The sequence below is a fragment of the Pyrus communis genome, chromosome 11 (genome assembly GCF_041283825.1).
Source record: "Pyrus communis isolate YQ-2024b chromosome 11, ASM4128382v1, whole genome shotgun sequence".
Lineage (NCBI taxonomy): Eukaryota > Viridiplantae > Streptophyta > Magnoliopsida > Rosales > Rosaceae > Pyrus > Pyrus communis.
This window is the reverse complement of record NC_142575.1, coordinates 7,022,234-7,084,549: the sequence shown is the minus strand read 5'-3', so window position 1 is coordinate 7,084,549 and position 62,316 is coordinate 7,022,234. Positions and strand designations below refer to the sequence as shown.

At 37.4% G+C, this 62,316-nt stretch overlaps 5 protein-coding genes across 11 annotated transcripts; 3 read left to right on the top strand and 2 right to left on the bottom strand.

Moving 5' to 3' along the window:
- The first annotated feature begins 11,600 nt into the window (after positions 1–11,600).
- LOC137742651 (triosephosphate isomerase, cytosolic) lies at positions 11,601–14,918 on the top strand. Its single transcript, XM_068482573.2, has 9 exons — positions 11,601–11,765; positions 12,140–12,215; positions 12,349–12,472; positions 12,560–12,644; positions 12,751–12,883; positions 13,093–13,187; positions 13,934–14,012; positions 14,497–14,579; positions 14,674–14,918. The coding sequence occupies exons 1-9, from the start codon at positions 11,727–11,729 to the stop codon at positions 14,722–14,724; spliced, it is 765 nt and encodes a 254-aa protein (XP_068338674.2). The 5' UTR covers positions 11,601–11,726; the 3' UTR covers positions 14,725–14,918.
- A 7,162-nt stretch (positions 14,919–22,080) lies between these two features.
- Positions 22,081–24,856, top strand: APK1A (Protein kinase superfamily protein). 2 transcript variants are annotated; one of them, XM_088679300.1, is made up of 7 exons: positions 22,081–22,430; positions 22,698–22,796; positions 23,005–23,321; positions 23,410–23,545; positions 23,640–23,782; positions 23,867–23,990; positions 24,194–24,856. In XM_088679300.1, the coding sequence occupies exons 2-7, from the start codon at positions 22,745–22,747 to the stop codon at positions 24,685–24,687; spliced, it is 1,266 nt and encodes a 421-aa protein (XP_088535426.1). In that variant the 5' UTR covers positions 22,081–22,430; positions 22,698–22,744; the 3' UTR covers positions 24,688–24,856. The 2 variants fall into 2 exon arrangements, with proteins under 2 accessions (XP_088535426.1, XP_068337866.2); XM_068481765.2 differs by having other exon boundaries at positions 22,099–22,497.
- A 685-nt stretch (positions 24,857–25,541) lies between these two features.
- On the bottom strand, positions 25,542–28,793 carry LOC137742031 (Protein kinase superfamily protein). 3 transcript variants are annotated; one of them, XM_068481764.2, is made up of 4 exons: positions 28,270–28,793; positions 27,179–27,439; positions 26,764–26,886; positions 25,542–26,425 (listed from the first exon to the last, which is right to left on the bottom strand). In XM_068481764.2, the coding sequence occupies exons 1-4, from the start codon at positions 28,657–28,659 to the stop codon at positions 25,865–25,867; spliced, it is 1,335 nt and encodes a 444-aa protein (XP_068337865.1). In that variant the 5' UTR covers positions 28,660–28,793; the 3' UTR covers positions 25,542–25,864. The 3 variants fall into 3 exon arrangements, with proteins under 3 accessions (XP_068337865.1, XP_088535425.1, XP_088535424.1); XM_088679299.1 differs by having other exon boundaries at positions 27,179–27,446; positions 28,270–28,748; XM_088679298.1 differs by having other exon boundaries at positions 27,179–27,461; positions 28,270–28,413.
- A 13,674-nt stretch (positions 28,794–42,467) lies between these two features.
- LOC137743117 (flowering-promoting factor 1-like) lies at positions 42,468–42,845 on the bottom strand. The gene has a single exon (XM_068483023.2). The coding sequence runs from the start codon at positions 42,843–42,845 to the stop codon at positions 42,468–42,470; it is 378 nt and encodes a 125-aa protein (XP_068339124.2).
- Positions 42,846–49,204: 6,359 nt separating this feature from the next.
- On the top strand, positions 49,205–54,846 carry FDM4 (XH/XS domain-containing protein). Of its 4 annotated transcripts, none has more exons than XR_015953503.1 (8): positions 49,205–49,447; positions 50,782–51,875; positions 51,985–52,166; positions 52,650–52,718; positions 52,808–53,095; positions 53,550–53,762; positions 53,966–54,309; positions 54,553–54,846. XR_015953503.1 is itself a non-coding variant. In XM_068482304.2 (8 exons), exons 1-7 carry the CDS (start codon positions 49,425–49,427, stop codon positions 54,194–54,196), a joined length of 2,100 nt encoding a protein of 699 aa, XP_068338405.2. In that variant the 5' UTR covers positions 49,205–49,424; the 3' UTR covers positions 54,197–54,201; positions 54,553–54,846. The 4 variants fall into 4 exon arrangements, 2 of the variants coding, with proteins under 2 accessions (XP_068338405.2, XP_088536236.1); XR_011069394.2 differs by having other exon boundaries at positions 53,966–54,314; XM_068482304.2 differs by having other exon boundaries at positions 53,966–54,201.
- Positions 54,847–62,316: the final 7,470 nt, after the last annotated feature.

Genomic DNA, 62,316 nt, shown 5'->3' with positions numbered 1-62,316 from the left:
AAATTTGAAGATATTTTCTTTTGTTTCTTAAAGTCGAGCAATTTCTCTTTTCTATGAATCCGAACTATTATTATTACTAACAATTGTACACTTTGATAAAAAATAAAAAAAAAATGTACCCATGATATCTATGTGCTTATTAAAAATTTTAAAATAAAACTTCAAAGAGAAAATAAAATTTACAAAAATAATTTTTTTTTTTTGAAAATCTTCAAACAATTTTTTGTCACTGAAGGGCTATTAATATCTTTAGTGACAATTTCCTGGATAACTATTTCGTCATTAAATATTTATTTTATTTGGAAGGAAGACGTAGAAGGGAAAATAGGAAACTTATATGGTTTCCTGGTTGTGAGACTTTGAAAAAAAAATTGTGTTTAATTTACTATATTGCCCATAGCTTTTGTTTTGTTTATTTTATTTAGTTTTGTTTTTGTGGTTAATTTGGTCTTTCTACCTTCCTTTGGTTGACACAAAGAATTTTATTAATAGGTACTTTAGATTAATCAAAAGAATTAATAATCAAACTAAAAAAGAAAGTATAAAATTAAGGTAATCTCACTTTTCATAAAGAAATAAGGAACAGAAACAACAATATAGTGAAGAATACTTTCCTAAATTTATGTTTATTTTGTAGAATTAAAACAAATTTTTATATCGTTTTTATTCTTTTCTTATTTTATTGTTCCCACCATTTATTTATTTATGAATAAGTAACTGCCACAGTACATACGGTGTATGTAGCTTCATCATAGTTGGTAACGCACACTGACGTTAAATTGTGCCAACAAACATAACGTGTACATGGAAGGTACAAAACTCAAGAAAGCTAACCGTTTTACATCACATGAATCACATCTAGCAAACTTAATTGAAATTTTATTACTTTATCTCACGTCTAAAGACAAAATTAATGTTCATAATCGTTGTAAGAGCACGTTAATGGTTCTTATTGACTTTGATACGTTTTCAAATTTTACCACACAGTTTTCGTTGGCATATCACTGAACGATCACTTTAACCTGAATAGAGATGGGGAAAATAATAATCAAACACCCGAAATGATGCAATCATATGTGGTGGAACAAGAACAACCACCAATTGTGGCGAATCAAGGTCAACGACTAGAAATGGCAAATAAACATCAACCACTAGCGCAACCAAATTGGTTGCCGTCTACCTGGGTTTACCACTCCGTAACCCACGACAACCCAGAGACAAAGACTTTTGGTCGCATTGACAAGGTATGAAACAAGTGCTATATATACAATAGTAGATTTGGTTTTTAGCCAACTATTGGAGTTGGTCTAACTTCTGGAGTGGGAGGAGTGGAGTTATATAGGTGAGCGAACGGGTCTTGTGTTGATTGGTGGTAGTAAAGAAAAGAAGAAAAATATCAAACTGCGCAGAGCGTGTTTCTGTTTTCAAAATTTAAAATTCGAATAAAATAAAGTAAAAGTTACGGATAAATTATTCTTGTCTTTAAAATAGATCTAACCAGCTATGTAGAACTGGTTTGGCATTGCTGAAATTATTTTAAAAGCAGCTTTTAAAAAAAAATTGAGGGCTAAAATTGTGTTTGGTAAATGAAAAAATAAAGTGCTTTTTTGTCAAAATTATGGATCCAAAATAGCAGAAACAACTATACCCTTACTTCTGAAAACAACACTTTTTTTTTCGCAGCACAACAAACCCAAACTAGTGCTTAGTACTACCGTCTAGTGATGTTCCTCTTCACTGGTAAGTGAGAGGTTTTAGGTTCGATTATCGCCAAAGGAGAATTTGAACCACATTATTGCTAGCTCATTATGAAGCTAAGATTAACCCCTTCCCCTTAGTATAGATAATATCGATTGATCAAAATAAAATAAAAAAAGATCCAACCATGGTTGGTTTTTGTATGGCTAGCTCTATCAGTGAGTTGTTTGTTTGTTTAAAAATGATGAAGTCAAGAGTCCAAGTGAAGAAGATCAATATCCAAGTGAAGAATAAATCAATGGCCCAATTATTTGACACTTGTCAATAGATAAGATAGGTTGTTATGTACGTTGTTATAATGTTGTTAAAAGGATTAGCTTTGTAATTGGGGAAATGTTGAAAAATAGTAAATTTTAGAGGCATAGATTGATCTTTAGCCAAACTTTCAAACTTCTGATAATTCTAACAAAAACCTCAAGTAAAATGTCTTAATTACCCTTAGTAACACTAATCCTCATGGTTTTAGAAGAAAATGCGAGGAGAGATGGTTGTTTTGACTGATCACATTTCAAAAGAAATGAATGAGTTGAATCTCATTCAATGCCAGAGGTTAGCTCACGTTTCTGGTGAAAAAAATGCAACTTTTTTAGTTTTGCGAAATATTTTCCGTGAATATTTTCCGTGAGTATTAAGGAAAACTTTATAAGTATGTGTTGTCGAGGGGGCATGGCAGAAAGTGAGTGGAGAAATATGTGATATTCTAAGGGTGTGTTAGTCCCCCAACATAGTGCCTTTATTTATAGTAATAAGAAGAAGGAGAATCCTTGTCCTCCAAGGAAATACAACCCTAGTATGGAAAGAATAACTAGTAATCAAATCTATATAGCATTGTGTAATCACACTTTAATATAATATCTACGATAATAAGGCATTTGGAAGTGGTTTTACGATTTATTGAGCAACAAATGTATATTTAGTAAAATATTTAAGCTGAAAACTGAAAAAATAAAATAAAAAAAATAAAAAAATAATTGAAAAATATAGTAGTGGCCCAAAACATTGTCAAATGGGGTTCTACCTTGAAGAATCTCAACGAAAAGTCTTACCCTAATTTTCAAAATTTCACGGTGAGGCGAAGGTGAAAATAAATAGATTGAACAATGATTTAAGTACAACTGGACGATGATCGGTAGCATGGTACCGATCTTTCCCTATTCCAATTTATTTACCTTATTTGAGTAACCACTATTAAATTCAAATATTTTATATTAGGTTTTAAATCGTTGATTACAATTGTTTAAATATCAAATATAATAGATTTGGCATAGAAAAATATATTTTGAAGAACATGAATATGATAGTTTGTTATTATAGTAAGAGAAATAAAAGAAAAATTAACCAAAAAAATAAAAATAAAAATTTAAGCAGAGGGTTCGGTATGATGATAGCGACTGATATGCCTTAACGTCGCTAGCTAGGTAGCAACGGTTCTTCTGCATAATCAGTAATCAAATACCGATCGTATCATTTTCTATTTTTTCTCTTCCTGCTTTACTTTATTTAGATTCAATTACCTTTAGATTTATATTTATATCCTTTTTTTCGAGTATTTTTGCCTTATTTTTCATACATACAACCAGCCTTGTTTGTATGCTAGAAGTCCGCCCCGTTTTTGTGCTTAGAAATTACCTTGTTTTTCGTGCGTCGAGGCTGGCCTCAGGTTGCGCAACGAATCTTGCCCTGTTTTCCACGCCTTGTTTTTCATGTGCAGATCCCACCCCGTTTTTTGTGCAGGGAGCTTGCCTCGTTTTGCTTGTCAAAAGCTTGCCCCATCTTCTGTTTGCAAACCCGCTTTGATTTGCATGCACAGAGCCGCCTCGTTTTTCGTATGCATTAAGGAAAACTTTTTAAGGCATTTGGAAGAGGTTTTACGGTTTACTAAGCAATAAGGGGGCGTTTGTTTGCACTCACTAAGTCGGACTGGATTGGACTGGATTAGCTGTTAGTCCAATACCGTGTTTGTTCCATACTGGGACTAACATTAATAAGACTAAAGGGGACTCGCATGGACAAAACCCTTCACTAAGAGGTCTTAGCGAGACCCCCCAATAACCATGGGACTAGCTAAGACTATCCTCTCTTTCTCGTCCTCGTCATGCTCAATGACCACTCCCGACATACTCCTCATCATCTCCGGTCATCTAGATCAATCATTAACTTTCTGACTCTCTTTCAGATCCATTTCACAACCAACTTTCATATACAATATACCAAATTGAAGTCGGAGTGACAAGATTACGATTCTACCTGAATCGAGGCCAAAATGTGGTCGAATATGGTTGGAAAATGGCCTGGAAGCCTCGGCCTGTTTGGGCTTCTTCGAATCCATGACAGATTCGATCATGCAAAGCTAAGATCTCGGTCCAGGGATGGTGAGGAATTTTTTGGCGGTGCTAACTTCATCCAATTCAACGAGGGTTGGCCGGAAAACATATCGGGAAACCTGCAACTCGTCGGAAAAAATGGAGCCGTGAAGTTCCGTTCAAATAGCGCATAGCTAGAGAGGGAGTGAGGACAGAGAAATAGAGACTGGAATCGATAAGGAGTTTGACCAGGAATGAGAGAGAGATAGGAATTGAGAGGTCTGGGAGGAAAAAAAGAGGGAGAAGGTGGGACGAAGAATTGAGAGAAAAGGGAGATAGTGGGACGAAAATGGTAGGAAAAGATGGAGAAAAAGATAAGATCATAATAAAATATTAAGAATTTATATATTAAATAATATAATATTAGAATTTGTTATTATCGAGCTTCTTAGTCCAACACTGCATCAAATTGTGACATCCCACATCGCCCAGGGGAGTGATCCTTATATGTATATTCCCATCCTTACTTAGCACGAGGCCTTTTGGGAGCTCACTGGCTTCGGGTTCCGTAGGAACTCCGAAGTTAAGCGAGAAGGGGGCTAGAGCAATCTCATGATGGGTGACCCACTGGGAAGTTGCTCGTGAGTTCCCAAAAACAAAACCGTGAGGGAATGGTAAGCCCAAAGCGGACAATATCGTGCTACGGTGGTGGAGTCGGGCCCGGGAAGTGGTTCCGCCCCGGGCCGGGATGCGACAAAATGCTTCACTAAGTTAGTCCAGCTTAGTCCTTAAAACTAGTCCAGTCCAAGATAGTCCGGCGCAACAAACGCCCCCTAAATGTATATTTAGTAGTGTATTTAAGCTGAAAACTAAAAAAAAAAAAAGTGAAAAATGTAGTAGTGATGCCCACAACATTGTTAAAATATGGTTCCACCCTCAAGACTATCAACAGAAAGTCTCTCTTTAATTTTTAAAACTTCACGGTCACGCGAATGTGAAAATAAATAGATTGAACGATGATTTATGTACGAATTTGAAAAACCGATTGAAACCTTGAATGTTAACCCATGTTTTTTGAGAAAAAATGAATTTTTTTTGTTTTCTCGAATATTTTCCATGAGCATTAAGGAGAACATTTGGAAGCGATTTTATGGTTTATTGAGCAATAAATATTTATAGTAAAATATTTAAGCCGAAAACTAAATAAAATAAGTCAAAAAATATAGTAGTAAGGCCTAAAACAATGTCAAAATGGGGTTCCACACTCAAGAATATCAATGGAAAGTTTTACATTAATTTTTAAAACTTCACGGTGAGGCGAAGGAGAAAATAATATATTGATCAATGGTTTAAGTACGAATTTTTAAAACCGACTAAAAACCGTGAGTTACCCACGTTTTTTGTGAAAAATGAAATTTTTTTATTTTCGTGAAATATTTCCTGTGAGCATTAAGGAAAACTTTGTAAGGCATTTGGAAGCAGTTTTATGATTTATTGAGTACCAAATGTATATTTAGTAGAATAATTAAGCCGAAACTAAAAAAAACAAGTGAAAAATATAGTAGTGAGGTCCAAAACATTGTCAAATAGGGCTCTACCCTTAAGAATTTCACTGGAAAGTCTTACCTTAATTTTTGAAACTTCATGGTGCGGCAAAGGTGAAAATAAATAGATTGAATGATGATTTAAGTATGACTGGGTGAGAATTGGTAGCGTGGTACCAATCTATCCCTATTCCAATTTATTTACTTTATTTGAGTAACCACTATTAAATTCAAATATCTTTAAATTTAGGTTTTAAATCGTTGACTACAACTTTTTAAGCTTGAATTATAATAAATTTTGCACGTAAAAATATATTTTGAAAAACATGAATATGATAGTTTATTGTTATGATAAGAGAAACAAAAGAAAAATGAACAAGAATTTAAAAAAACAAAACAAAAAAAATTTGAAAACGGGGATCAATATGATGCAACGACTTGTATGAGGTGAAGTTGCTACCTTGTTAGGGACGGTGTTCGTGGACCAGTGAATTACCGATCATATCATTTTCATTTTTTTTTCTTTTTTTATTGAATTTTTTTCTGCCTACCTTATTTTATTTAGATTAAAATACCTTTAGATTTATATTTATATCCTTGTTTTCAAATGATTTTGCCTCGTTTTACATGCCTTATTTTGCATGCGCGTAGCCAACCTTATTTTTTGTGCAAGAAGCCCGCCTTGTTTTCTGTGTGTGAAAATCGTGTCATTTTTCATGCATTGGGGTCGGCCTCGGGTTGCACGACAGATCCCGTCTCATTTTCATGTGCAGAGCCCACCCTTTTTTTTTTTGTGTGGCAAGCCTGCATTGTTTGCATGCCAAAAGCCCGACCCGTCTTCTATTTACGAAGCTGCTTCGTTTTACGTGCACGGAGCTCGTCTCGTTTTCCATGAATTCGGTTTCGCCTCATTCTCTCGAACACCCGTTTTTTTGTTAAAATTAAAAATATATTATTTTCATAAATATTTCTGTGAGCATTAAGAAAAACTTTATAAGGCATTTGGATGAAATTAGTATCCACAACAAAGAAGCCAAAAATGACATTGTCATTGTATAAAAATATGAAAAAAGCACATAGTGATAGATAATATCAAAAGTAGCTATTGGTGGAGGAAACCGACATCAGACAAGAGTTAAATCCCAAAGTGTTAAGTAACGGCCAAAAAAAGTCATGCTGGAAAAAAATCTGTACCATAATAGATTTACCAAAAACCTCGAAAACCAGATTGTTTTCTTAAATCACCCATGTTTAATTATCTTTCGTATAAATATCATAAAGACCATCATACATTATATAGAACTGGGGAAAATCAATTTTTTTTTTTTTTTGTAGATTACTGTAGGCTATGCAGTATCTTAAATCACCAATATCAGGTCTTCATTTTTGTCGACGAAGAGAATGGCGACAACATTGAATACAGCTGGAAGAAAAAGTTTGAATAGAGGTATAATGAACTATAACCCAAATATTAAAAAGAGATTTCTTTTTAATTTCCTCCACAACGAAATCATGATGAATCAAATCGAGCTTGCCCAAACCTTAATTTAATGTGTTTGTTTGTTCGAAAATTTGAAGATATTTTCTTTTGTTTCTTAAAGTCGAGCAATTTCTCTTTACTATGAATCCGAACTATTATTATTACTAACAATTGTACACTTTGATAAAAAATAATAATAAATGTACCCATGATATCTATGTGCTTATTAAAAATTTTAAAATAAAACTTCAAAGAGAAAATAAAATTTACAAAAATAATTTTTTTTTGTGAAAATCTTCAAACAATTTTTTGTCACTGAAGGGCTATTAATATCTTTAGTGACAATTTCCTGGATAACTATTTCGTCATTAAATATTTATTTTATTTGGAAGGAAGACGTAGAAGAGAAAATAGGAAACTTATATGGTTTCCTGGTTGTGAGACTTTGAAAAAAAAATTGTGTTTAATTTACTCTATTGCCCATAGCTTTTGTTTTGTTTATTTTATTTAGTTTTGTTTTTGTGGTTAATTTGGTCTTTCTACCTTCCTTTGGTTGACACAAAGAATTTTATTAATAGGTACTTTAGATTAATCAAAAGAATTAATAATCAAACTAAAAAAGAAAGTATAAAATTAAGGTAATCTCACTTTTCATAAAGAAATAAGGAACAGAAACAACAATATAGTGAAGAATACTTTCCTAAATTTATGTTTATTTTGTAGAATTAAAACAAATTTTTATATCGTTTTTATTCTTTTCTTATTTTATTGTTCCCACCATTTATTTATTTATTTAAGTACATTGAAATTTTTGTTTTTGTTTTTGTTTTTTTTTTTTTTGAACAAAAGATATCATTTATATTAAGGGGGAGGGGTGGGCTTAACCTTACAATGAGTTAGCAATAATGTAGTTCAACTTAAGACATCTCACTTACAAGTGCAAATGAAGATGAATACTACTAAACCGTAGTACTAAGTAGCAAGTAATTGAAATTTGTTAAATGTTAAACATGTTTGAAATCAGTAATAATAAAATTTTATTATTTAAAGCATACTGGTGGGTGTACAACAACATGTGAGTAGCAACAAATGACCAAGGAAGCCCAAATTCACTAGCATCTCAGCATCGATCGAGAAAGTTGAAAATTTTAAATTTTTTTTTTTTTTCATAATTAAGCCCTTAAAATTGTGGGATGGATTACCATGAGTTAGGCATCGACAACTATGGCTATAAAATTATGAATGAACGAAAAATGTAACATTTCTTAATGTGATATATTTTTTTCTAAAAAGCCTCGTGCAAATTTTCTTTTTGCCTTTATTTCAATAACTCAGTATAGTATTTATGAATATATGGGAATGTTTTTTCTTTATACATTGTATCCAGCTTTAGAATAATATAAAATTTAAAAAACAAATCTGATATAGAAGGATTTTTGTAACATCCCACATCGCATAGGGGAGTGGATCCTGTAAGCCTTAAATGTATATTCTCATCCCTACCTAGCACAAGGCCTTTTGGGAGCTCACTGGCTTTGGGTTCCATGGGAACTTCAAAGTTAAGCGAGTAGGGCGCGAGAGCACTCCCATGATGAGTGATCCACTACGAAGTTCTCGTATGAGTTCCCAGAAACAAAATCGTGAGGGTGTGGTCGGGGCCCAAAGCGGACAATATCGTGCTACGGTGGAGTCGAGCCCGGGTTGTGGTGGGGGCCCGGGGCGGGATGTGACAATTTGGTATCAGAGCCTAACCCTGGCAGCGTGTGTGCCGACGAGGACGTCAGGCCCCTAAAGGGGGTGGATTGTAACATCCCACATCGCATAGGGAAGTGGATCCTGTAAGCCTTATATGTATATTCTCATCCCTACCTAGCACGAGGCTTTCTGGGAACTCATTGGCTTCAGGTTCCATAGGAACTCCGAATTTTTATATGCATAAATATGAAGGAAATTGAAGCAAAAAATTAAAGTATATTTGATTTTGCTTCTTTGTATTTATCATATTCAAAACAAAATGAACATAACAAGATTAATATAAAAAGATATGCAAAACATATGGTAAGAAATGAAAAAAAAAGAAAAATATACAAAAGATATTGCTCAAATATGGTATACTAGGGATTTGTCACTTAAATGTTTATAGCATCAATTTCAAAAAACACTTTAGCAACTTTTAGTAATAACGAGGACAAAAATGTGGAGGCAATGGAGTATCGTTAATAAATTGAAATTTGATTACAACGACAATTATTTTGTCATAAAATTGGCAACACTAACTTATTTACGAAATTACCACCACCTCTTATCCTTCTTTTTAAAGAAAATTCATGAATTGTTTTTGAAATTAAAATAAAGGTTTGTGAGTCCCTTTGCATTGATTTTCTAAAATTATTACCAAGATAGTGTCATTTTAGTTGACCATACAAGCTTTTACAAAATACATTACAATGTGTCCATCTCTATAACTATACATTGATAAGGATGAAACTAAAATGGCAAGTGACATCTCGATTGAATCTTGGTGGGGAGCCACCGCTAGATAGACTTGACCAACAAACTTATTTTGATAAGGATGAAACTAAAATGGCAAGTGATATCTCGATTGAATCTTGGTGGGGAGCCACCGCTAGATATACTTGACCAACAAACCTATAGCTGAAAATTAGACTACGTGACGAACAAACGAAATATAAACTACAAATTATATTTTATTAATTAAAAATAAAGAAATACTATAAATTGCCAAGAAGGTTATAAAATCGAAAGAGACTACATCTTAAGTTGAGGTACGAATTTACAATGTTTATAACATAAAGTATGAGATGAGTGATAGAATTTGCAAAAAGGCATAAAGATTAGGACATAAGCAATTATGGAAAAAAATGTAGATGCAAGGTAAGAAACTAACAACTAATGATAACTGAATATTTCTTTTTGTCAATAATCACACAATAATCATTTCAAGGATATTTATTTGCTGGTAAATTATCGTGGAATGAGACTTCATAATTGGTGAAATATCATTTCAAATTTTTTTAAAATATTAGCGGATTGACACTCAATACTATGGTATGATGGTATTCCTCTTCACTTGGAAGTGAGAAGTCTTAGGTTTGAATTTCGTGGATGGCGAATTTGATACCAAATTAAGTTGTCCATTGTGCGGCTAGCCAAACTACCCCTCCCCTAGTGTAAAAATATTGATGTACTAAAAAAAATAAATAGTGGATTGAGAAATAACATATTAGATATTTAAAAAATAATTGTAGTAAAAATATTGATGTACTAAAAAAAATAAATAGTGGATTGAGAAATAACATATTAGATATTTAAAAAATAATAGTAGGTGACCACTTAGTACTATGGTCTAGTAGTATTCATTTTCATTTATAAGTGAGAGGTCTTAGGTTCGATTCTCGCCAAATATGAATTTGAACAACATTATTGCTAGCTCATAATAAGGCTTAGAACACCTTCCTTCCTTGGTGTAGATAATACTATTTGTTAAAAAAAATTAATAATAATAAGTGAAAAAATATTAGTTTAAATTTTTTAATTTTTAGTGGGGGGTAAAATTAATATTGGTGGAAAATAGTATACCGGGAGCGTTTATGAATTGGGCAGGCTCACCCTGAACCATATTTTAAAAATACGAATTTGAATAACATTATTGCTAGCTCATAATAAGGTTTAGAACACCTTCCTTTGTAGATAATATTATTTGTTAAAAAAATTAATAATAATAAGTGAAGAAATAACAGTTTAATTTTTTAATTTTTAGTGGTGGGTAAAATTAATATTGGTGGAAAATAGGATACCGGGAGGGTCTATGAATTGGGCAGGCTCACCCACAACCAGCTCTTAAATTTTATTTAATGACAAACTCGAGACCAAGACAGCCACTTTCGAGTCATTTTCTGGCTAAATCACGGCTAGTTAGCCACTGAAAAAGATATCATTCTCTTCCTCTCGTCGAGAAGTATGATTTTCGTTTTTGAATCACTTGATTTCGTTGATTATTGAAGAAGTTATGAACGTTTAAAGTTTGCTCAGTTTCTGGCGAGTTTTCTAGTTTTCCCTCGAGCCAGTCAACTTTGAGACTATTTTTCGACCATCTCTTGCAACCATTGGGATTCCAAATAGGTATAATCTTATTCTACACTTTCCTATCTTCATTTTGCTATATTATGGGTTGAATTTGATTAAAACACGATTGAGTTACGAAACTTTGAAAATTGTCCAAACTTCCGATCAAGAGCTCTGGGACACTTAACGGAGTTTTTAACAGAATGAGCAAAATAACGGATGGTGGACAATCTCATAGACCACTTCTATTGATTTGAAATTTTAGGGGTCAAAATGAGGAATTATGTAAATTTCAGTGATCATTTTGACTAAAAAGCTTAAATAAAATGACTGAGAATTTCAAAAAGTAAAGTTTTTAGTTTTTAATTACGCAAAAAAAATTAAAATTGAGAAGGCAGCTAAAATAAGCCTCTTCCATATGCACAGTCGCATTACAAAATACAAAAGTAAAGCCAGAGCCAGAGTCCAGAGGACTCCAGACACAAGTTTTTAACTCGTAAAACAAGGGACCGTGATCTTCAATTGGAGTTGTTACTAATCACAGTTAAAGAAAAGATGGGCAGAAAATTCTTCGTGGGTGGCAATTGGAAATGCGTATGTCTCTTTTTTGTGATTCCTAATTTCCTACTGTGCTTTTCGTTCTTGAATAGTGCCTTCCAATTTTAGACGTTGGTTTATTTTGGTGGGTTTTGAATGCTGTCTCGTTTTGTACAGATTTTTCGTAGCTTTGAAGATTTCGAATTTGTGTGAATTTTCAGATAAAAAAGTGTTTTGGGTTGGAATCTGTGATAAGTATCACAAACGTTGTGGTTTCTGGGTTTTTTTCCAATTTTTTATTTTATTTTAGTAAAATAGAAAACAAAAAACACCGTAGTATTTAGCTTGAAGTGTTTTTTTTCTCTAAATTGTGATGTTATCAATGGCTTATATGTGAATAAACCTTTTATTGCTTTATTTATTTGTTGCAGAATGGGACAACTGCAGAGGTGAAGAAGATTGTTACTGCATTGAATGAAGCTGAAGTCCCTTCAGAAGATATTGTGGGTAAGTTTTAGACTTTAGTTTAGCTGGTTGTTAGCCTTTTTTTAAGAAATACAATGTAAAGAAAGCTCATTTGTCGGGAAAGTATTTCGATGTTTGATGTAGTTGTGTTTTTTTGCCCTTTCTGTGATTGCAGAGGTTGTTGTGAGCCCTCCGTTTGTGTTTCTTACTTTAGTGAAAAGTTTATTGCGGTCTGATTTTCATGTCGCGGCACAGAACTGTTGGGTTCGGAGAGGTGGTGCTTTTACCGGAGAGGTTAGGTATGTTTGTGTCCAATTTACCAAACCCTGTCTTATTTTACGGAACAAGTAATTTTTAGCAAAATGATCACTTTCTTGTTTGCTCAGTGCGGAGATGCTGGTGAATTTGGGCATTCCCTGGGTAATTATTGGTCACTCTGAAAGAAGACTTATTCTAAATGAGTCCAGTGAGGTAACAACTGATGCAATACGACCTTTGCATCTTCTCTTTCGAGCTTGTGGTAGATTACAGCTTTAAACAATCCTTTATGCACTTGTGGTTCTCTTTTTACACCCAGTTTGTAGGGGACAAGGTTGCTTATGCACTTTCTCAAGGTTTAAAAGTTATTGCTTGTGTTGGGGAGACACTTGAGCAGAGAGAATCAGGATCTACAGTAGCTGTTGTTTCCGCGCAAACAAAAGCAATTGCAGGTGACCAAGAAAGATTTCCCATGTTCATTGTTTTGTATCTTATGTTTTTTGGGGTGTCCGGAGACATTCCTGTAGTACTGATTGGTTCCAGGATCTCTGATTTATGCTTCTGTCTGGGTTCTAAGTTTGCAAGGTTTACATCTTCTGACTTTTTCTTTCCTTCATCCACTTGATATCTGACAGCTGATTAGCTCTTTCTTCTCTTCCAGATAAAGTATCGAGCTGGGAGAACATTGTTTTGGCTTATGAGCCAGTTTGGGCCATTGGAACTGGGAAGGTTGCAAGCCCTGCTCAGGCTCAGGAAGTAAGTTTAACATTGTTTTATCTTGTATGTTTTGTTGTTTCAGTGAATGTTATCCTTGTTCTTGCAAGTATGCTGTAGCTCGGATGTGACTCCTGTTTATATTTTATATTTTATTGTAAAGGTATATGCATAGAGCAATCTTTCTTTTGAGAATGTTAGCGCTTTGAGAAAAAAATCTCATGCTGTATGCATTACAATGCTATTACGTTGCATTGTTATGTTGCAAGAACTGTTATTGTCACATTTGGATTTCCAGTGCCCTCTTCAGTCCTAACTCTGTTACATTCGTAAATAATACATCCGACTATCTTGTGTAGCATCACTACATCAGTATCGATGACCTTTATGTAGGACATCAGTTTATATTATGTTAGCTTGTTGAGTACATTTATGCCACATGTCCTAGTTGTTTGAAGTCAGATTCGGAACTTTGAGAGGAGAATCCTTGCACAGTTGCTTGTTCTGTCATACTGATTTACACGATAGTACAACTCCATTGGTTTATTTCGTTCATTTTTCCTGGGAAACAAATGAACAATTTCCAATATGATTTCACTTGTGTACAATTTTGTTTACAATCCCATTCTTCGATCCTCAGCTGAATGTAAAATTTATGTTTTGTGTGTTTGGCGTTCTATATTTTGTTAAGTTTTAGCATAAACAGTCTTGTTTCTCAAAAGCAGTTGTTAGTTCCCTTGTTACACAAGTCTTGTATATCAAGTTTGCTGAAGAGATATTTATACCAGGTCCATTTTGAATTGAGGAAATGGCTTCATGACAATGTTGGTGCTGAAGTCGCCACATCAACCAGAATCATTTATGGAGGTATTCTTCTTCTATTAGTATGAATACTATGTGTGTCCTATGTCTTTTATCTGGAGAGAAGTGTAAAATTACTGACTAATCACGATAAAATCAAGTTGTGCATTAGTGTTGAAATGAATAATCTTATTATCATGTGTGGCGGGTGGTTGGCTATTGCAGTGGTTTGATTCTGTTAGTCATATGTGAATACAGAAAACAGAATACTGAAGATCAAACCAGAATCTGAAATATTTGATCTCCAAGAATTCAAACTGTTTTCTCCAAGATAAACCGGAATCAATTTTTGTTGTTTGTATTGCTTGAACTTTTGGGCTGAGAATCAATAGAGGTGCACCCTTCACTCTGTTAGTCATATGTGAAGATAATTATCCCTGCGTGGCACAAAATGAACATAATAAAACCAATTATTCGAGATGAGGGACTGATTCGATATAATTCCTACTGGTTGTGCAAAATTTTGTTAATCGCATGCAATCACCTTCAGGTTCTGTAAATGGAGAAAACTGCAAGGAGTTGGCAACACAGCCAGATGTGGATGGATTTTTGGTTGGCGGAGCTTCCCTCAAGGTGATAACTTTTCTCTGCGCCGCGTCTCAATTATATGTTTGGTTTCTCTTCAAGTTTGGTTTCTGATTCTTTCACGCGCATTTTCTTTGGTTAGCCGGAGTTCATTGACATTATCAAATCAGCTACAGTGAAGAAGAATGATTGAGGTCAAGAGGAAAAAAAATAGCCTTCGAGTTATAAACTTATAGTTGTATCAGTTGCGAATAAGGAAAACCTTGTGGTTGTGTTGCCGAGCACATTCTCAATGTAATAAGTAACAATTCCTTTGTGACGAATGTAATTTGCTTCAGTTGAAGTATGATTGTGAATTTGTAGATAAAATGTTTTTCGCCTACAGAAGGCCTGATTGTTAGAGAAATTTTTCGGGTTGTCCCTCAGGACCGACCACATTGTCGTCCACTCGCACACATAAGCACCCGGCTCCGACCTCATTGTGTCTTGTCGCGGTATACGGCGGGCGGACACAAGAATCTCTCCTGCCATAGAATACTGCCTTCTCTAGTGTGAAAACCTAAAAAGGAGACTTGATTATGTGTACCTGGTTTTGCAGGTTTCATTTGGGGTTCTTTTCGCTTTTCATTTTTTCTCTTGGACTGATAAGTAAGTGATGATTTGGTTCTTGGATTGAACTCTAAAGCGATTTATATTTGATGTAAAATCTCAGATTTGGTTAAAATGCGTATATGTATTTGAACCAAACCGTGCACACCCTTAAACTTGCTAATCGAAAAAGAATATTTTTCTGGTCGATAAAAATATGATAATTTGTTTGCAATAGTTTATTTATTTCAAGTGCGCTTAATGTCAAACGCATTGACCTAATGAGCCTGAGTGCACGATGTAGGTTGACTATTGTCACTGCAATCATTCATTTGCAGATAAGAGCGGCCTGTAGTAACCGTTTTGTACGGTCCCAAAACATTCATTTGAAGCATGACTATCGGAGGTCTTGTGCCGGCGGTTGTTTCGTCGCTTGGTATTTGACTTCTCCTGAGTTACTAAATATCGTCTAGTGAACTTCGCCTTCCACTCGTATACTCCTATGCTCGTATGATTGACACGTAAAAGCAATGCAACTCGTTTATAAATACTACGAATTGTGCTAGTATCAGTTCTATGTTGGTACAAATAAGGGATAGTGAAATTGCATCATGCATTTACGCACGAGGTGTTGAAAATCTCCAAATATTATATGTACTCTTTTATTCAGGAAGTGTCAATAACTTGTCTATCTTATTTGTGGCTTAAATACAATGAGGTTTTAATTGCTTTTTTGGGCAATTTACATATGCAGTGAAGTGGAAGGAGCACTTTAAGGTGGATATGTGATTTTCCTTTACATGTGTGATTAATACGAATACTAAATAACGACCGACACTCGTTAATCTTAAGTCAAAGTCTTAACACCAACCCATATCTGCTTAGACCAACAAAAAGTACTAAAAGCACATGCAGTTTTGAGTGCTTGTTCCACTTGTGTAGTTTAGTAGATCCGGTAACATTTATTTGTTTGTTGGCTTAAGCTAAGATTAATCTCTTTTGCTTATTTATTCAAACAGCTAAACCAACAAAAGAAAAATAGGGCAGACCTGTTTCTTAATATTTAATGTTCAAAAGCATTAATGTACCGAGTACACCACAATAACGTTTATGTCCAGTACAATATCACATTAATTTTACTATACATATTATTGTGTTATTGAATCGAAACACCACCGTAACAGTGTGTTTGGTCTATCTAAGTACTTGTCCCACACGATGGTGAAAAGGAAATTTTGATTCGCGCATGTAGATAAGAATATTGGACGTTGAATATGTTTAAAAAGGTTCAAACTCTGTAAGTAGATCCACACAAAAAGAAAAGAAAATCTACCTGAGTAGTTTGTGTTAATTTTGATTTGTTGTCTGCTTGGTGTTCACTTAGAAACATATGACAATGTTATTAGGTACTTAAATTATTTTTTAAGTAAAATAAGTCCTTAAATTAATTAAAAATTGCTTACTTCCATATCTACTATTATATTCAAAGCTATTTTATCAATTTTTTCGTCAACTTAAATCACTTGACACACTTTAGAGTGTAATACCGTCTCTTTCTCGCCTATAAGCTCTTAACGTTTCACATAGGTTACGAATCTAACCTCTAATTTACCCTCCAAACAATGGCGAAGCCATGATTTTCCAACAGAATGGACGAAATTCAAAAGAGTGCAACGTTCAATCGAAGCAGTTGCTCCTTGAATAAATACAGTGTCATGTGCATGGCGACTTAAAAGTAATGCAATGAGAATGTACGGAATCTGACTTTAGTTCCCCGTCAATCTCGTTTTCGAGTCTACGTATTTGGCATCACCATTTGACTGGTTCCTCACAGTTCTGGGCTTACGTTATATAATATCATTGCTTTTTATCCATCTCTCTTAAATGAGGGTTGTTCATTTTAACACACCCATTGGACTTTGCTTTCATAAATATATTAATAATATTACGAGAAGAGGGAAGGTTTACGTAATATTTACTGAAGACAAAAAAGTTGCTTCATATAAGTTATTATATATTCATCTCTAGAAAATGAAAATGTTATTAACATTTTAAAAATCTTATTATACACTTTTCATAAGTGTGTTTCTCATTTTAATTATACGAATTTGATCTACCCTTCCAATTCATTTCTTATTTCAACTCTTGTTTTTCTTTCTCCTTCAACTCATTTTTGAAGCAAAAAGCAATGCTGACTCGTCTTATCTATCCCCTTACTAATCAATAAAAAATTAACAAATGAAAACGAGACTTTTTATTTTTTTTTTCATAAAAAGATTTTTTAAAACAAAGAAACCCTCACCAAATCAAGTAATTATTGTTTGAAATATGAGGAGAAAGCTGAAATGACTCGATAAGTCTTCTTGACCATTTTTAAAAAAAATAAAAAGTAATTATTTTGTTTGTTAATTATTTTAATTTTTGACAAGGATAATTATGGATACGTGAATTAATAATTTGTGGCCAACTTAAAATTGCTTTCGCGCTACTCTTCTAATTTGCTACGCAAGTTCTCGAAGTCGTCTTGACGGCACCGTTCCAGATAGCCAGCTCAGCTCCCACGGCTTACTCTCGGCTCGCTCCCTCCAGCCGACTTCTGGGCCACGTTCCACAGTTCCGCTGGTACGCCACTTGGCAGACATGCCCTTGCGTGGGACCCTGGTCAAGTGGGTCCCAATACAAGACTTTTCGTGCGTAATCCGAAAGTTGTGGTCGGACGATCACAGCTAAGGTTCATGATGATCACAAATGGGAAAAATGGGCATTTCAGACGGCTGTAATTTTGTCAAATAAGTGTGACGTCATGCGTAGAGGAGGAATACGTAAGGCATACCAATGGAAATACGTCACTTGTCAGTTTAAAGGTGAGCCACCGCACAAGGCAATAGTTGGGAAAAATTTTACTGTGTTGGAACGTAGTCGGTGCAATTAGTGTCTATTTAATTATTGTATTAAGACATTTGATATATTAAGTCGTGTTTTTCGAAACATTGAAAGATCTTTCAATGTTAAATTTTATCCACTTTTTCCGTGGAGATTGAAAAAGTAAATATTTTTGGAGAACATAAAAATCAATGTATTTAGCAAGTGACATTTTACCATAATAGTGAAATAGTTTGAGCTCTTGCATGATGGCATGTGTTCGAACTTCGTCTGTAGCTAATTTAACATTTGAACTAACAAAATCTATCGTTTATCCAAAACAAAAAAAAATCAAAGTGTTTAGTTGGTTTTGGTATATGCCACTGCCTCACGGGATTTAGGGTTTCCAAAAAGTCGGGAAGAGAAAGCATAGCTAGGGCTTTTCTCCCCTCAATTTTTGCAGGCCTTTATGCCAGCAACTAGGAATTTCTTGCTTTACAAAGATAGCAATATGAGCCACGATTCATCCATGCCATTTTTCGTGTACATGCATGCAAGAGCACAACCAAAATTTTTTACTGAGGTAGGCTATAACTTTTCTTGCCCCGTTGCCCGTTTATGATGTGCAGTGGAAGATTGACGTTGTCTTGGAAGATGCTATATGTAGATGATATTTACTGGTGTTGGATATGTTGATTTAATAACGGTAAGATAATGGAAGTTCACTCAACTAATAATTCAGATTGATCATATAACGTAACATGTGCATGCATGAATTAGTTAGGCAAACTGCTTCAAACAATAGAGATGATCACAAACGACAATTTGTTAATGTGTGTGGATCTCATATACATGGTATTCATCAATAAACCGTTTTTAATAGCTAACGCATACATGAACAATTGTATTCATTAATACGACACTTCCAAAAAGTTATGTATTGAGTATATGAATAGTCGAATTGGTTAGGAGATCTATCAAATATGGATCAATAATGTTGGAAACTTTTGGAATGATTGAGGTAACAGTAAGGGAAAAACACATGGAGTCACGTAGCTATACGTGATGCTTTCAGCACTTCACAGCTAAGTGATTTTCTCTACGTTTTCTTGGTAAGTGAGGCAGATGGTTTTTCAACTTTTGATCGACACTGATCATGGTGTCGCGCAAGAATCGCATTAATGGGTGGTGAGGCAACTTTCAGAGGGAACCTTCCTCCATTGGCAATACTCTGCTTGGCTTATATTTGGTGAAACGACATGAAGGGCCAGTAAAATCCAGAAAACTAGAAATTATAAAAAGATGTGGAGGGATGGAGGGAGGGAGAGTATGCGAAGGTTCAAAGATGGTCCCAGGAACCAATCATTCTGTTTGAAAAACGAATGTTATGGGGCTCACGCCTAAAGTAAATTACTCTATCATTATTGGTTCTCGTCCATGAAACTATCAACTGATAAGTTTTTTTAATATGATCATTATATTGTGACGTGATATTACTAAGCTGGTCATATTGTAATATGTATATCTCTATTTATTAGTATTCTATCATATCATATAATACATAGATAAGTACTATTACATGACAATGCGACCATAACGTTTAAAAAATTTCTTTGTCAAATTAACGTTACTCTTGAACGGAACACCCGGTGACCCTATTTTTTACTTTGGATGGGGGAGTGGTACCCTCTGTTTCTGTGTCTTCTGGACACATCCATAGTTAATATGTGCCATGGCGCCAATGATGGATGCACATTTTTTTTATCTCTCAGAAGGTTAAGGTTTCCTTTAAAAGGAAAGTTCTTATTTGTTGTTTATAAGGCATGTCGGTAGACATAGTAAATCCACTTGGGACTAAGAGATGGGGACAGTGATTAGGTTTCAGTTTTTTTGCCGACTTTTGAAAGACAATGACAAAACTATCACTAACACCAATCAAAAGGGTTCAAAACATAATTAACCCTTCTTAACCACATATAATTGCATATATACAATCTTAATCAAACAAACTGCAAACTATTTTCCCTTCAAAATCATTTCTTTCAATGATAATTACTAACCGATTTTTATAAGCAAAACGTTATATACACGTGTAATATGCAAACAAACAAAAATGGGTCAAAAGAAATTGATGAACTTATTGATGGATGGATTGCAAGTGATGGTATGTTTGCCCACTTGAATTATATTAACATATTTTAATTCATGATGCAAGAATAGCACATGTTTTGCAGATAATATGAGGCTACTTTAACATATTTTCTTGTTGGGTGCTAGGTTTATACTACTATTAAATTTTGATAATATTTTGTTAATTATAAAGTCGTTTTCTTTTGTACGACAATATTTTAGCTTAAAAGAGAAGTGCTACCATGCCCACCAGTCTTTTCTTATCTGCCCCCTCCATATATTTTGCCACCAACCATTAAAGCTAAAAACAATGGACTACTATTTCAACTCTCAAAATACTAATTTAATATCTAACTTACTAACGTTATTATTTGACAAAAAAAAAAAAACAAAACCCACTATAATTTCTAAAATAACCTTAATTTTTGAAATTTTTTTTTATTTTTTTGGCTTTTCTGCCACCGCCTAAAATAACCTAAAAGTAAAACAACGACGACCCAGCCGAACCATCACCTCCCCCCAAAATCCCAGCCACCCATCCTCCCAAAATCCACCTGCACGACCTCCCCCGATACCACAAGTGCGCCCACCAATTCCCAGAACCCACCCCAGTCCCAAATTTTGCAGAACCATCACAAACTGTCTACCTCCACCCATGTAGGCCTCCTATGTACACATTTCTAGTCGTCGAATTCAAATCAATATGGCACACTATCACGAGAAAAAGAGAGGGGGGCGCGGGGGGGGGGGGGGGGGGGGGTTGGTTTAGATGATGGGTTGGCTTGTCAAGGTTGGTTTGTGGGGGTGACGACGTTAGGATTTTTATTTTTAGCATTTTCAAATTTAATATTATTGCAAGAGGATAAATTTGTCAACAAAATATTTAACTTGATGTGGGTAAAAAAATAAGACAAATAAGTGGACTTAGCAACACCTCTAAAAAAATTTGAACTACACCACACAATAAATCAGACATAGGATACCAAATTTGTCATTCATATTAGCTAAACTCTCACCTGGAGAAAAATGCATTGAACTGTAATATTAATAACGAAAAAGTAATATTTTAAACAATTCTAACCTATGATAATTTTCTAGAGCTGCTAGACCCATCTTAATGTCCAATTTCTTCACTCACATTATAATCTCACTCACCATAAAAAGTTATAAAATTGAAATACTATTTCCCCATCCACTACTGTTCCCAAAAAATTGAAATGTTATTTCCTCAACAATGAAGTTTTTTTCGACAAATATCTACCAGCAAATAAATGACTCTTCAAATGTTTTGCTGTTTTGTGATTAAGCACCCTACTAACTACCATCAATATCCAATCATTATTAGTTGTTAGCTTCTTACCCTTTAATTAGAAAAGGCATCCACATTTTTTCATTCTAGAATTTCTTCTATCCTCGTCCTTTATGCTTTTTTTGTAAATTCTGTTTACATATTGTCCATTCCTTTCATAGCTTAATGTAAGTTTAGGGCTCCTGACTTCTATTACCTTTTTGCACTCAACATATTATTAATTATATCTTTTAAAGTCTTTATCAATTATTTTACAAATAGACAAACTTGTAATTAAATTTTTATTAAAACATGAGTGGAGAGATAAGAACTAGTGCACTACCCTAAGTTTTGTATGCATCATTTTCTGCTTTTGCAGCACACCATTTTTTCTATTTTTCTCTCCCACGATACGGTATCCAATAACTCTCACGTGCATGTGCATAGAAGGTGGACAATTAACCAAAATTTTCTTTTGAAATGGACACTTAATCAAATTTGAAAAAGAAAAGTACACAAAAATTCAGTGCTAAATTAAATTAAGTTGTAGAGTCCCAAAGCTCCAAGGCTAAAGCCGAGCCATCTCACTCATTTCTCATGCTTAGAAGATTGGGATCTTTGAAAACCCAATCAAACGGCTAAAAGAAAGCTTAAATAGATATGAGCAGCCTTATCTGCAGTGCATCGACTGAATAATACAGAGCAAGAGGAGGAGAGAGAGTGGCGAGAGAGAGAGAGAGCAAAACCAAAAAACAGAGCAGTAGAAAACGTTGAGCTGAAGAGCTAGCGGGACCAGCTCGCCATCAATGCATTGCTCCCCACCTTCCTTCACAGCCCAATCCTCGCTCCATCAAACCAAAAGCTTTAAGTCAACTTGCGCCTACTCAGAACAAAAAAACTCTTTCTTTTCTGCGTCTCTGCGCATTGGAAAGTAGAAACCAGCACACTAAAAAGCATAAACAACCCACCTCCCTCTCTGTTCTCTGTCTCTCTGATTCCATTCCAGTTCTCGAAAAAATCAAAATAAAGAGGTTGGTTTTTGGGTTCATGGTGTTGTAGTTCATGGGTTTTTGTTAATTTTGTATTTAGATTAAGAAAGTAAGTTTCTTTCTTGTTTCGGAGAGAAACAAATTGAATTTTCAGTTAAAACCAGTCAATTTTGAAAGCTTTGATACCAACTTTTTCTGTTATTTTCCTTTTTTTTCGGGTTGAAAAGCTACTGCTTTCACTCTAGATCTGTCAGTTTTGAAGTTCATCTGAAGTGCTTTCAGCTGAAACAAAATTTGTGTGATCTGCAGGTGGAGAATTTGAAAAAAGCTGGTTGGTTTTTCTAGAGTTAGGTTTCATGGGGGTCTGCCTGAGCGCCCGAATCAAAGTTGAGAGCTCTGTTAATACTGGTACTTGCTTTATTTTTTTTTATTACAATCGATATTATTACTCCATGGGGATGTTTGAACCCGGGAAACAGTGGATTGAAGAAGGCCTTATCCGCCAGGGCAATCCATCACTTGCGAGCTTGCTTGATTTCGGTTCAGTTGTGTGTTTTCTTATCGATGCCTTGGCGGGGGCTGTAAATTGATTTCCGCTTCACGTTTACTTGTGCAGGTTCAAAATTTGCTAGCAATGATGGGGACCTCAGCAGCACAAGCAGTAAGGTCTCATCATTTTCGGCACCTCCAACTCCTCGGAGTGAGGGCGAGATCTTGAAGTCTCCCAATCTGAAGAGCTTTAGTTACAATGACCTCAAATTGGCCACCAGGAATTTCCGTCCTGATAGTGTGTTGGGAGAAGGTGGATTTGGTTCAGTTTTTAAGGGGTGGATTGATGAGAATTCGTTCACTGCTGCAAAGCCCGGGAGTGGCATAGTTTTGGCTGTGAAACGGCTTAACCAAGAAAGTTTTCAGGGTCACCGAGAGTGGTTGGTGAGTTCTTTTCCCGACTGTATACTTCGCACAGAACGAAAACTTGCACATTTATGACTTACAGTGTGCTTCCATTTGGATTTTATAGGCAGAAGTGAATTATCTAGGACAGCTCTATCATCCCAATCTCGTGAAACTAATCGGCTACTGCTTGGAGGATGAACACCGACTTCTGGTGTACGAATTCATGCCTCGAGGCAGCTTGGAAAACCATTTGTTCAGGAGTAAGTTCGTTTAGCAACATGTCTGGATGCCTTTGAAACGAGATTGTTTTGAGAAATTAATGTATTGACAAGTCTTGAACTGATATTGTACCAGGAGGCTCTTATTTCCAACCTCTTTCTTGGAACCTCCGCATGAAGGTTGCCCTTGGTGCTGCAAAGGGGCTTGCTTTTCTTCACAGTGCTGAAACAAAAGTGATATACCGAGATTTCAAGACGTCAAACATCCTGCTTGATTCGGTATGTGACTATCGAATGTGTTCATTGCAATATTTTTGATTTGTGATATCCTGGGAATGTCTTTGATTTGTGATGTAATTCCAGAACTACAATGCAAAACTTTCCGACTTTGGTTTGGCCAAGGACGGGCCAACGGGTGATAAAAGCCATGTCTCTACGAGGGTCATGGGTACCTACGGATACGCTGCTCCAGAATATCTAGCCACAGGTATTATACTTCGATTCCGCCCGTTAGCATCTCCGATCCGAGAGTTTTATGTTAATTTTAAGTGGTCAACTGACTTAGAATCTCTAGTTTTTTTTTTTGACAATTCAACTTGGAATCTTGCCATGTGCTTTGGTTCTATATTCCTGATTAGCGTATATCAAAATCGATGCCCGTGTAACGGCTCCACTTTTCACTAATTCCAGGTCATCTAACTGCCAAGAGCGACATATATAGTTTCGGAGTCGTTTTATTGGAGATGTTATCCGGCCGGAGAGCAGTTGACAAGAATCGGCCATCCGGAGAGCACAATCTGGTGGAGTGGGCTAAACCCTTCTTGGCAAACAAGCGTAAGATCTTTCGCGTCATTGACAACCGTCTGGAAGGTCAGTATTCAATGGACGGAGCTCACAAGGCGGCAACCCTTGCAGCACGATGCATATCCACAGAATCCAAGCTCAGGCCAAACATGGACGAGGTTGTAACTGCACTCGAACAACTACAAGATTCTAATGCCACCGGAGGCACTCAGAGTAATGGTCAAAGGATGCGCAGACGAAGTGCAGACGAAGCTAGCAAAACCAAGCGCGCAGCACCAGCAGCAGCACCAGCAGATGATGCCTTAAGGGCAGCTAACAAGGCAACGAATACTGTCGCCTATCCTCGGCCCTCTGCTTCCCCACTTTACGTTTCAGAATAGAGTCGAAGTAAATGGAAAACGCTGCTGCAATATACGAATGTTTGTCCGTGATCGTACAGTTTATTCCGGCTAAATGTTATTCAAATTTCAGCCTTTTCTTGCCAAATTAGGTGAGCTTGTAACGATGTTGTATCTTCTTAATCACCAAATTGTAACTTTAGCTGTTCCATTTCCTGCATAGCTGCATTTTTTTTTACCTTTTCTTTATTTCCATATTTTTCTCAAAAGCATGAAAACTCAAGTAATCAACAATAATAAACAGTAAACAAGTATGCAAGCGGTGGATTGCTCAACTGGTTCGGAATTAGGATCTTTCTTTTCAACTCATTGCGTTCCAGGATGGCCCTTGATCTTGTTCCACATGAATCTTAGATGAGGGAACCCAAGCAGAGCTGCCGACTCCAACTACCGTCCATGTACTACTAGACTTGACCAATTGGTGGCGAACTCGCTTTGGGAGAAAAACATATTAGTAGCTTATATGCCATGGGTAGGTTACAATTCTGAAGATGCGGTACTCATCCGTGAGCGTAGGCATGGAGATGCGATTTCAAGGAAGGACAGAAAATGGAAAAGGTCGGCATGGGGAACCCTAGAGCAAAAGCTCACGGGCGACATCGAAAATGGACATGTGTAGCAATATTACTGGTCATGTCATTCGGTAAGAAAATGAGGTCCTGCTTGGTCAGGGATGTTTCCTTGGGCTTAATTAGGCCCAGGGATATTCTATCGTTTTTGGGCTTGGGCCTCAAGGCCTCCTTTTATTGGTTCAAAGAAACTATATACGGGAACCACCCTCCTTGTGTAGTGAGCTTGCTGTAATTTGAGTTCTTCTTTGAACGTAGAGACATCTATAATGAAAGATTTCACATTTGGATTACAAAACTCATTTGACATTGGACTGCCATCGTTCCCGCTCACCTCTACGACGGTGAGTACTCGTTGCACCGAAGAGAGAATGAACTTGTGCCACAGATTTTGTGCATTAATGAAACGGACGCGTGCCTCAAATGTGCAGCGTCCTTTTACAAATCATATTTACAACCATCTACCGAAAAAGAAAAAGAATGGATAAGGAATCCTGTACCTTTTGAACAACAAGTATCTGTTGTTCTCGATGTCAAGGTCGGAATGCGCCTGTTGGTTCTTTTCTGCCACAGGCTGTCTGAATGCTTGATCACCAAGTTCTTATCAACCCCGGGGTCCAGTTTCTCCAATCCAACTTCCCAATAGATTTGTTTCTAAAGTTAACCACGTCTTTTATGTCGAAAACCCTCTTTTTGTTTCCTTGTTTGGTAGACTCGATCTCAGTCTCCTCCACGGTTTCTTCATTTGATTCTTCAGTTTCAATCACAGGTTCAGGGACTACTTCGTCTTGAGGTGACAGCTCATCTATGATGCATCCCAAAACCCCAACCACCTCACTCATTTTTGGGCGAGACTTTGGTTGTTTTGATAGACACCGGTTAGCTAATGATGCAAGGTTCTGAGCTGATTTGATACAATACTGTCCTTCAAGCCGAGGGTCCAAAATAAGGTGGAATTTCTTTGAGTCTGGAACATAGGGCTTGACCCATTCCAAAAGCTTTTGCTCACTGCGGGGCAAATTTCTCTCCACCGCCCTCCTTCCTGTGATGAGCTCATACAGAACCACTCCGAAGCTCCACACATCACTTTTAGCAGTCAGCTTCCCCGTATGTACATATTCAGGAGCTGCATAACCTACTGTTCCCACAACCTATAAAAGCAAATATTCATGGTAAGTAATGCATTTCCCAGGATGTAGGACTTATAATTCACCAGAAACAAGTAAAGAAGTTGGTTTCCATCATTAACAGGTCCCATTTCACAAGAGGGTAGCCATCGGTTAAGTTTTTCAAGAAATTTTGGAAGTGGCAAAGAGGGCCTAGAATCTTCAGACAACCATTTACTTTTACTTTTATCACTAATATCTCCTTGGTGAAACACTGAAACGAGTGACTTGTGTCCCAAAACTCCCAACACCTAAAGAGCACGATCTGCCCAAATACATTCTAGAAAGACAAACTGCTCTACCCAAAAGATAATACAACTTACTGTTGTTGAAACGTGACTTGTCCCCTCCGGAGGTCCCTGCCTCGCTAGTCCAAAGTCTGAAAGCTTTGCAATGAAGTCCTCATCTAGCAGAATATTTGATGGTTTAAAGTCGCGGAATATTAGCTGCACCAGTTACAAGGAAGATCCAAATCATATCAGCGAACAGCTAAGTAACCTAAACAAAATACAGGCTACTGGATATAAGAAAAGTAATGGGAAGCATTTACTTGCAGATATCATCTGCTATATAAATGGGAAAATTTAGGCATAAAAGACTGTTTGGAGGAGGGATTTGCAAGTGCCAAGGGATTTAGGCTAAGTCAGTTAGAAATGCACTACAGACAATGTATATAACGTGAGAACAGTGTCTTCATGTAGGGTATTTTTGATATAAAAAGTAAACAATATAGCGTACCTGAAAATCCATCTCTTCATGTAGATATGCCAATCCGCGGGCTGCATCTTGAGCAATTCTTAGTCTTGTCATCCATGGGAGAGATGATGAAGATCGAACCAATAGATGGTCCTCCAAGCTTTTATTACGCATAAGTTCATAAACCAATAGCCGTTGAATCCCCCTTTCATCATCTTCTGCACAGTATCCTACTAACTTAACAAGATTTGGGTGTTTGACAACGCCCAACAAGTTTACTTCATTAATCCATTCCTTATGCCCCTGAATGCTAGAATGTAAAATACTGCAACCCCGTTAGACAACCTCAAAAACTTGAAAACCTACAATCTCAAATATAGAGCATGTAAAGTCAAGCTACATTCAGATCGTTCAAATAAATCCTTAATCGAAACCAACCACTAATCAAATTATTCTACAAGCAAAACACACTTGCAGCATAAGAACTCGTTTGGAAGTGCTTTTAAAATGACAGAAAACACTTTTAGAGATAATGTTTCTGGGTTCTAAGAGCACTTCAAAATGCTTTTCATTGATTCACTTGCATTAAAAACATTTTCACAAAAAAAACTTTCCGCCATTTTAAAAGCAGTTCTAAACGAGCCCTAAATCTATACAACGGTCAGTATACCAGCAATGTTAACAAGCTTTATACTTTAGAATCACGACTCCTTTCTAAATTTATGGTTTATCGCTCAAGTTTGCCGTCCCCCAACCCGAATTCAACTAGCTGAAATGATACAAATCCCAACTCTAATTCAAGCGAACTTTCCAACTCCAACCCCACAAATTTACAAGAAACAAAAACAAAGCAGAATCCACAAAGCAAAAGCCACAGAAGAAAAAAAAAAAAGCACAAAGGTGAACACTGAAAAAAATTGATTCCCAAACAGTTAAAGTGAAAGGCTTGAGAAATTCAAATAAAAATATACAAAATTGCCAAATAAAAATTTGTAAAACTGCAATCCCATAAAACATTTTTCTAGTTATTAAAACACTAAAAATTCCAAACTTTTCACAAAACCATCAACAGTTTTTACAATTACAAACCCAAAAATTCAAAACAGAAATTGAAAGGGGATCAAAGAGCATGCCTGGAAGCCATTCCGATTCAACTGTTTGATAGCAACGTCCATTTTCCCGTCGCCGACATTACAGCCTCTGACGATTCCTCTGTAAACGCACCCAAAACCTCCTTCTCCAATCAGTAACGCCCTGCTGAACCCCCTGCTCGCCGCCTTCAGCTCCGAGAACGTGAACACCCTCAGAGCATTGGCCCGCCGCAGACTCAGCAGCTCCTGGAACGCCACAGAGTCGGACAGGTCCCTCGAGTCCGAGTCGAACTCGGACCGCCGAGTGGTGCCGTAGCTGCTGGAGGCCACACTGAGGGAGCGCACCCACGACACCTTCGACGTCGCCCGGGGAACGACGCCGGGTTCCTCGTTGTCCCGCCCCTCCCCGTTAGTGAAATGGAAGCACTTCATCAGCTCAGAAGAAAATCCGGCGAACTTCAAAAGTTGCAGAGAGGGAGCGTCAAGAGAGAGGGGCTTGGAATTGGATCACAAGTCAGACCGACGAAGGTGGACAATGTATTTTTGTCTTTATATTTTAAAATGCTGAATTTTAAGAAATTGGGCCGCGATTTTGTTGAGAAAAAAATAAAAAAGTGAGATTTTTGACTTGACACGAACATACTTATTACATCAAATATTATAATATAAATGATTAAAAAAATTATTTTAAATATTCAATTACTTTTTTTACGATATTTTGTGTATCGAAACGTTTTTTCATAAAAAATTTCTCAAAAAAAAAGGCAGATGCCAACAAAAAAGTAGGTTTTTTTTACAATGAAGGCAACATTGGAGTACAATAATCGAAACAAGCTAGTTTTAGGTAGGGATGTAATCGGTTGAACTTCGACTCGTGTCCGCTTTGTTTTTGACTTGGTCAAGTTGGATTTGTAAAGATAAATGAGCCAGGGTCGAACAAATATTAAGCTCGCTAGAAAAATAAGTTCAGTTCAAGTTTTTTGTATTTCAAACAAAAAAATGAAAGAAATTATCGAGAAAATTATTATTAATATTTCAAAAATACTATCATAAATTTTTCAAATGTCGTTTATCGTTTCTATTTGGAAGATGAATCTCGTTCTATTTTTCACTAAATGCCCACGTATTCTCAATACTTTTATAAATTCATAACGACATATTTGATGTGCCTAGTAACCATACAGACTGGAAATATTGTTTCAATTGACAATGATTTAGTTTAGCCTCCACCATGTGGAAGTGTTTCAAATTTTTTATCTATCTATTTATTTTCTCTTTTGTTGTATTTTGTGTGTCGTTTTTGCAGTGGATCACGAGCGACTGCAGATTTTGCTGCTCTGACGTGTCAGCTTTTGTTAGAGGGCCCCCATTAGTTCGTTGAAGGGTATAATAGGTATTTTACATGTCTGCTTGTTTGGTCTTTTGAATTTTGATTAGGTCAAGTTGTTTGCCAACAAGAACCCTTTTGGTGAGGATTGATGAGAAAGATTCTGGTGATTCGTAAATTAAGTCTGTTTATCTTGTATATAGTGTGATTTGTTTTTTTCAAGTATTGTTTGTATTTAATTTTAAATAAAAAATATTTAAAATATTTATGAAATTACGATGTACGATAAATAGATATGTTTCACGAACTCCTAAAATCCTCACAAAAAAGATCTGAATCTGAATTCGGTTGTTTGGTCACCTCCAAGTCTCTCTTTCTTTATCCTCAAACTTGTCCTGATGTCCATGGCTTCTAGAAATGCGTGCGCAAAGTCATTCCTTTAAAAATATGAAACTTTAACGAAAAGCTATCGGTACTGTTCACTTTAACGAAAAACCATATTTTTACATTAAAAAGTCAATTCTACTACTATTTACTTTACCCTTTATTTTGTCCTTATCGTTAAAACTCAAAATTTTCAAACACTTTTAATTAGTTTTCCTTTAAAAATATGGTATAAAATTATGCATTTTTATACCCATGCTTAATGCATTTGTGTTATTTAGGTTAATAACCTAATAATTTAACATGTTAATCTTTGTTAATCGAACATATAGAGGCTACCTACTTCTTTTTTACGTTTTATTTTAAAACGTTAGTAAAATGATTAAAACTATTCATTTGGCGAGATCTTTTTTGAATGATTATTTCTGTGAAAGACTATTATTTTGGAGTTGCTAGGTCATTACAATAACCTAAGATGTCTTCGTCTCCATCAATAGATCCAAACTCCGGTCTTCTTCCCCCGAGTCTAGTTCTAATCGGACGACACAAACGACGGGAAGAACTGATCAGACTATCCAAGCTCTGGCCTTTTTCTCGTCTAGCTATGAGGATGGTGAGGTTTGAAAGAAAAGGCATGCAAAAGAGAAGTGGCCACCATAGCCCCACTGAGAAAAAGCAGGGGGAGAGGAAGGAGGGGAAACAGATTGATGGGACAATTTATTATGCGGTGAAGATGTACTCGGATAATTACTGTCTACTAAAGTAATAATTGCTTTTGCTCAATCAATAGCCCGGACAGCAATTGACATAGTAAGTTGGAGTTGCTCTCAGACAATGATGAATTGATCATGAGGATGTACAGCTCGATAGGCAACGATAATAAGTTGTGTGACTGAATGCATCATATCGGGGGAGGTTGCCCCAAATACAAGGATAAAAACATATATGATGATGTACACCAATGATATTTTACTATCTTCTTCATGAGTCTTCGTCTTCCCAGCATTACAAGCAACTGCCCACATCGATTAACCATAAAAATGGGGTGCAATATCATGATCGTGTCTCCTAGTCCTCACAATGGTAACTAAATCCCACTCCTTTGGCAGAGCTAACATGGTGCATTGGTTGCAACTGATCCCAACAATTTAAATTATCTCCGTTTTAATTTTGGGTAAATTACATTTTACACTCTCAAATTTGTGTGCAATTGCAACTTCATATATTTTAAAACATTGCAATGTCATACACAAACTTACAATTTATTCTAGTGTCATAGATCTATTAATCAATTTGTTTGTATGACCATTAAGTGATGATTTGACGTACTTAGAACTCACATTTATGCTGATGTGAATGTCAAAATTTTGTCACAAGGAAAATCAATTAAGAAAGAAAATCAATTTAGAAAGAAAATCAATTAAAATAAATAACATAAAATCAAAAAAAGGTAGACCACCCCTTCAATCCCACCACCAATCCAGCCCCTGCCTCCCCGACGACACCTCCTTCCCCAGCCTAACCTCCCCTGCAACCAACCACCGCCAGCCCTCACCTCTTCCCCGATTCGTTGACCTTCTTCAGCCTTCACCCACTCCCACCCCGACCCCAACCAGCTCATTCCCTTCTGCTGCATCCTCAGCAGCAAAGTCTCAATCAACCATCTCTTCCAAGCTCCAGGTGGGGCCTCTGTGATGTTGGGGTGTTTTCTGCTTCTGGGTTTTCTTAGTGTATTTCACCCTATAATTTTTATATGACCCTATACTAGCTGAGGCAAACAAAATAGAGAGACCATTTTTTAAATTGAAACATACCAAAATTATAACCCTTCCAAAATAGAGAAGTTTTTAGTGATTAATATTGTGAAGAATTCACATTATATAAGAAATCAATGATTGAATGATAATTTGGTTGTATACAATGAGAAATGTATTTCATTTTACTGATAATTATGTTGTGATACGACATTTCTATAACATGAGAACATGTGATGGACAATTAATTATAAATGAAAGTATGATTAATTTTTAGAAGCTTCTTGTTCATGACTTTTTTGTACCTGAATTTACAATTCCAGTCTTAATTGATTTTAAGCTTTAATCTAGCGGTCCAAATGTTCATATTAAATCACACAGCCATGACTTAAGTGATTCAAATGATTTTCATTTCGTATTAAGGTGATGCACACAATCAAGGCCGCCTTGTCCGTAGTGGCAGAGTCATGATTTTACGTGAGAAGGGGCCTCATGTAAATGTTAAAAAAAAAAATATATATATATATATATATATATATATATAGTATTTACAAGAAAGTATAATACATGTTTGGAGTTTGAGCTAATTAAATTTTTTGAGGCGCTAAATACTTTTTCATGTTGAAATTAACCTTCCAATATCTAGTTAATATAGAGAGTAGTTAAATTAAAGATGATCAAATCAATAAAAAAATGCTAGGAAGACATGTTTTTAGGCCATATTTTGGATGCCACATAATGTGACGATTAATTATTAGATTTATTCTTTATTGATTTAAAGTACTAGTTCAACCATTAACAACTATATCATCACGAGGTCTCAAAAGATGGCTCAAGGAGATGGTCACTGTACCCAAGTTAGTATAGAATAAATTGGCAAATTTTATTAGTTTGAGGACTGACTTTTCCAAAAAAAAAAAAAAAAAAAAGGTTTAAAGACCTAATTTTCACTAAAGGTAATAATTGAGGGACTAAATTGACAATTCACCCTATTTTAACTATTGGTGAATAATTTAAGAGTTTTGTATGAACTAATTAAAAGAAGTATACCACTATTTTGTTTTAAAATATAATACTAAATATTAAGAATGGCCGAAAGAGTGAGGGTAGGCCTTGGCCTATACTGGCCTAGTGCCTCTGCCCCTGCCTGTCCGGTTGAAAAGAGTAAAACATAACCTAGTATTGTAAATTTCTGATTCCGTCATTGACTTTAAATACATCCAAATGAGAAACAAACTAATAGATCACGGACATACTTCCAGGCTTTAAAACACAGTTATTTATATTTTAGCACATTCTTGTTTACTTAAGTTCTTTAATTATCTTTTAATTAATTTATACAATTTAAATTGCTGACATAAACATGGGTATGCAAGGAGAGAAATGATACACGCAGAAGTCCATGGATTACAATTTTGAAAATGATCTTTGCTGGTTATAAAAAAAATTCTTTAGTAACCACTAACCAGACACATACAAAACCATTAGTCGTTAGTTCCATCGGCAGACTCTATGGATATTGGAAGAAATCTCAAATTTTAACATTGATTTCCACTGCCTACCTACCTACAAAGAGACTTGGATTGATAGGGTCTCACATCTTTATCACTTGCGCTTCCGATAGTGTGTTCTCCAAGTTATATATTTCAACAAATACTTGAGCGACTTTAAGCTCTGGTTCAGTAAAACAAATGTTGTTAGGGAATTATGCAGATTCCAGAACGTTTATACAAACTGATGTGTGCATGTTGTCGTCCCTTAAGACTTGGATTGTTGGAGTGGGTGGGAGAAGTTGTCATCGACTAATTACTTGCACAGAGGATAAATTCCAGCTGACTCAAAAGTCAAAGACAGAATTTCTAATGATAACTGCGGTCAAGAATGTCTTCTTATTTATTTATTCTATTTATTTTTCTTCCAATGAATCATAAATTTTAATACACAGGCAGAAGGATGACTCGGGTACCAGAAACGAGTCTTCATGAGCAGTCAAATTGAAAACCTACAAGAAGGTCACTACAAGGGTTTTTTTTTGACCAGAAGTTAAGAAAAGTACGTGGAATTAGAACGAGTATTCGCAACGGATCTTAAAACCGTACATATGAAAAATTATTTTGAAAATAACACTAGAAAGAGCATGCAAAAACAATTAATTGCTTATCGATTCCTCGAAGACTTGTATCCGAATTCATAGTTTGATAATATTGTCATATTTGCAGATTATTCGTTCATGGATAGATAAACAGTTTATTATTTCAATATTTATAATTTGTAAAATTAATTCAAATCCACATCTTGCTTTACTATTTACTTAGTAGCAACAATGTTATTTAAACATACAAATTTAATCACATTCTAAAAAACTGATCACGTTGCAAAAATATTGTCAATTAGATCATAAGCTATTGTATGTGACGCCTACTTGTACTAGAGGGTTCATCAATAGTGTGATTAATTTTGTGAGTCCAAATAACATTATTCTAATGGCAATACTGTTTTTTTCACAGTTGATTATATGTCATGAAGGCATTACAATTTGCTCACTAAACACTAGTTTCTTTTTCTTCACCAACACCATCATGACTTTATTGAGCAAGATTATGTTAAATCCATCAATACGAGTTTAGTGGTATAAATTTCCGCTTTGTTTGAAAATGGTACCAAATTCACACCCTCTCATCATATAATCAAGATTGTTAAAACACAACTGAATATGAAAGACTAAAAGAAAAATTAGTGTTCGGTCCTTAGTTTATAATGTTCATTGACTAAGACCTTATTAGTTTTTAAATTTTGATCAAAGTCCCTAACATTAATATATTAATGAATTACATGTAAGTTACATAATTTTTATATTAGAAATTAGTAATTGATTTAGAGTTTTAATACTCACACCCTTATTAAACTCCTAATTAATTTCAATTCTAACTGACACACCCTGACCCAGAAAGTCCACTTGGACCCTGAATCGAGCTGTGCTGACCGACACCTGGAAGGTGACGAAGCCATAAAATGTGATAGTGTATAAAAAGTGAATAAATTTGAATCTAAAAGTGTCTAAGTACCAGAGTGCGCTACGAGTGGGAACGAACCCATTTCACACGCGATGTCAGAGCATAAGTAAGGTACAATAGTGTGGGTAAGAATCATACCCTCAGAAATATCCATCAATACTAAGATTTGCCACAAATTCTTGTCGATACAAACTCAGCAGCTAAAACCTAGAGGGCACCAAACAGAAGGTGTGAGTAAGCAATAAAACCAAGCTTCCCAAAGTTATTACCTCTCTAAAAGTAATGCCCCTAAATGTAAAACCCGTATCGTTTTCCATAAGACAGTACAACATATATACATATATCCAAATCATACTCAGAAATGACCAAAACCACGGTTTGCCATCAACTCCACCATACATTAATAAGTAGGCCAAATGAACTAAATCAATACAAAGTGATATATCAGTCAGAGTCATCTAAAATGACATGTACAACTTATCCATATCTCATCAATCATGGCTAGTATATAAGTCGGAGTCACCTATAGTGACCTGTACGACTTATCCATATCTCATCAATCCTGGCTAGCATATGAGTCGGAGTCACCTATAGTGACCTGTACGACTTATCCATATCTCATCAATCCTGGCTAACATATAAGTCAGAGTCACCTATAGTGACCTGTACGACTTATCCATATCTCATCAATCATGGCTAGCATATAAGTCGGAGTCACCTATAGTGACTTGTACGACTTATCCATATCTCATCAATCCTGGCTAGTCAATAGCTCAATAAGTGTACCTGCACACGAGTCGGAACCACCTAAAGTAGTATGTACGACAGGACTGGGTGTAAATAAATACGCTCAAGTGCTACGATCACGTGAAGACTGGGCGAATAATCGCGGTCACCTACGAGTCGGAACCACCTAAAGTAGTATGTACGACAGGACTGTGCACCTACCTTGAATCCAAGGTAAACGTAAGGTGCAGGAGGTGAACATCACGTGAAGGACTGTGCCCTGGCCACGGGCGGGAGCACTAACACCGGGGTGCAGGTTTATGAGGTCTCAATGCATCTCAATATAACATGTGCAACTCATGGCAACCAGTACGACAGTATCGAAGTTGCCTAACACATAACTGTAGTCATGCTATAACGCAATCGATTCAACTAGTACCATAAACTCACCTGAACTTACCTGGGTGTCCGGAGTTCACCTTTGCACTTGAAAGCATTCCAAATAATTATATGCAAGTAATATACATATTGATATACCATGATGCAATCTAATACTCAACCATGTCGAAACATTCTCAATTATAAACAATACAGTGTGAAGTGTACAATCAATAACGCTCTACTCCCGAACTACTTATTTTCAGGGATAATTATTCATGACGACCCAATTAACACTAATTTAGCTAACTAATTCATAAAACTAAAACTTGCCTTTACCAATTTCCTTCGCATTACTCAAATTCCCAAGCAAGGTTTTTATCTCAAATATTTTATGGCTGCATCTAACGTCTCGTTAGACTGCATACGTACCCTAAACAGGGATCAAGCCATTCGTAGTTCATATAGTACTTCAAGCATTCACAATAATTATATATGAAAGTAATATGCCCAATCAATTTAAAAGTGTCGATAGAACTCTCGATAATATGTACGATAAAAAGGAAAAGATGCACTCACCTGGAGTCCACGCTATGATTCTCTAGCGCACGCATCGAGGCGTCCTGAATGATTGGTCCCTACCACGAAGTCCAAAAGTGGACGGAAGATGGTCAATTTTGCCCACAAAGCCGGCGGGTGCCTAAAACTTCCCGATATCGATTCGTCGTCTACGGTGATCCAACGGGGTCAAGGTTGGTTGGGTTTTGCTCCTGGGATGATGGGCTACAAAGCCCAAGTGGTGGCATCGGCCATTGCTTTGCCGATTTGCCGGAAAATCGAAAAGGGTGGCCGGAGCACCATTAATTTTCGTCAACTTTCGTGGCCTCAAACCGCCTCATACCATGGTTAATCAAGGTGGTTCTTGGGTGGGTTTTGTAGAGGGGAATGAGAGCTTCAAGATGGTGGTGGTGGTATCGAAAAACTCCACCGGAGTTGGCCGGAATCGACATTGGAAGATGGGTGGTTGCGGGTTAGAAAAACCCACGGGAAAGCTGGGTTTTTTTTTTTTTTTTTTTTTTTTTTTTCCTTTTCTTCTTTCTATTTCTGATCGGGTCTCATCCTCTCCCTCTAATTTAATTGGTTCCTTCCTACATGTGCCTAAAATCAGATTGGCCACTTTCCCACAAGGTGAGAATTCAAATAATTTATAATTAAACTTTAAATAGCCATTTTCAAACGTCCATAACTATACCGTTATAATCCGGACTCGCAAACGGCTTTCGCCTATGCGTTCACATCCACGAGTACTACGAGAATATGTTAAAATAATAAGTCATACGTCTCTCTAGACGATGGTCAACATAAGTCAAAGTCCTTGCCTCTAGGGCAATTTCGTAAATTCACGCTTTTAAAATAAAATAAAAACGTAAAATTTGGAACGGGTTGTCACACTAACATTTTCAAAAAATAAAAAAATAAAATTAGAATAAGTTTGTACCCATTAAATTTTTATATAAAAAAATTATATGTACCCATTCTTAAATATACCAATTTGTTATATGAAAAATTACCCTTTTTTTAATATAAAATGTACCCATTTTTATATAAAATTCATTCAATCTTTTCTCTAATCCATTTTTTAAACTTATATGGGTACATTCTATTTTGTTGATTTAAGAATGTATCCATGTCAAGTTTAATAGAAGAAATGCTTAATAATTATTAAGACAAATATCTTTCTTTTTTTTGTGTGTTTTTGAAAAATGTACCCATGTTTTGGTACAATAATTTTTTGGTTAGTTTTTTATGAACGTACCCATGTATACACATAATATATTGGAGAGTATAATTTATCTTTAATATTTTTAATCTCATAAATTATGCGTTTTATTTAAAATCTCATTAATATAAATAACTACAAATTTCATTTTTAGTTTAAAAATAAAATAAATATATTATTACATTAATATCAGGGACTTCGATAAAAAACTAAAAGTCACAAAGGTTTTAGTCAAATAACATTGATAGTTAGGGACCGCATCAAAAGTATCCCAAGACTAAAATAGAACTAGTCCACTAAACTTGGATTGTAAATTTTATATGGAGGAGGATTCTTTTTCCTCCTAATCTCTCTCCCCTTCCCTCTCCTTCTAATCTCTCTCAAAAAGCAAAATGTGATAGGGGGTAAGAAAAGAGAATGAGAATACGATCGAGGGAGAGAATCTTACTCCATTTTATATATGGGGCTTCCTTTGTTCATTTCCATCCATTTTGGTGGATTTGGATCTAGGATTAGACTTGGGAAATATCATTCATTTAAATAGTAAACTGCCATGACAGTTACTATTCACTCTCCACACATTGTGAATAGTGACAATTACAATGATTTATTTATTTCTAATGTACAATTCAATTATTGAACATATGAGATTAATTTAGAATATGTGACTACAATTGTGCCACGTGTCCATGTTTATCAATATATATATATATTTGTAATTTTTTACGTTTTTAAAATTTATTATTACGAAAAATAATAAAAATCATTGGATTAAAGTAAGAATTTGTAATAGAGGTCTGAGATTTGGCCTTTTGTCAAATGGCCGCTGGTAGCCAATAGACCGTTTTGGTGAGACCCATGCAACATAATCTGTCACGCCACTCTTTGAGCTGGGAGTGTATGGTGCACACACCTGGCAAAAAAAAACTTAAAAGGCACTCGTTGACATTAGTGCCAAGGATTTGGACTTGGACTCAAAATGAACATGGCTGATGAGCCTTGGTGATCCAAAAATAGGGCGGAGGTGTGTTTTCAGTTGGAAGTGCTCTTAAGGCCTTAACCTTTGTTTCTTTTCTTTGCACGTAGGTTGGTCGACTAGCATGAATAGTTGGGGGTCATTTGACAACAAGCCTTCACACATCTAAAACCCTAACTCTTAATTGTCTATGCGCATAAGTATAAAACTAGGGTTACAAAAAACTAAGGTAAAACTAGCTTGTCGCCTCTCGCTGATGGCCAACCTCACCACTTCACCTGGGCAAGAAACACTGCAATATTCCAAAACTTGCTGGAGTGTGAACATTTTTGCTCATGCAGAATTACATAGCAAAGGAAAGCTAAGTTTGATACTCTAGTCTTCACACTATCTAATTTAATGATAAGTGCAGTAGTGTACACAAGTAGATTAATGTCAAAATAAAAAACCCCTAGCCGGGCAATGTGCATGCGTAGCACACGCATAAGTGACTCATGGATTAATGTAAAAAAATTAAAACCTAACAAAGAAAACTTCTAAGCCGTCGACCCCTACTTTTGGTCTTGGATCGACGGAAATACTTCTTGATTTTTCACATCTCCTTTTATCTGCGTTTCTGGTAATGATTGCTCTCTCACTTTGTCAAGTAGAGCTTTGCAGTTGTGGTCACTCTCTCGCTCTGTCGAGTACAACTATTTGTAGCGGTTAGGGCTCACTGCTCAACTTCAGATGTTTCAAAGTTGAGGTGGGTAGTTTTTTTATTTTTGCGCTTAGTAAAAGACTATGAGGAGGAGGCTCAACATTAGTGGAGGTAACTCATAAGAACGCTTATTTTTCAACGATTGCAAGGTCATTAGAGGGCGGTGCAGTCTTTTATTCGTGGTAACTTTACGTTAGTTCTCTGACTTGCAAGGTTTTGTCCTCATGAGTGTTATCTGTCATGTTGATTGCATTTTGGTCTCCATGGTTGAGGAATATTTCTTATTTGTTTAATTGTGAATTTGTGTTGTTTCTTTTGGCATGTGTGGCATCTTGGTTTGCTCTAAAGATCGCTCTAAATATCACGTTTGTCATATCTAATGTAAGTTCTTGACCATTCTTAATAAAGTTTCTTTCAATTAAAAAAAAGATTAATGTCAAATTATGCAAAATGATCAAAATGGTTAACGATTTAAAACAAGGATAAAAACTCGTATATACTCTAAAACGTATACCATTGTTCTAATTGCATACACATATGATATGATATATAATCTTTGGCTAACTTCCACTAATCTGTCATGTTTTGCACATATAGAAATAATTAACCAATTAACAAGAGTTAAATGCAATATTTAATAGAAAAATAATGAAAAATGTTTGAAAACTTTGAGTTTTAATGATAAGGACAAAATAAAAGGTAAAAAAAAAATAGCACTAGAATTAACTTTTTAATGTAAAAATTTGATTTTTCTTTAAAATTAACATCATCGAAAATTTTTCGTTAAAATTCTTATATCTAATTGATGAACAATAAGGCTTGGAATGGTGTCATGGTAGCTACTATAGCGTATCATCAAGGTCGACCAAAAGCTGAGCCTAAATATTCATTACTGTACGTTATGCAGATGGTTGTGACACCTTCTTGAATTGAGCAGCTCGATGTGTCTAATCACGAGCTAGCTAGTTTATTACGTGGAAATAAACTTAGACATGGTGCTGTATTATTAATATAAAACATAACAGTAAGTTAGTAACAGTATATTCGTACGTAACGTGTAAGTTATTTTCCTCTTTCGTGCTCTATTGCTCCAATATCTCATTTCCCAGGCTGTCTGCCCTCGAAGATTCCACCAGATCCATATCCAATGGGGCCACTTCAAGATTCGAACCACACACCTTTGCACAAACCTGATTTTCTTTGACTACAGAGTGAGATGAACAGTCTTTGATAATTGAAGTGAGAGAGAGAGAGAGAGAGAGATATCCGAGAGAAGATCCTTACCGGATTCTTCAATTATATCCGTTCATCGTATATCGTGTGATCAATTATTGTCAGATACTATTTATATTCAATTTTAAATTAAAAAATTATAATAATTACTGATCATGCAATATACGATAATTAAATGTGATTAAAAGATTATCAGGATATTCACAAAAAGAATATGGCTATGATCATCGTGGGAGATACCCCATGGGCTGGAAGGAAGGAAAGGAAAGGATATATCACCATATGATCTGCGTTTACGAAGCTGCAGCGCTAGTTTTCTACTACTACTGAGAGCTTGCAATAATGATGACCACATCATACATGGTACAATTAACACGGGTTCTGTTCAATATTTTTAATGGAATTTTAACGAAAAGTTTACGGTACTGTTCATTTTAACTAAAAATCATATTTTTACATTAAAAAGCTAATCCTGATACTATTCATTTTACCTTTTATTTTATCCTTATTGTTAAAACTCAAAGTTTTCAATTTTTTTTTATTAATTTCCTTATTTTCATCACACAGCAAGTCAGCAACTACCAAGTCCATAAGGCAGCTTTTGCGCGCGCGCGCATATATATTCTTGTGTTTTTACTATTCCATATATCTCCTTCTGCATTAATCTACAGCTTGCTGCTGATTACTTCTGCCTTCTGAAACTAACAATCAAAAGGAAATGGTAGCGAGCTAGCTACAAGTTCTTGATGACTATAAATTTCATAATCCCAGTTGATTTTTTTCTTGGTTTTGATTAACAATCATTAATGCATGCAGGGGCTCGCTTGTTACTCTCTCAGTCTGAGAAATGCTACTGCTTGTGATCATAAGGCTTCTCCTTTTAACCTTTTAGGCACATGCATGCAAGCACTTAAAACAAGCCATCAAAATGGATATACCGTATCTTTGGGGAAGACTTACCTATACCCCTGGGTATGTGGTTGGTCTCCTTCTTATCTTAAGAGATCAGAACCTGACATACAACAATTATCTTCTTTTGTTACAACATTCATTATGTAATATCATTGTCGACCTAGTGGCACATCGCTTTTCCCCTATCCTAATTCTTACAAGAAAATTAGATAATAAATAACTAAAAACTATTTTGATAATCATTTTGTACTTAGTTTTTATATTTTCTTTTTAAACTGAAAACTTGTTTAATAACTATTTTCTTTTTTTTTCTATTAAAAAAACTGAAAGCTAAATTATGAAACTCAAGAAAATAGCTTTTAGTTTTTTTTTTTTTTTCATTTTTTCATTTTCAAAGTAACCAAACAAGTTTTCATTTATCAATTTTTTTTTAAATGAATACAAAAATTAAAAAAAAAAAAAAATAGTTACCAACTAGCCCTAAAAAAATAAAACACAAGCACCAAATGATAAAATTGAAAAAGAAAGACTGAAAAAAACTGGAATCAAAGTTATGTAAATTTAAAAAACTTGACTTCAAAAAATTAAAAAACATGCACCAATATTACTTACTGGTAATGCTAAAAAGACTAAATTTTTAAACTAAATTTTGTAAACCAAATGATGTGGTTGTTGATGATTGGTTTATTACTTAAATGTTGATTAAAGCGCTTATTTCCTATTGATGACACATCATTTGATTTTAAAATTTAGTTTTAAAATTTTAATCTACTTAGCATTATCCTTATTATTATTGTCATAAGTAATGCTAAAGAGACTAAATTGGTAAACGAAATTTTGTAAACTAAATGACATAGAAGTTGATGATTGAATTATGACTTAAGTATTGATAAACATGCTCATTTATATTGGTAACACATCATTTGATTTGTAAATTTTGTCTACAAAATTAGTCTCCTTATCATTACCATATTGTCACTGTTAAATTGGTGACGCAAACTTGGTTATGATGAATGAAATATGCATGTTGATGATGGATGAAGCACCACAAATATATTATGCAGCAGGGTCACGAACTTCAAAGAAGGAGCGATTCTTGACGACGATGTCGTACATCTGGAAGGACTTGAGTTTGGCAAAATTCTTGGGGAGCGAGATGAGATGGACTGAGTTCTCGGAGCGGTGGAACTGGAGGAGGTCAGGCCGACACGAGTTGGGATAGCGAGTCCAGCCCAGTTCAGTGAGTCGCTGCTCGAGTTCGGGATAGGAGCGGATGACCTGGTTGGCTGGGAGGTAGACCAAGACTCGGGGCCGAGCACCAGGTGCGGTGGCTGTGCCCGGATTCGGCGGCTCTTTTTGCTCAAACGACTCCCGAGTTGGGTTCGTGATCAGCCGAACGACGCCGTGTTCGTCAAATATCCACACTCCGGACATTGTTGCGTGTAACGGGACTGGTGAAGATATTGAAGGCAATGTGCGACAGGGAGAGTAGAAGAGGAAGTATGGTTGGTCAGGAGGAAGTATGGTTATGTCTTTTGTAGGGAAAGTATGTAAAACCCTATTCTACTTATAGCTAGCCGAAGGACACAACCAATAGTATAAATGATTTCAAAATTGTCAGCAGTAATGCTACGGAAATCCCCTTCAACACATTTTTCTAACAGAGGTGGGGTTTACAATACAAGTAAGTCTCACATTTATTAGAAATATGATACAAATGTGGTTTACAAAAGTCTGTTCTTCCTAGTATTTCCAAATTATTTGGCATCTTTGCTTGGAGTTGTGGGATTGACATTGGTTTAGCTTCTAGTCATACTGTTAAGATGCCTAGCAGAAACTCTCTCTCCCTCACTCTTTGTTTGATAAACTTTTCTTTCTCCCTCTAAGATTTAATTCTCTTATTTGTTGTATATGTTGTAGCTAGGGCTGCGTAAGGCCCTATTTATGAGAGTTTTAACGATACATTTCCGGTACTGTTCATTTTTAACAAAAAATCACATTTATACTTTTCCATTGTACTATTTATTACACCTTTATTTGGCTTTTTTCATTAAAACTAAAGTTTTTTTTTTTTTTTAACTTTTCGTTAGTTTTCCTCTAATTTATATGAGATTATTTCTTGCCCTCCAAGTAAGAATATGAATGTTTTCTTAGATTGACCTTTAACTTTAAGTAATTAGATTACAATTCGAATAAGAAATCAAAGCTAAAAGCAACATCAAAATAAATAAATAAAAATGATAGAATTGCTATATCTCAGTTGTAACCCAACATTGAAGAACCGGTGGGCAATATAGAAAACAAGAAGTACTTATTAAAGTAATTTAGTAACAATAAAAATAAACTCGCTTCATGAATCTCTTTCTCATATTTGATGTGTGTGAGTTAAAACAGTTGTGATAAGGATATAGAACCCGTCTTTTAACCATGAACTTAAAAGTTTCTTTATGTAAATTAAAGTAATTTATTAGTGCTCGTGTAACATTGTAATAAAAAATTAAAAAAAACTAACGAAAAGTCCAAAAAATATGATTCTACTGCGCATCATTATCACTTTTACTTATCACTAAAAGCAAAGATAAAGATATTTTGGAATGTGCTATTTCAAAATAGTGCCTGTTTGGGGCTGCTTTTTTGGAGCTATTTCTTCCTTTTTCAAAAGTTTTAAGTTGCTATAGTGTTTGGTTTGTTGTAGTGGAAGAAAGTCGAATTAAAGCTTGAGTTAAAAGCAGCAAAAATGCAACTTTTAGGTGTGTTTAGAAGTACTTTTAAAATGATTGAAATTATTTTTAACAGAAGTATCTTTGAAACCAATTCTTGATAAAAATGCAAATGAATCATGAAAAAACATTTTCATTAAAAACACTTTTAGTCATTTTTAAAATGAAGTAGGATTTTCTCCTCTCCTATTTATAGAGAGAAAGACAAAAAAAGAAAGTGAGAGTGGACGGGAGGGAAAGGGAGGGAATTAAGAGGGAAGAAAATCCTACTCCTTTAAAAGTACTTCCAAATGAGTCATTTGTTAGTGCGTTTATGTGCAAATCAAAAATCTCAAAGAGGTGCTAAGAATTTTAATGAAATTTCAAAATCTTCATTGAGTATTTACCAAATATAGCCAAAAATTAAGTCTTAATTTCAAAAATGTCACTTTTTATAAAAACTTTCAAAAATATCCAAAATTTCACTTAAATAGGCACAAATACCCTCGAGTTTAACAATTAAATATGTGAAACCCTGCCCTAAACTAATTGTAATTTCATTTAATGGGAATTATGAAATTACCTTTTTGTCCCCAATCCACTACCCAATCTGGTTTCTTTTTGGGATTTCCTCCTAACACTCCTCTTTTCATTGCCTGCCACGTGGCACACCCATCTCATATCTCCCTCTCTCTTCTTCTCTCTTCTCCCCCAAGTTAACTCTCTCTTTCTCTCTCTTTCAGCTCACACATTCTCTCTCGGACCTTTCTCTCTCTCTTTCCCGGCGACACCCAAACACCCATACCCCAAATCTTAACACCCCGACAACGACGACTGCACCACCATCATCATCGCATTAGCTTTCTCTCTCATTCTCTTTCTTCGTCTCTGTGGAGCACAGAAGATCTCCTGCGAGTCCAACGACTTCAAGCACCAAATTCGGCCACTTCCTAGCCACGACGAGGGACTACAAATGTACAAATTTGTCCCTCTCATTTGTCCCTTCATTTTAATAGGTAGATCGTAGGGTTAGGTGGTGAATCGACATCAACCGAAGCTCGGAGAGGCTCTGGCCTTCTTCCTCGATGAGAAACGGGTCAGTTGACCCAAACCCGAAACCCTTAACCCAATTAACCAGGGCCTTTGGGCCGTGCCAGCTTGGGCCTACGGCTAGTTAAACCCCAAACCCAAGCCCATTTATATAAACCCAACCCAAAAACCCTTGGCTCGGGCTTTCAGGCCCAAACCCAGTTGTGCAAACCCAGGGCCTTCGGCCCATTAAACCCAAAACCCATTTTCCCTTGGGACGGGTTACCAGCTCAAATTCAATAGGCCCAAGCCCAAGCCCAGACCCGGATTCGACCCAACCCAATCGGATCCTAGGACCCCAGGCCGCGCATAGGGGAGTATGAGGCCGAGCCAATGTCAACGCGTGGAGTGCACGCGTCGTCAGTGACCCACGGCAACAAATGGCTGCCGGAATCGCCACCTTGCGACTATTAACGGCGATTCTATCTTTTCAATCGTTATGATAGAGTTTTATTAATTAAACTCTTCATGTGCTGAGGTGCGACTATTAACGGCAATTATGTCTTTTCTATTTCTCATGGCTCATCGAAGACGAAGTATTTGTGAGTGGACCCTTTCTAAAATACATGTTTTAATAGTAGAATGTATACATGAAAAACATGATTTAATGGTTACATTTTATGGGTAAATTAGATTTACACTTTATGATTATCATACTTTACTGACAATATTTTGGAATACCATACTTTATCGAATTTATGTTATTTGTAGTATATATGATGGATGACTATATACTATTTATAAACATATTTTTACACTCTTTGTAGTATATATGAAGGATGACTATATACTCTGTAGATGATTTCAGATATATTTACTTATGCTGGAAAGATTATATTCAATGTTTTTGTGCGCATCTAGTGATCACTGTCCTGCCTACGGGCGTATGTTCTACCTACGGGTGTATGTTCTTCCTACGGGCGTATATCCTGCCTACGGGCAATGGTTCTGCCTACGAGCGTATGTTCTGCTTACGGGCGCGTGACGGTCTTGCCTATGATGTATTTTCGGAAAACCTATCACATATTATGCTATTAGTTGTCATAAACTTTGAGGGTTAGTATGTTGTTGAATAACTGTTTCCGTATTACATATATATCAACTTGGTCCATCTCATGTTTGTTTTGCGTCCCCTCAGGGCACAGGAACGAGGCTTACGATCTGAGCTACGAGGCATTACCCTACCAGTGACATCGTGCCATCCTGTCTGCTTGTCATCATTTGTAATAGCACATTCCGCTTGTATTCTTATTTATATGTATGCTCTGAATATGTCATGCATTATCACTATCATTATCATTGTTGGTAGTTGAATATTATTATATTATTTTTATAAGGCTTATGTTGGAATATTATATTGCGTAGTTCGCGCGAAATTTACGTGCATGTTTCACATGTTATCAGCATATGCATTCATTAAATGACTTGCGTCACCCTCGGGTGTCGGCCATCACGTGGCCATCCTGACGTCCCCCGAACATTGGGATCGGGGTGTGTCAAAATAAATTAAAGGCTTTTTAGCTATTGTCGCCTCAACCTCCGGTCCAACTTCACCTTTGCTTCTACACTCGACCACCACAACCTTATCCCTTTTGACCCCTCATCACTGACATTGAGCGCCGCCGTGGGTACCGTAAATGGGAACAACATAATTTCAATTATGCCTTCAACGCCTTTTTTCTTACTAATATCATGTTTAGTTTTAAATATAAAAATATTTTTTTAAAGTTAATCCACACGTCGTTATATGATTGTATTTGTAAGACCCATGTGGCGCCACATTATCACACTAACAGAGCTTTCATGAAAAAACTAAAATGATCACAATGGACAAATTCAAAGAAAGACTACAATGATTCACGATAGACAAATTCAAGAACATTACTATTGATTATCGTTAATTGTTAAGGACCAGATTAAGGAGTTATGTTAATGTCACAATCATTTTGACTTAAAACCCTTTAATTTATTTGATTGTTAAATTTGAGGGTATTTGTGTCTATTTAGGTGAAATTTTGGATATATTTGAAAGATTTTATAAAAAGTGACATTTTTAAAATTAAGAATTAATTTTTGGCTATATTTGAAAAATACTCATCTTCATCAAGTTATTAGTTTACATATATTTCCAACGCTTTTATTACGCGGTCTCATCTTCCACTCTTATTTGTCATTGTTCTCTCCCCATCCGTCAACTTCACTTCCCTGCAGAGTAACTCTCCAGGAGCTACTAAACTAAAGGTAATTTTAATTTGGAGATGATTTCCTCTCTTTTCACTCCTCTTTTTCATTACAAATTTCTGATTTAATTCAGTGCAATCTTTTATGTGGTCCGCTCAAATCGTCAATTTCTCTAACGTGTACGTTTGTTCTTCTATTTAATCTTTGATTTGTATGTCTAATTTGGTTTCTACTTTAGGGTTTTTGAAATTATGTTCTTGTATTTTCTGCAATACAATTGCAATGGGATAACATAAATTTGTGTTTTAGTTTTTCCATTGATTTGTATGTCTAATTTGTTGGACGTTGGACCATAATCCATCGATTAATAGGTCTACACAGTTAATTTAAGGATTGCTTGGAATATAAATAAGATTATGATTTAGTTAATAGTTATAGCTTGTACCCTAAGTAAAGCAAATATATTCCGGATTTCCTTGGGGAATAAAGGCTCTTAATTCTATCCTATTTGGAATGAGATTTGGTGTATCAATTATCCTTGGACTGCAAGGAATCCTAATGACATTATTATGGGAAGATTCATTAGGGTTATGTCCATATAAATACAAGGCTAAGATCCCTGCTCACAACACACAGAAACTCATATGAACGTCCCATTAGTTCGAGTATAAAGGAGTGTTGAGTGTGCAAAAGACTTTGGTCAACTAACAATTTCCACCAAAGGAGAAGTCCATGGTTGAGCATATTCTGCATGGTTTTGTCAAAGATGGTTCATCTTTCCTACATGCCATGTTGACTTCGAGTACTCTATCAACTGAGTATAATTTATGGACTCTTTCAAGTGAGTGTTTTTATTTGTTTATGAAAAATATAAAATCTAACATAATTTGGTTTCTATTATGAATTGTGTTGAAGTTTGTGGAAAAAAAAAATAGCTTTTAGTTTTTGTTCTATACTATATTAGTTTTATGATCATAATATAATTATTCAATATATAGTTAAATAATGTGAAAAGTTCTACCGCCATCATATAAAACAAATAATAATTTATATTAAATAGTTCTACTTCAAGTTACAATTTGACATTTTTCATAAAAACTTGACACTTAATAGATGCACGAGTGACATCAATGCGATTAATGATAAACTATGTCCCATCTTTCTGAAACTTTCATGTTATAACAATTTACACTTTACAACATAAAAATTGCAGTGCGTTAGCAACAATGAATATTGGGATTGACATAACTTCTCATTTTAGTTATTGAGAATGAAAATCAATAGAAGTAATTATGAGTTTGTTCATTGTAAATCATTTTAGTATTTTGTGAAAAATCTTCACTATCCTTTTTAAAAGTATTTTGGCAAACCAACCCTTTACACAATGAGGGTGGAGACAAATTTTTTACGAAAGAACTAAATTGATTTACGGTTGACAAATTTACTAACCTTTTCTATTAATTTTGACTAACAAAAATCAAAATAAGATGTTATGTAAATCTGAAAGATCGTTTTAACTAAAAAGTCGATCAAGAATACTTACACAAAATGGTGGTAATTGATTTTATCGAATTTCCAGCAAATTTTTTCTTGGGTCAACTGTTGGTACGGTACTCGCCAATAGGCATATCCATTATCTAGCCTCCACGTGTCGTCCATGCCCCCACAAGGTTGGTCACACAAAGCATGTGGTAGACCCACCCCCAACGCCACTAGTTTCCCTAAAATCCGCTCTCACTTTTTTTGCTAACATCTAGCCGTCCGATTAAGAAGTTACTAAAATCCCGCCTAATCCGTAGCGAGTACAAGAAATTATTACAAACTCGCGAAGATGGTTCTAGAAATGGCAAAAGCCAAAAATTCGGAAAATAGAGAGAAATTCAAGAACGGATGTTTTCGGGAACGAAAGGGAAAATGGTGTGTTGAATTTGCAGAGACCCCTTCTCCTCTCTCTCGGCTGAAATCAGTGCTTCGTCAACATCAACGGCGTCGTTTGGTTGCCGGTCCGGAACTTCAGATTTCCGATACCGGCTAGGGTTTCGAAATGTCTGTTTCCAAGAAACCAAGGTATGAGTTTCGAACTCAAATGCATGTCGTTTAGCGCTGCTTGGCTTCCCGAGGAGAACAGAGTCGGGACTCTGTATTTTTGGGTAACCAAACAGAGTTTAGCTCAGATATTTCAGATTTTGTGCATTGATCTTTGTGATTCTGCTGTTTTTGTTGTTTATACTTTGTAATGGACTGTTTGGTTGCTGAGAAAATTTGGGGGGAAACGAAAGGAAAATGAGTGTTTAAGTCTTACTGAGCTGATTAGGTGGGTTTTATTTAAATCTAAACCAGACACACCTTGACACATTTACCCTTGCAAATGCTATGCTTGTTAGTTTTAAATAATAAATTGCTCATGGTCAGTACGATCTTCTTCCTGCGTAGATTTGAGTTGTTTAGATTATCGCCTTTTAAGAAGAAAAAAAATTCTTAAAAGAATGTATATAATAAATAGCAGATGTGCGTTAGACCGTTTGGCTAGAACATTGTGTTCTCACCAAGGCACCCGAGTTGGAATCCCCTTCATGTGTAGTTTAGATTTCGAGTTATCAACATTTAAAAGCTTGTTGTTTAACTCTACAACTAAGTTAGATGGAACCATCTTTGAAAACATGTTTAATTACGAAACATGAGTGCAGTAAATTATGTTGTGTTATCAAACATTTACGACGCACAGCAGTAGGAGGTCTATGGTTAGAGGTCAGACAGATAAAAATTTGGAGAAATCAGATGCTTGTCAAGTTAATGAATATGCTGCCACTAAGGTGGTGACATTCTAACTAGTAGTTTAAAGAGTTCAAACCCCGGTATTTGGTCCCGGGAAAGTAGAAGAAATTTTGCTTGCTGAAGGTGTTAAGTGAGATAAACATATTTGCTGCGGGATAGAGATTGAGTGCGTCTAGAGTGCCTTTATGCAATGTCAGGAAATGGATTATACTTGGCGATTCATGCCTTGGTGAAATGCAGCTAGAAGAATTTAGATATGTAAAATAATGGAAAAAGGAAATGACAAAATGATAGTATTGAAGTGTGTATTCCCTTGCCCCTAACCATGATTACTTTGTTTATATATGTCAGCGAAATGTTTCTGAAGTTTTATAAACTTGGATTTTAAAATGTTTTTATTGTTAATGACAAAGGGAAGATAACAGATCATATCATAGAAGACCGTTATTCAGTAATTGGTCAGACATTTTGTTTGCGTTTAAAGTATGTTCAATATTTAGCAAGCACTGAAAGTCCAATCTTTATTTCATAGTACATATGTTGGGGTTTGTTTTTCATCTGGATATTTTTGTACCTTATTGCGTTGTTTGGTTGCTTTGAAGTGATAGAAGTGATCTGCATTGCAGGCTTGACATGTCTCACAGATTGAAAGAAGAAAAGGGTTTTAGCCGGTCTGAACTAGAAGACTATGAGTATGACTATTACGATCTGTTAAAGAAAGGCAGTTATAAGGTGAAAAATTCTGATTCAACTTACAGATGCCCATTTTGTGATGAGAAGAGGAGGCGTGATTACCGACTAAAAGAGCTTTCACTACACGCTTCTGATATTGGCAGAGACAGCAGGGTTTTAAAAGAGAAAGCAAAGCACTTGGCTTTGGAGAGGTATATAGATAGATATCTTGATGTGAAGAGTCGGCTAGAATCAACTCCTAATGCCGGACGAAAATCGCACAGGACTGATGCAGTGGCTGGGGTGGTCTCTAGCCAACCCCAAATCAGAGAAAAAAGTAAGCATTCTGAGTCTCCAGCCGAATCCCATCTTACTGCTTGCCCGCCCCTAGCCCCCAAGCTTCCCACCCCCTATCCCAAGGCCAAACCCACCACAGCTTCTTCAGCTGGTGTTCTCCCTACTGTACACGACGATGACCAATTGTTTGTATGGCCTTGGATGGGTGTTGTGGCAAATGTTAAAACCGAATTCAAGGACGGGAGACATGTTGGGGAAAGTGGTACCAAACTCAAAACTGAGCTGGCAAGTAAAGGTTTTAACCCTGTGAGGGTTCATCCTTTGTGGGGTAGAAGGGGTCACTCTGGGTATGCCATTGTTGAGTTCGAGAAAAGCTGGGAAGGTTTCCATGATGCAAAGTCCTTTGAGAAGAGTTTTGAAGTTGATCACCGTGGAAAACGGGACTATAGTCTAGCTAGGAATCGAAGAGATAACTTATATGGATGGGTTGCTCGGGATGATGATTACAGCTCGAGTAGCATTCTGGGTGATCATCTTCGTAGGAACGGAGATCTGAAAACTGTTTCTGCTCAACAAGCAGAAGAACAGAGGAAAAATTTAAAACTGGTTTCCGATCTAGCTAGCACCCTGGAGACGAAGAATTCACTAGTAGAGGAATTGGAAAGAAAATACCGCAAGACTGACAAGGATCTAAACAAATTAGCAAGCGTTTTAAATAAAAAGGAGGAGATGCTCAAAGCTATCAATGAAAGTATGCTGCTCAAAACATACCCAGCTTTATGAAAATACTTTAAATTGTCTTAGTTCCTCGTTTTATTCCTGTGTTTGCTTACTTTATAATATATTTATTATGTTGTTAGGAAGAGAAAAAATGCAAAAAGCTGCCCGTGAAGACCTGGAGAAGATATGCTTAGACCACAAGAAAGCCGCATTGAAGTTGGAAGCTAAAAAGAAAGAGCTTCAGCAACGTGAGAAACAACTGCAGGAACACCGTGCACAAAATGATAGCGAGAGAAGGAAACTCTATCACGAAAGGGAAATGGTAATCTAGTTGTTTCCATCTTAAATTTAATAAACATAGGCTCTGTTTGAATATTGTGCAGATGTACCAATGGCATTGACTACTGACTTGTATTAATTTAAAGTGATGTAGCTTGTAAGTAGATACACTAACATCAGGGAATCAGAATTTCAGGAGGAGAAGAGAGAAAGAGAGAACAAAGAGAATAAGATTAACAAATCAGAACATGTACATTTAGTTTCCTTTTACATTTTTCTGCTGTCCCACATATTTGGTATTCAATGGGAATAACACAGACTAGTTATATACTCGTGTCCCACGTGCTCTGGTGGAGTCAGTAAGGTAAGTTGAGGTTGTACAGAGTTGACCTATGGCATAGCAGTTATCGTTGTGAATGTCTGGTTTCGTTTGCCTTAATTTGGCATCTATCTTTGCTTGTGATATTCTTGGCAATTATTATTCAGTACAGCGTAATATAGGGTTTTTTTTTTTTTGGGCTTTTAGAATGAGCGCGCTACCTTGGAACAAAAGACAGCTGATGAGAAGATGTTATGGTTAGCAGAAGAACAGAAGGTTTGTTTTCCATTATTATTTTGAAACTTTGGGAATTGAATGAATGAAACTCTGAACATTTTTGTATGCTGGTTTAATTTCAATTGCAGAAAGAAAAGGAGATACTTCGCAAGAGAATTATTGAATTGGAGAAGCAGCTTGATGCCAAACAGGTACTGGAGCTTGAGATAGAGCGAATGAAAGGTGCTGTAAAGGTGATGAAACACATGGAGGAGGATGAGGATTTGGAAGCCAAGAAGAAGGTGGAGGAAATTCAAAGCCAGTTAAAGGAGAAGGAGGAGGAGTATACTGATGTAGAGGAACTTTACAAAACACTTCTTGTTAAGGAGCGGAGGAATAATGATGAAGTGCAGGAGGCTCGTAAGGAACTAATCAATGTATGTGCATTTATTTTTCTGGTTTAGATCTTGGGGGTTTTATTGAATTGAACTCTGCAATTTGGCAATTAATTATTTTCTTCTTCTAAATACCTCCGTGCATTTGATATAGAATTAATTTTTTATGAAACAATTATGCCTTGATAAACTATAGACTATGGATTATACAGTGCATGAGTTTGAATAGCATGTATTTATTAGCATGCTGAAAGCATGATGAATGCTGCTCTATGCGGTTTCGTAGGCTTTAGTTTCTCTTTTAAGCTAGAAAGTCACATTAGCAATGTGACTGAACCGTTGAACGTGAATTATGATCTTTTCTCATCAGTGTGGGTCGCTGATCACAATCTATGCTTATGGTTTGTTGATCTGGGTCCTTGCTTATCAATATGGTTTATCAAATGTGGTCTGTGCTCTTGCGGTGTTGTGGGAGTCCAACTTTTGTTATATGCAGGGACTGTGGGATTCAACCCACCGAGCTACCATTGGCGTGAAGAGAATGGGAGATCTTGATCAGAAGCCATTTCAAATTGCAACCAAGGAGAAATACTCCAATGAAGAAGCAGATGAGAAGGCCGTGGAGTTCTGCTCTCTGTGGGAGGAGTATCTTAGGCATCCAAACTGGCATCCTTTCAAGATTATCACGGATCAAGAAGGAAAGCCTAAGGTATACATTCAATAAATCAAGCAATCTTTGTTGGTTCCTTTCGATGAATAAATATATAGAATACCATTGTCGACGACTATCGTGTACATGTTGCTCTTGTCATAACAGTTCAACTCATAATGAGTGCTAGTGGTTTATAACGATTGAGGTATTCCTGTTGCTCTTACTTTCCATTAACTGGGTTATGCTGGATGTGGGTACAGGAAATTATTGATGAAAATGATGACAAATTGAAGGATTTGAAGAATCAGCTGGGTGATGAAGTATACAAGGCAGTGACAACTGCTTTGATGGAATTGAATGACTATAATCCCAGTGGACGCTATATAATACCTGAGCTGTGGAACTTCAAAGAAGGAAGGAAGGCTTCATTGAAGGAGGGAGTAGTATTTATGCTAAACAAGTGGAAACCGCTTAGGAAACGGAGAAGATAAACAAGGCATGCATTTAAAACTTTACTTGCTATGCAAATCTATCTTGAATCATACACAGCTTTCAGACTGCGAGATATTCGAATTCCTTCAAGAACATTGCTTAACAATTTGATGTGAGGTCAGTTACATTGTTGAAAATAGTAATCATTTAGTATATGCTTAAACGATACAAATCAATTTCGAACTTGATAGATTAGTATGAAGACTGTATATTAGGAAATTATGCCATCATGCATAGCACGTAACTCAACTGTTGCTTGTCGCTGTATGGCGGTTTCACATTGTAATTTGACTGTTGTTTCTTATGCATGGGCTTATTTCCTCGGTTAACTCTGACGTGAATTTGGTTTTTGTAGGTGACAGAGCGGGCTTCGGTTACTGCTTAGTGTCGATTAGCCGCTGTTAAATCTTCTTTTGTTGCTTCATCCGATGTCAGATTGCGAGGCTGAACAAATTTAAGAATTTCATTTCAGCATCAGATATAGTAAGATTGGTGAGGACAGATTTACCATTCAAATTTGTATTAGTTATTGGATGTTGCAGCACAATACTTTGCATGTCATATTTGGACCACAAAAATAGGCTTCAGGTTGGTCTTTTGTCTCTGAGCTTTTCGACAAAGGAAGTGAAAACCCCATAGATCTGCCAAATCGTTTCATTTTTCAGTGACAGGTTGCACTCATTACTTGGCATGTTTATATTAAAATATAGCGTTTATGAAAATGGAAATGATAAACAAACCCTTTTTAACCTTTCACAAACGCCTGTTTAATAGCCGCTATTTTTGTTTCATTCTGATGGCAAAAAAAAAAAAAAAAAAACAAACATGGTGTGTGAGAGACTAAAAGCGGGGTGTGAAAATCATCTCTTATATGAATCAATCCAAGACAAAGTTTCTCTTTAGTCCAGAGAAAGATAGATTGTTTTGGAATTAAAGAAAGTCTTCGGTAAGGATAGGTGTGTCGTATCCGCTCCAAGGACACACATAAGGTCATCTCTAACCAATTCGACCAGATGGTCGAAAATAGCCCAAAATGACATGAAACAGTCTTCAACTGAGAGCTAGACCAAAGAGCTCGTGGACCCCATTAGGCCAAAAAAGGGAAAACAGGCCAACTAGCTGGCCCAAAGGAGCCAGCCAGCTAGCCCCGGGCCAGCCCAAGCATTTGAATCCAATGGCTGGTGTCAACATGATGCCAGGTGACCGTTGGATTTCTTTTTTTTTTCCTAACAAAATTTTTAAAAAAATTTCCAGTTTTTTGCCTATAAATACCTAAGTCATTCCTACACCATTTCTCACATAATTTTCACCATTCCATACTATCTTACTTCATTGTATTTCAATTCCTCACATTTTGTTCTCTTACCTCTTCCAATAATCTTTCCTTCAATATTTCAATAATTTTCAAATGGCCAAATATGCAATAAAAGGTAGGGCTTGAACCCGAAAAGAAGTTGAAGCTCTTTGCAGGGCTTATAGATTGGTCTCGAAAGATAGTGTGAGGGGGAGTTCTCAAACAAGTGAAGGTGTTTGGACTCGTATGTCCAAAAAAATACTATGAGTTCTATGAAGACATCACTCCACCGAATACCCAAAACCACGAGAGTTGTTCTTCAAGATGGAAGAAACATCTTCATCCAAGTTTGAATAAATGGCATCAAGCACTGGTAAAGGCCGCAAGCAGACATGAAAGCGGCGCCAATTACTACAACGAAGTAAGTATGTTCACAATTTATTTTAAATATTTAATTTATTATATTTAATTTCATAAATTAATTTCCTTTAATTTTTGTAATTGTATTTTCTAGGTACACCAAGCAGAGGAATTGTATATGGAGGACAACTTGAAACCCTTTAATCATCATGGTTGTTGGGAAATTTGTAAAGGGTGGGTGTTATTTGAAGATCCACCTCAACAAAGAGTTGGTCCTACGCCGGTGTTCGGAAATGCATCCTTAACTGCAGATGGGGATAAAGATAGATCTCCTACCATTCAAGAAACAAGGATATAAAATCTGTCTCTTGGTGAAGGTTCCATACCTAGGGCTATGGGACGAAACAAGGCCCGAAAATTGAAGGAAAAGGGTAAGGCAAAGGATGGTTACACCTTTCAATAGGAAATGGCGGCCTCTTTGTGATTAATGGCGAAGCAAAATGTCATTGCCGCAGAAGAAATGAACCGTAGGCACGAAGAACGGGCCAAACAAATACAAAAAGAGATGGATGATAGGAATATGCAAAGGAACACTTCATATTACACTTTAATGAGTAAGGCCTATTTTGATAGAAAAAAAGGGATATTATGGCCCGACGGGAGTTGTTGACCTCAGACTATAATCTTACAATGGCGGATAATGATGATGATGATGATTATAGACTTTAAATTTAAGTTGTTGTAATTTTTAAATTTAAGTTTTTGTAGTTCTTAAATTAAAATAATAAATTATGTTTGGCTTATAGCCCTTTGGCTCCCTCGGTTGGAGATGGTTTTTTGTCACAGGACTATGTTTGGCCTATGGCCCTTTGGCCCCTCGATTGGAGATGGTAAGAAATATGGTATGTCACTGTTCATTAAAATATTAATTTCTTGAGTGGCTATAGGGTTAAAACGAGCCATCTGACCCTTCTTCGGTTAGAGATGGCCTAAGAGGATCCCTTGCATTCGGGTCCACATAAGAGCTTATATTGGTATAGTAACAAACATAAATTAATTTGAAGGAAACTTTAGACAAACACAATTTCTTAGTGTATTAAGTCATAATAAATATGAAATTCGCTTATCTCTGAAATTCAAACTTAAAAAGAAAAATTTAGCCAAACACTTTGTAAAGAAAAACTTCCAACTACCTTGTCTCTTACGAGAAAATTTTCAATATGCCGTGAACACTACCCATTACACCAAGTGTAATAGTACAATTTGTTGAGAAGCAATGACAGCTTCTTGCATTCGCATTCCTGAGCATTTGAGCAATCTTCAGGCACAATTCCACTAGCCACCACAGCAATAGTACAATTTGCTGAGAAGCAATGACAGCTTCTCACATTTGCATTCCCGAGCATTTGAGCGATCTTCAGGCACCATTCCACTAGCCACCCCATTAGTTGTACCTTAGTTTAATCTTTGCTACTGTTGACCCTAAAAATTACAAAACCTACGTGGCGCGCAGGCCGAGTAACTAATAAGCTAACTACGTCCTTCGGTCGAATGCGGGGCGTGCCAACTCGTCGGCCGAGTCTGGCCGAGGAGTAAAATTTGTTGATGTAGCTTTGAGCGCGTCGCTGACTTCTTTAACTTGCGATTGCGACCGAGGAAGGAACACTCTCGGTCTCTGGGTTCTACAGCCTGAAGACAAGGCTGCTATTTCTGCGGAGTTCACAAATCGTCCGAGCCCGATTCGGTCACTGTGATTATATTCGTGAGAGTATAAGCACGTCGAATCGAGACCAAGGTGTATGGGCACAAGTACTCGAACGTGATGTATGTCTTGATGGTAAACGTAGTTCGGCCGTCGGAATGCCGAACCCTGAAACTCACTTGTGAGTATCCAATCATAAAACCACTCGGCGACCAGTACGCCGAGCAATGTAATTCGTAACACCTAACTATGCCGAGAAAGCTAGCAAGGTGACCTCTGCCAACAAAGGTTCGAAAACCTTTCTCGACCGAGACTTGGATAGATAATCGGTCGACCTCGACGCAGTGCTGTTTATCCAAACTGAAGATGCTTCTCGGTCGGCTGATTCTGCGGCAGCAGTGCTGTTTATCCAAACTGAAGGTGCTCGCCGGGCGCTTCCACAGTGCTGTTTATCCAAACTGAAGGTGTGTCGGCAGGAAAAGAAAAGGAAAAAAATCTCAAGGTGTTGAGAGGTTTTGCGCAGGGCAATTGTATGCTGATTTGAAGGTCCTTTCTGCTTGCATGATTTCTTGTATTTATAGTGCCCCATTCCTTGAAACCGACTCCGATTTGGATTGGGAGTCCTTGTCCCATTTCGCTTCTTCTTCGAACAAACCTACTCCTACTGGGATTCTGAATTTTCCTTCTTTTCGGGACTTCATTCCTTGCTGGTCGAGAATCCTAGTTGCACCAGGACTTCCTCGACCTTTCTATTTATCTGGACTACTGATGGGATTTGGCCAACCCTGCCAGCTGGCCCGGGCCTTATTATTCGGCCCATAGTATTTATCATCTCCTTGGGCCGAGCACATCCTGCTGCTCGACCCAGCAATAATATTTCGGGCCCAAACATTGCCCCCTCGCTTCTGAGGTCGCCGACTGTTAACTCTTGGTTGGGCCTCGACCTTGAAGAAGCGAAAACGTTTATTGCTTTTTTGAACTTTACTTAATGACCGTTATTCCTGCGCATTTATGAGGCATGATTGCACTTTCCTCGTTGCTCCCAAATCGTGGCCACGTGTCGATTCTCCGCCGCTCTTAAAACTTTCAATCGTGGGCCTCGAAACCGTGCGCTAACTGGAACGTCTCATCCTCATTAATGCCTTAAAACTGGCGTCGCACGCAATCGTGCGTCCTGGATTTTCGACTCCTCGATCCCCTCTTCGCAGGTTCCCAAAATATCCGAAATGATTGAGCCCTTCCCGGTTAAATTTCCCCCCAATTTGAACCAGTGCTTTTTGAATCCCAGACGTTTGATATTCATCCTGAAAAGCCTATAAATACCCATATTTCTGCCATTCGCCTTTTACGCTTTCAGAAATTCTAAAATTTCAATTTCCTCATCCTTGTTCGTCCCAATCAAACCTCCCAGTTCTTCCTTCTGCAATACCTTCTTTTTCCAGAAACATCTCCTCCACAAATGGCCTCCTTCATTTCAAAGCTCTCTGATGAGATCAACAAGTGCAAGGATTTCATCGATCGGAGCGCCGTCAAGACGCTACGATTTGAAGAAGACATGGCCACGACCCACCAAATTCTGGGTCCCCTCTTCAGAGACGCAGTGCCGTCGTCTGTCACTAACCTGCTCAATGAGCAGTGCTTGAAACCCCTGCTGCAGGGGTTCGACTGGTCAAAGTGGACTCTGGCGCGGCCTCAGGGAGCCTGGCCCTCGACCACCACGGCTTGGGCTGCCTGGGTCGACCGGATGAGCACATTCTTCTCCAAGGAGTGGAAGGCTTTAGGTATCTACGATGCCATCATCCTGTCGACCATGGAGGTCGCCATGGATAAGGAGCTGCTTATGGCAGCCCTGAGTCTATGGTGTTCGGCCACCAACACCATGGTCCTGCCTTTCGGCCCTCTCGGCCCCACAATCCTCGACGTCTCGGCCATCATTGGGACTTCCCCGACCGGCCTTCCTATTGACGCCGCCCTTTCTGGATATCCTTCTCCTCTCGACCTGAAGGCACTATTCGACGAAAGGGCCGTCGAGACGCTAAGCCGGGGCGCCCGGGAGCCCTCCAGGGAAGAAGTTCAGAAGCTCCACAAGAACTTCTTCAACTACAACACTCTTATCCTTCACTTCGCCAGCCGAGGCGAAGAAGGTCTTAGGAAGGGAGAGCACGAGGCCTTCCTCTTTTACTGGTACAACAAATTCATCTGTTGTACCAGGTCAAATAAATGCCTGGTGGAGAACATGCCGGTGGCCCAGGCACTGGCTAATGGTCGCTCGCTGGCGCTCAGTCCAGCCATACTCGCCAACCTCTACCGCTGCCTGGCCGAGGCGACCATTGGCAAGATTGACCCGCACCAGAACGGACCCCTCTGGGTGTTTCAACTATGGTTGCAGGTCTACTTCTCCACCCTTCGACCGGAGGTTCCAGCCTTCCAGCGAAAGGCCGCCCTCGGCCTTCAACTGGCCTCTCGGCCAGCGCCACCTCACCGAGCCGATGAGGTTTTCAAACACTTCCTCAGCCTCGACGTCCTCTCGGATGACGAGTTCCTGGTGTGCCGGCGCCAGGAGTACCCATCCTCGCTTAGGCTCCCCACGGCAGCATGGGCCGAGTCTGAGGATGCGGGTATCCGCCAGCGCTGGGGGTCGTTTGTCCTGGCTCGCGACCTTCCTCTTGGTTGCGATGCCCGCCGAGCCAGCTGGGAGGTTTATCACCCCCATTTTCTCGCCCGGCAGCTCAGCTATCTTCAAGGCTGCCAAGTCCCCCTGCTCGCCTCTCGGTCTCTCCTAAGTCGGGGACGTCTTACTGGTTCCTCTGAAAGGGAATGCAAGACGTCGGACCAGGAGTTCCAAGAGAAGTGCAGGAAATTTCGGCTTCGGCCGACGGTTCCTGAATCTTTGGGAACCGACACCTTCGGGGACTGGTGGGAGGAATATACCAGAGACTTCTTCGGCGCCCCGGCCGAAGATCTGGCGAAGAAGATCTTCGGCGATCGTCCCGGATCAGCATCCTCGACTCAACCTAAGGAGTCGGCCCAAGGTAGTATTTCCGCTTCTTTTCCTCTTTGTTTCATCTACTCTGTTATTAATTACTTTGCTCTTCAGGGGGTCGTGGGTCGAGGACGGTTGAAGTAGTCGCTGCGGTGGCAAAGGCGACAAAGCTGGTGCCCAAGAAGAAAACCCTTGTCACCGAGCGGACAACCCCTTCCAAGCGCTCACACCGAGAGGCCGAGCCTGCGGAGGAGGCCCCTCGCCCTTCTAAACGCGTCAAGAAATTGGCGAAGAAGGGCGACCGGGAAATTCATGTCGTCCCCAGTGACACTACTGGGACGCCTGCTCCTGCCGGCTCTCCATCTGAGCCGGCTGTCGCGGCATCTCCAACCTCGAATCCTCCAGCCGTCTCCCCGGCCGATCCAATCGCCGCACCCGCTCCAGCTTCGGAGCCGGTCGTGGCCCCTGAAATGGGGAAGTCAGCTGCGCCTGCCGAGGCGCCCTCGACTCCAACGGTCGTTTTGGAGGTATAATTCTGCTTTTACTTGTTTCTTTAGTTTTATGATTGTAAAGCTAAATGTTCTCTTTTCGTTCAGGATGTCGAGAGCGAGAGCGACGAGGTCCCGCTGCAGCGCCGCCGTCGACCAGTTAGCTCACCTCCCGTCCATCCTCCTTCGGTTGTCGAGGCGACCGCTCGACTGCGTTCTCCTGCGGCAGATCGAGGCAAGAGACCGATGGCCGATCCTGAGGCTACGGCCGAATCGTCGATCCACCCGCAGGACGAAGACCCTCCCATTCCTCCGCAGGAAGTCTCTTCGGCCTTTGTAAGTCTTGTTTTTTGTTGTGTTGATTTTTGTGTGTGGCACATGTTTTTAAAAGACTATTAAATGTCAGGTGCCCGAACATTCATATCACCGGCAATTTTATGCGCCGAGGGGCGTTGTCTATATTTCCTGGCCGCCATCGTGGCCATCAAATGTAGATGACCTCCATCGGCCGCGTGAATTGCGTAGCGGTCTAAGGCACTGGGCTCGGCCATTAAGTTCCCTGGGTTCGAGTAATGACCCAGAGGGCATGGCCGAAGTCTCCTCTCGGCAGGTCTAAAACACTTCCCTTCTTTATGCATTATATCACGACGTTTTCTTTCCTTCACAAAGTTTTCCGTTTATGTGCAGCCATCGTGGGAAGTGGAGCTTGACGCTCTTCTTCAAAGCACGACCGGTGAGGCCGGCTCTTCTGCAGCTTCCGCCGAACCAACCGGCGTCGTGCCCGAGGCCGAAGTCTTCGTGAAGCTGCACGAAGTCCTGTCTCTTAATGCTTGCCAAGCCCTCCGATGCAAGGGCCTTGACTCCGTTGGAGAGTGTCTCAACGACCTCGCCAGCGGTGGTCACCTGAGTACGGAGAAAATCTCTTTTCTCACCGACCTCCTGGAGCGGACTCGGCAACACTTCTACATCTTCGAGCGAGCCCTTCAAGCCGAGGATGACTTGAAGGCTGCCAAGGTCGCACAAGAGGCCGGCCGAGTTGAGATGGGGGCAATTAGAGCTAAGAAGGCGAAGCTGACCGAGTTTGATCGCCAGATTTCTGACCTTCAGCGTCAGATTTCTGACCTTCAACGGCAAAGGTCCGCTGCTGCTGCCGAGCTTGAGAAGGACTTCGAGGCCAACAAGGCTCGGCTGACGGCCTTCGCTGCCGGTGCACGGCATGTCCAGCAGCTGCAGTTCAAGAGGAAGAACAGGCAGGCTGAGATAATCCTGGGAGAAGCGAAGTGGCTGGAGCT

Excerpts from the sequence above, each read along its gene's own strand:
- APK1A (XM_088679300.1), top strand. The coding sequence starts at position 22,745 with ATGGGGGTCTGCCTGAGCGCCCGAATCAAAGTTGAGAGCTCTGTTAAT. Across the intron at positions 22,797-23,004 it reads TGAGAGCTCTGTTAATACTG|GTTCAAAATTTGCTAGCAAT; the intron begins GTACTTGCTTTA and ends TTACTTGTGCAG. Across the intron at positions 23,783-23,866 it reads CAAACATCCTGCTTGATTCG|AACTACAATGCAAAACTTTC; the intron begins GTATGTGACTAT and ends ATGTAATTCCAG.
- LOC137742031 (XM_068481764.2), bottom strand. The coding sequence starts at position 28,659 with ATGAAGTGCTTCCATTTCACTAACGGGGAGGGGCGGGACAACGAGGAA. Across the intron at positions 27,440-28,269 it reads TGAATCGGAATGGCTTCCAG|GGGCATAAGGAATGGATTAA; the intron begins GCATGCTCTTTG and ends TCTAGCATTCAG. Across the intron at positions 26,426-26,763 it reads CAAGTCACGTTTCAACAACA|GTTGTGGGAACAGTAGGTTA; the intron begins GTAAGTTGTATT and ends TTGCTTTTATAG.
- LOC137743117 (XM_068483023.2), bottom strand. The coding sequence starts at position 42,845 with ATGTCCGGAGTGTGGATATTTGACGAACACGGCGTCGTTCGGCTGATC.
- LOC137742651 (XM_068482573.2), top strand. The coding sequence starts at position 11,727 with ATGGGCAGAAAATTCTTCGTGGGTGGCAATTGGAAATGC. Across the intron at positions 12,645-12,750 it reads TTCTAAATGAGTCCAGTGAG|TTTGTAGGGGACAAGGTTGC; the intron begins GTAACAACTGAT and ends TTTTACACCCAG. Across the intron at positions 14,013-14,496 it reads AACCAGAATCATTTATGGAG|GTTCTGTAAATGGAGAAAAC; the intron begins GTATTCTTCTTC and ends AATCACCTTCAG.
- FDM4 (XM_068482304.2), top strand. The coding sequence starts at position 49,425 with ATGTCTGTTTCCAAGAAACCAAG. Across the intron at positions 52,167-52,649 it reads TCTATCACGAAAGGGAAATG|AATGAGCGCGCTACCTTGGA; the intron begins GTAATCTAGTTG and ends TTGGGCTTTTAG. Across the intron at positions 53,096-53,549 it reads CTCGTAAGGAACTAATCAAT|GGACTGTGGGATTCAACCCA; the intron begins GTATGTGCATTT and ends TGTTATATGCAG.